This window comes from Capricornis sumatraensis, chromosome 4 (assembly GCF_032405125.1).
Source record: "Capricornis sumatraensis isolate serow.1 chromosome 4, serow.2, whole genome shotgun sequence".
Classification (NCBI taxonomy): domain Eukaryota; kingdom Metazoa; phylum Chordata; class Mammalia; order Artiodactyla; family Bovidae; genus Capricornis; species Capricornis sumatraensis.
Window position 1 is genome coordinate 3,543,646 of NC_091072.1, and position 71,578 is coordinate 3,615,223.

General features: G+C 46.5%; 1 protein-coding gene across 1 annotated transcript; it reads left to right on the plus strand.

Moving 5' to 3' along the window:
* Nucleotides 1–18,339: 18,339 nt before the first annotated feature.
* Nucleotides 18,340–44,306, plus strand: NR1D2 (nuclear receptor subfamily 1 group D member 2). The gene is made up of 8 exons (XM_068971711.1): nt 18,340–18,355; nt 28,129–28,395; nt 29,274–29,362; nt 31,136–31,280; nt 33,037–33,662; nt 35,049–35,234; nt 37,481–37,691; nt 44,110–44,306. The coding sequence occupies exons 1-8, from the start codon at nt 18,340–18,342 to the stop codon at nt 44,304–44,306; spliced, it is 1,737 nt and encodes a 578-aa protein (XP_068827812.1).
* Nucleotides 44,307–71,578: the final 27,272 nt, after the last annotated feature.

Genomic DNA, 71,578 nt, shown 5'->3' on the forward strand with positions numbered 1-71,578 from the left:
CAGTTTTCATTCCAATCCCAAAGAAAGGCAATGCCAAAGAATGCTCAAACTACCACACAACTGCACTCATCTCACACGCTAGCAGGGTAATGCTCAAAATTCTCCAAGCCAGGCTTCAATAGTACATGAACCGTGAACTTCCAGATGTTCAAGCTGGTTTTAGAAAAGGCAGAGGAACCAGAGATCAAATTGCCAACATCTGTTGGATCATAGAAAAAGCAAAGGAGTTCCAGGAAAACATCTGCTTTATTGACTACACCAAAGTCTTTGATGAGGGCTTCCCTAGTGGCTCAGACGGTAAAGCGTCTGTCTGCAATGCAGGAGACCTGGGTTCAATCCCTGGGTTGGGAAGATCCCCTGGAGAAGGATATGGCAGCCCACTCCAGTATTCTTGCCTGGAAAATCCCATGGACTGCGGAGCCTGGTAGGTTACCGTCCATGGGGTCGCAAAGAGTCAGACATGACCGAGGGACTTCACTTTCATTTTCAAAGCCTTTGACTGTGTGGATCACAATAAACTATGGAAAACAGAACTGGACATGGAAAAACAGACTGGTTCCAAATCGGGAAAGGAATACATCAAGGCTGTATAAGGTCACCCTGCTTATTTAACTTATGTGCAGAGTACATCATGAGAAATGCTGGACTGGATGAAGCACAAGCTGGAATCAAGATTGCTGGGAGAAACAGCAATAACCTCAAGTATGCAGATGACACCACCCTTATGGCAGAAAATGAAGAGGAACTAAAGAGCAGCTTGACAGAAGTAAAAGAGGAGAGTGAAAAAGTTGGCTTAAAGCTCAACATTCAGAAAACGAAGATCATGGCATTTTGTCCCATCACTTTATGGCAAATAGATGGGGAAACAATGGAAACAGTGACAGACTTTATTTTTTTAGGCTCCAAAATCACTGCAGATGGTGATTGCAGCCATGAAATTAAAAGACACTTGACCCTGGGAAGAAAAGTTATGACCGACCTAGACAGAATATTAAAAACCAGAGACGTTACTTTGGCAACAAAGGTCCGCCTAGTCAAAGCTATGGTTTTTCCAGTAGTCATGTATGAATGTGAGAGTTAGACTATAAAGAAAGCCGAGCGCCAAAGAACTGATGCTTTTGAACTATGGTGTTGGTGAAGACTCTTGAGAGTCCCTTGGACTGCAAGGAGATTCAACCAGTCCATCCTAAAGGGAATCAGTCCTGAATATTCATTGGAAGGACTGATGCTGAAGCTGAAACTCCAATACTTTGGCCACTTGATGTGAAGAATTGACTCACTGGAAAAGACCTTGATGCTGGGAAAGATTGAAGGCGGGAGGAGAAGGGGAGGACAGAGGATGAGGATGAGATGGTTGGATGGTATCTCTGACTTGATGGACATGAGTTTGGGTGGACTCCGGGAGTTGGTGATGGACAGGGAGGCCTGGCGTGCTACAGTCCATGGGGTCGCAAAGAGTTGGACGTGATTGAGCGACTGAACTGAACTGAACTGATGTATAAAATAAATAACTAATAGGAATCTGCTGTGTAGTACAAGGAATTCTACTCATTACTCTGTTATGGCCTATATGAGAAAAAAAATTTTTTTTAAGAGAGTGGATATATGTAGATGTATAACTGAATCATTTTCTGTACACCTGAAACTAATACAGCATTGTGAATTAACTATACTCCAGTAAAACTTTTTTAAAAATTCCATAGGTTTTAGTACTATACATAAAACATACAACAGAAAGTGACTTACTCTATAGCACAGTGAACTCCACTCAACACTCTGTAATGACCTATATGGGAAAAGAATCTTAAAAAGAGTGGATACATGTATATGCATAGCTAAAGCATCCTATATAATTATATCCTGTATAACTAAAACCTGAAGCCAACACAACATTGCAAATCAACTGTACTTCATACATTTTAAGGCTAAAGTGGCAAAATCAAAATGGTAAGCTCCAAAGTTTTAAAAATATAAAAATTGATTTTAATTCATATTTCAAGTATTTTTAATTCATATTTTGGTTGTAGTAGTAATAAAAATTTTAAAACATTTTTGAGAATATACAAAGTCAAAAGAAAAAATTATCCATAATAACTATCACTGAAACAAAACTACTGTAAATCTTTCGATATATTCTCCCAATCTTTTCATGTACAGATATTTTTAAAAGACAGTTGTGATGCTATTTCATATGCGATTTTCACAGATTGTCACTTAGCAGTAAATTATCAATATTTTCATGTCATTGCTTCCCCTTCATAAACATTCTTTTTAAAGACTGAGGAGAATTCAGATTTTCTTCTGTTTGGGCAGTTAAAGATTTGCCAGGTTTACACTAATATGCTGTTGTTGTTCACCCACTCAGTCGTGCCCGACCCCGTGGAATGCGGCACACCAGGCTTCCCTGACCATCACCAACTCCCAGAGCTTAGTCAAACTCATGTCCACTGAGCAGGTGATGCCATCCAACCACCTCATCCTCTGTTGTCCCCTTCTCCTCCCGCCTTCAATCTTTCCCAGCATCAGGGTCTGTTCCAATGAGTCGGCTCTTCACATCAGGTGGCCAAAGTACTGGAGCTTCAGCTTCAGCATCAGTCCTTCCAATGAATATTCAGAACTGACTCCCCTTAGGATGGACTGGTTGGATCTCCTTGCAGTCCAAGGGACTCTCAAGAGTCCTCCAACACTGCAGTTCAAAAGCATCAATTCTTTGGCACTGAGCCTTCTTTATGGTCCACCTCTCACAGCCATCCATGACCACTGGGAAGGCCACAGCTTTGACTGTATGGACCTCTGTTGGCATTATTATATAGTGATATAGAAACAGCACTGTATATCATTTCACATAAAGATTTTTCTATTTTTAGGATAATTTTGCTAGGATTGAGTGCCAGAAATGGAGTTTAGTGCCAAGGCTTCTTTATTCTTTCAGTTTGGAAGAAAGAGACTGATTTTCACCAGTGATACCCTGACCACAAATGGAGACAGTGAGGAAGCAACTCAAACACCTAATAATTCAGATGCTGTATTATTTAACTGTTACCGTGGGAGACTGTGGTGTTTAAGGGGAATTGGAAGTGTTTTCGCCAGTCTGTTTTAACTGAAGTGTAGTTGATTCACAGCGTTGTGTTAATTCCTGCTGTACAGCATAGTGAGTCAGTCAGACACACGCATTTATCCTTCTTCATATCCTTTTCCATTATGCTCCATCGTAAGATGCTGAGCAGAGGTCCCTGTGCTGTTCAGTGGGATCTGCTGTCCACCCACTCAGTCGTGTGGCTTTATATGTATATCATATACATGGAAATATTAGAATAGTGTATAATAGTTTATACCTGCTAATGAAAGTTCTTGTTTTTAAACTTTTATTTTCATCAAACTAATGAATTCACCTATTTTAATAAATCATATGGCCCTATCTGGCTTATGATAAATAACAGAAGTACCTTGCCCTATTCGTCCCATCCTTCAGTTCCCAGCTTTCAGCCTCTCAGTATCTCCTTCAGTTCAATCGCTAAGTCGCATCCGACTCTTTGTGACCCCATGAATTGCAGAACGCCAGGCCTCCCTGTCCATCACCAACTCCTGGAGTTTGCTCAAACTCATGTCCATCGAGTCGGTGATGCCATCCAACCATCTCATCCTTTGTCGTCCCTTCTTCTCCTGCCCCCAATCCCTCCCAGCATCAGGGTCTTTTCCAATGAGTTAACTCTTTGCATGAGGTGGCCAAAGTATTGGAGTTTCAGCTTCAGCATCAATCCTTCCAATGAACACTCAGGACTGATCTCCTTTAGAATGGACTGGCTGGATCTCCTTGCAGTCCAAGGGACTCTCAAGAGTCTTCTCCAACACCACACTTCAAAAGCATCAATTCTTCAGCGCTCAGCTTTCTTCACAGTCAAATTCTCACATCCATACATGACTACTGGAAAAACCATAGCCTTGACTAGATGGACCTTTGTTGGGAAAGTAATATCTCTGCTTTTCAATATCTAGGTTGGTCATAACTTTCCTTCCAAAGAGTAAGCATCTTTTAATTTCATGGCTGCAATCACCATCTGCAGTGATTTTGGAGCCCCCAAAAATAAAGTCTGACACTGTTTCCACTGTTTCCCCATCTATTTCCTATGAAGTGATGGGACCGGATGCCATGATCTTAGTTTTCTGAATGTTGAACTTTAAGCCAACCTTTTCACTCTCCTCTTGCACTTTCATCAAGAGGTTTTTTAGTTCTTCTTCACTTTCTGCCATAAGGGTGGTGTCATCTGCATATCTGAGGTTATTGCTATTTCTCCCGGCAATCTTGATTACAGCTTGTGCTTCTTCCAGCCCAGCATTTCTCATGATGTACTCTGCATATAAGTTAAATAAGCAGGGTGATAATAATCTGGAATGGGTGAATTTAACTCAGATGACCATTATATCTTCTACTGTGAGCAGGAATCCCTTAGAAGAAATGGAGCAGCCATCATGGTCAACAAAAGAGTCCAAAATGCAGTACTTGGATGCAATCTCAAAAACGACAGAATGATCTGTGTTCATTTCGAAGGCAAACCATTCAATATCATGGTAATCCAAGCCTATGCCCCAACCAGTAGCGCTGAAGAAGCTGAAGTTGAATGGTTCTATGAAGACCTATAAGACCTTTTATAACTAACACCCAAAAAAGATGTCCTTTTCATTATAGGGGACTGGAATGCAAAAGTAGGAAGTCAAGAAACACCTGGAGTAACAGGCAAATTTGGCCTTGGAATACAGAACGAAGCAGGGCAAAGGCTAATAGAGTTTTGCCAAGAGAACACACTGGTCATAGCAAACACCCTCTTCCAACAACAGAAAAGAAGACTCTACACATGGACATCACCAGATGGTCAACACCGAAACCAGACTGATTATATTCTTTGCAGCCAAAGATGGAGAAGCTCTGTACAGTCAGCAAAAACAAGACCAGGAGCTGACTGTGGCTCAGATCATGAACTCCTTATTGCCAAATTCAGACTTAAATTGAAGAAAGTCGGCAAAACCACTAGACCATTCAGGTATGACCTCAATCAAATCCTTTATGATTGTACAGTGGAAATGAGAAATTTAAGGGACAGAGTGCCTGATGAACTGTGGACGGAGGTTCACGACATTGCACAGTATCTCCTTAGTATTTCTAAATGATGTCTTTATAATGCTATTGCTTTTACTCACAAGTTTCAGGCATCATCTATTGACTTTCTATTGAACTGGCCAAAAAGTTTGTCCAGTTTTGTTTTGTTTTTCTGTAAAGATGAGAATGAAATGAATGACACTTCTCTAGCACACGCGTTTCTTCCTCCGCACCTTGACATGTCTGGGTCTACCTCTCCCCCCGCAACACACATGTAATACCCTCCTCCTCCTTCCATCCTCCTAATCTATGTTCCATCACCTTAGGAACCTTCTAGAGAAGATGTCTAGAAAGGGAGTTTTTGGAAAATTTATCTGTCTTAAATTATCTTTATCCTAACCTTGCACGTGACTGATGGTTCAGTTGGGTTTTGCGGTAAAGTATTTTTACTTCAAAAATTGGAAGGCATTCCTCAGGTGTTCAGTGCCACTGTTGAGAAGTCCCATGATAGTCTGATTTCTATGTGGTCATATTGCATGTGATCTGATCTTTCTGGATGTTTTTTATTATTCTTTCTTTGTCCCTGATGCTTTGATATTTCACCATGATGTGCCTTGAAGTTAAATTTTTTTTTTTTCATTACCTGTGCAGCATAATCTGAGAGTATTCTAATCTGGAAATGCTTTCATTTAATTCCAGGAAAATTCTCTGGAATTATTTCTTTGATCATTTTCTTTCCAGAACTCCTACCACATCTCCTGGATTCACCTTTTTTTTTTTCAAGATTTTTTTAAATTGAAGGATAATTCCTTTACAATATTGTGTTGGTTTCTGCCAAATGATGTGGACTATTTTTAAAGTCTGTATTTAATTTATAACAATATTGCTCTGTTTCATGTTTTGGTTTTTTGGCTGCGAGGCCAACCAGGGACAAAACTCTTGCACTGGAAAGTGAAGTCTCAACCACTGGACGGCCAGAGGAGTCCCTCCTGGACTAATCTTTAAGTTTTTTAAAAAAAAACTGCTTGTAAAAGTCCTTTTTTTTTTTTTTTTTGTATTTCTGTTCTGCATAATTGTTTCTTTGCTTTCTAATTTTTCCAATAGAATTTTATATATGTCTTTATTACTCAGTAATTCTTGCTTTTTCTGTTTCTTTTTTGTAGCATCCAGTTCATGCGTGCTCTGTCTTCTCTTATCTCTCCTGTGATAAAGTGCTTTTCTTGCTTCTTGTATTGTTCTTAGTTTCTATGTCCTTTCCATATGGTAGCCTCTTCCCTCAAAAGTCTAGTGATCCACTGTTCTCTGTTTATATCTGAATGAAGCATTAGAAAGCTGATGTGTGTGTGTGTGTGTTGGGAAGCTCTAGAGAGAGGCACTGATTGTTATAAAGCCTCACTGGAGGGTGGGATCTGGGTGGGACCTACTGCTTCACTTATGCAAACGTTGAACCAATCCCATTGTTTTCAGGTTCATACTCACCGTGGACTCAAAGATTTCCTTTGGAAATTCCCAGCTGTTTGTTCTACTGCTCACAGTGTGTGCGTTCAGTCATGTCTGACTCTGTGCATCCCATGGACTGTAGCCCTCCAGGCTCCTCTCTCCATGGGATTCTCCAGGCAAGAATCCTGGAGTGGGTTGCCATTTCCTTCTCTGGGGGAATCTTCTCGACCCAGGGATTGGACCACAGTCTCTTAATGTCTCCTGGATTGGCAGGCGGGTTCTTTACCACTAGCGCCACCTGGGAAGCCTGTGGGCTCTACTGGGTGGTGTTTATTTATCCGCAGGTCTGTTAGGTCCCTGTGATGTTAGGGGAATTTGGACATGTATGAATTTTCAGTGTCTTGATCTGCTGATTGCCCCCTTTATTAGTCAGTCATCAACTGCTGAGTAGCCAATTACCCTAAAACTTACCAGCTTAAATGACGACATCTATTATCTCACATTTCTGCGGGGCAGACGTCTGCATGCAGCTTAGCCGGGTTCTCTGCTTCAGGGTCTCCACGGGCAGCAGTCAAGGGGCTGGGTGTGGCTGAAGTCATCTCCAGGCGCAGCTGGGGGAAAGATCCGCTCTGACCTCACGCACTGCTTGTAGGCAGTATCCAGTTCCTGGCTGGTTGTTGTTCAGCCAGCAAGTTCTTGACCACAGGAGTCTCTCCACAGGGCAGCTCCTAACATAGCTAGCCATTGATCGGGGTGAGCAGATAAGAAGAGCTGGAAAGAGAGAGTGTGAGGAAGACATGTTCAGTCTTGGATGACAGAATCTCAGTGGCGGCACCCGTTGCTTTGTCATATCCTGTTCTTTTTATTTTTATTTCATAGTGTTTTTATTTCATAGTGAAGCACAGCTGATTTACAATGCCGTGTTAGTTTCAGGTGTGCAACAAAGCGATTCAGTTACACGTGTACATGTGTCTACTCACTTGTTTTTGAGTTTCTTTTCCCATTTCGGTTATTACAGAATATTGAGCAGAGTTCCCTGTGCTATATATAGTAGGTTGGCTATCTACTTTTTATATAGTAGTGTTTCTATGTTAACCCCCAGTTCCCAACTTATCCCTCCTCCATATTCTATTTTAATTTTTTAAAATATTTTTTTTGATGTGGACCATTTTAAAAGGCCTTATTAAACTTGTTACAACATTGTTTCCCTGTCATGTTTCAGTTTTGGGAGGCTTGAGGCATGCAGGATCTTAGCTCCCCAACCAAGGATTAAACCCACACCCCCTGCATTGGAAGAAGTCTTAACCCGCTGGACCTCCAGGGAATTCCCAGCCGTATTCTATTTTTAGAAGCAAGTCACTCTGTCCAGCTCACACTACTGGACCGGGAGGTTGGATTACACAAGCCGGTAAACACCAGGAGGCAGGGATCACCGGGGACTGTCTAAGAAGGCTGCCTACCCCATCCCTACTGATTCTGCTGCAAAGTCTCTGCTTCCTGTAGCAGAGGGCCGGCTTCCCCAGGTTCACTGTGCCCGCGAGTCACCGGGAGCCCTTGTTAGCACGTGGGCCCCATCCAGTAACTGGAGAGGGGGTGGGGTGCCGCAGTTCTTCATGGCGGCCCGGCGGTCTCTAGAGCACAGGTTCGGTAGCTGAGGCACATGGGTTTAGTTGCTCTGCGGCAAGTGGGATCCTCCCAGATCAGGAATCAAACCCGCGTCTCCTGTGTTAGCAGGTGGAATCTTTACCACTGAGCCCCCAGGGAAGCCCTGGAGCTATATTTCGTACCTGATGTTTCTGCTTTCTTCACCCGCACCCCAGGAAAAATTGCTGTGGGTTATTTTTCTGTTATTTTTTAATTCATTTTTTAACTGAAGTGCAGTTTCGTTACAGTGTTGTGCTCATGTCGGCTGTACTGCAAAGTGACACAGTTTTATACATAAATACATTTTCTACACTCCGTTCCACGATGATTGTCACAGGGTACTGAATACAGTTCCCTGTGCTTCACAGTAGGACCTTATTGTTTATCCCCTGCTCCCTTACTGTAGGTTTTTCTTTTCAAACTATGAGAGAGAGTATTGAAGATGATTGGGCATTTTTATTTATTGAACTGTCAAGCAACTGTTTCTTACTTTTTAAAAATTTGTTTAGTGTGTTATTAAATCAGTGGAGTACTTAACAAAATTCAACTAGGGTGTCCAGATGGCATTAGATATTTTCCGATTGTATTCAATGAGGCCCCTTGGCCAGATGACTTCTGTTGAGGATGGGCTTGGATTTTTCTGTGACGTCGTAAAGATTACACCCATTATGTGTGGACTGCACTCTTCCTATCAGATTCTTCTCTGAGGGAGCTCTCCCATTCCAGTGCCATCAGACATTATTTTGTTAAATATTTACTTATTTATTTGACTGTGTTGGGTCTCACTGTGGCATATGGGGTCTTTGTTGTGTCATGAGGGATCTAACCTCAACAACTGAGCCCTTATTTGGAGTGGGAGCCTTTCCAGGCCCACTTGTTACCCGATTCGTTCCTTTCTCTTTATACTGAGCCTCAGAAAATGCCACCATTCAAGATTTGTATGGAAATACAAAAAACCTCGAATTGCCAAAGCAATCTTGAGAAAGAAGAATGGAACTGGAGGAATCAACGTGCCTGACTTCAGGCTCTACTACAAAGCCACAGTCATCAAGACAGTATGGTACTGGCACAAAGACAGACATATAGATCAATGGAACAAAATAGAAAGCCCAGAGATAAATCCACACACATATGGACACCTTATCTTTGACAAAGGAGGCAAGAATATACAATGGAGTAGAGACAATCTCTTTAACAGGTGGTGCTGGGAAAACTGGTCAACCACTTGTAAAAGAATGAAACTAGATCACTTTCTAACACCGCACACAAAAATAAACTCAAAATGGCTTAAAGATCTAAATGTAAGACCAGAAACTATAAAACTCCTAGAGGAGAACATAGGCAAAACACTCTCCGACATAAATCACAGCAGGATCCTCTATGATCCACCCCCCAGAATGCTGGAAATAAAAGCAAAAATAAACAAATGGGATCTAATTAAAATTAAAAGCTTCTGCACAACAAAGGAAAATATACGCAAGGTGAAAAGACAGCCTTCTGAATGGGAGAAAATAATAGCAAATGAAGCAACTGACAAACAACTAATCTCAAAAATATACAAGCAACTTATGCAGCTCAATTCCAGAAAAATAAATGACCCAATCAAAAAATGGGCCAAAGAACTAAATAGACATTTCTCCAAAGAAGACATACGGATGGCTAACAAACACATGAAAAGATGCTCAACATCACTCATTATCAGAGAAATGCAAATCAAAACCACAATGAGGTACCACTTCACACCAGTCAGAATGGCTGTGATCCAAAAATCTGCAAGCAATAAATGCTGGAGAGGGTGTGGAGAAAAGGGAACCCTCCTACACTGTTGGTGGGAATGCAAACTAGTACAGCCACTATGGAGAACAGTGTGGAGATTCCTTAAAAAATTGCAAATAGAACTACCTTATGACCCAGCAATCCCACTGCTGGGCATACACACCGAGGAAACCAGAACTGAAAGAGACACATGTACCCCAATGTTCATCGCAGCACTGTTTATAATAGCCAGGACATGGAAACAACCTAGATGTCCATCAGCAGATGAATGGATAAGAAAGCTGTGGTACATATACACAATGGAGTATTACTCAGCCATTAAAAAGAATACATTTGAATCAGTTCTGATGAGATGGATGAAACTGGAGCCAATTATACAGAGTGAAGTAAGCCAGAAAGAAAAACACCAATACAGTATACTAACACATATATATGGAATTTAGAAAGATAGCAATGACGACCCTGTATACAAGACAGGAAAAAAGACACAGCGGTGTATAACGGACTTTTGGACTCAGAGGGAGAGGGAGAGGGTGGGATGATTTGGGAGAATGACATTCTATCATGTATACTATCATGTAAGAATTGAATCGCCAGTCTATGTCTGACGCAGGATACAGCATGCTTGGGGCTGGTGCATGGGGATGACCCACAGAGATGTTATGGGGAGGGAGGTGGGAGGGGGGTTCATGTTTGGGAACACATGTAAGAATTAAAGATTTTAAAATTAAAAAAAAATAATAAAATAAAATATGTTATGGCATCAAAAAAAAAAAAAAGAAAAAACACTTCAAGGGAAAAAAAAAAAAAGAAAATGCCACCAGGCAGAGGTTGTGGAAATGTTCACCTCAAGAAGTACAGCGTCTTACAGAGGACACTTGGAACAAGGTCCGCAAGTCAGGGTGGACTGTGTGTGTCCCTGTTCCCGGTTTGAACAACGATAGCGGCGCAATAGTCTCCGTCTCACACGTGACTCACAACAGGCCCTTGACGGTCCTCTTACGAAGAGGTGAAGTGTGTGTGCTGGTCCCTCAGATCTGGGTGTGCTCCTGACTTCCTTTGTAACTAAAAATGCAGCAAAAGTGGTGTTGCGTGACTTCTGAGGCTCGGACAGAACAGGTGATGTGGCTTCTGCCCTGTCCCTGAAGCACTTGTGCTGGAGCCCTGAGCGGCCCGACGGACGGGGTGCCCAGTAACCCCCCCGAGAGACAGGCTGGGCTGGGCCTCAGGGGGCCGGTTCCTTAGGCCCTGCCCACTGTCTGATCGTCAGGAATGACAGACCCTGAGCCGGAAACGCCCAGCCAGGAGGCCTTCCCCGCAAGTCCTGACCCACAGGCACCACTCAATGTCATGATGTGACTGCTCCGTTTAAAACCACTACGTTCTGAGGGGCTTTCTTGCACTGCGGTAGTAACCAGACTACTCCCTGGAGGAGGGAAGGATGAATTAAAGCATTATCAGTGAGGGGGTCCTTAGCCGCTAACAGGAAAGACAGGCTCTGGCCAACCAAAGCAAACTTAACAAGATGCATGCCCTGCTCCAGGGGATCTTTCTGACCCAGGAATCAAACCGGCGTCTCCTGAATCTCCTGAATGGCAGGGGCATTCTTTACTCATACAGCCATCTGGGAAGCCTCTAACAAGATACAGGTCCAAACTAAGAAGTTAGAAAAAGCAGATGAAAACAGGACAGAAGGAGGGCGGCCAAATCAAAAAGCAGAAATCAGAGTAGAACAGAAGACAAATACTGTATAGTGAATCAATAAAGCCCCAAACTGAGCCTTTGAAAAAGCCAGTTAAGTAGATACGCTTCTAGCAGGACTAATGGGGAGAAGGGGTGGGAAAGCACAAATAAACAACATTAAGAAATGAGAAACCACAAAACTGATGGAGGTTTAAAAGGTAATAATTGAACAACTTTTAAATTTGAAAACTTAAATAAATTTGAAAACAAACATCATAGACAAATTCCTAGAATAATAATTCCACGCATCGACTCAGGAAGAATAAGAAAGTCTCTAAAACTGTAATGACGGATATGGTTGCCATGAATTACATGTGTCTTTTGACCCTTGAAACATAGCTAGTGACACTGAGGGACTGAATGAATATTTTGTTTTAACTAACTTAAATTTAAAAACTGGAATAGCGAAGAGTACTTTCTGTTCAACACAACCTTGACTGTTTTGGTAGACTGTATTTTGCTTTATTGCATCTCATAAAATATTGTTACTGCATTGGAGGGTGTTGGGTGTGTACCTCATTTCTAGGATTGTGCATAAACACTTCACTCATCTTGGTGTCAATGGATTAATTCAGATTGAGTGATTTTTTTCTATGCACAATGTAATACTGAAATGGGTTTAACTGAATGTTTTATGAAGATAGAAGATGAGAAGACATGGATCACATAGTGATGATACCTAGTAATGATAAAATTCTCCAGGCCAGGCTTCAACAAATGTGAACCGTGAGCTTCCAGATGTTCAAGCTGGTTTTAGAAAAGGCAGAGGAGATCAAATTGCCAACATTTTTGCTGGATCATTGAAAAAGCAAGAGAGTTCCAGAAAAATATCTATTTCTGCTTTATTGACTATGCCAAAGCCTTTGACTGTGTGGATCACAATAAACTGTGGAAAATTCTGAAAGAGATGGGAATACCAGACCACCTGACCTGCCTCTTGAGAAACCTGTATTCAGGTCAGGAAGCAACAGTTAGAACTGGACATGGAACAACAGACTGGTTCCAAATAGGAAAAGGAGTACGTCGAGGCTGTATATTGCCACCTTGCTTATTTAACTTATATGCAGAGTACATGATGAGAAATGCTGGGCTGGAAGAAGGATAAGCTGGAATCAAGATTGCTGGGAGAAAGATCAATAACCTCAGATATGCAGATGACACCACCCTTATGGCAGAAAGTGAAGAAGAACTAAAGAGCCTCTTGATGAAAGTGAAAGAGGAGAGTGAAAAAGTTGGCTTAAAGCTCAACATTCAGAAAACAAAGATCATGGCATCCAGTCCCATCACTTCATGGCAAATAGATGGGGAAACAATGGAAACAGTGGCTGACTTTATTTTGGGGGGGTCCAAAATCACTGCAGATGGTGACTGCAGCCATGAAATAAAGACTCTTACTCCCTGGAAGAAAAGTTATAACCAACCTAGACAGCATATTAAAAAGCAGAGACGTTGCTTTGCCAACAAAGGTCTGTCTAATCAAGGCTATGGTTTTTCCAGTAGTCATGTATGGATGTGAGAGTTTGACTGTGAAGAAAGCTGAGTGCTGAAGAATTGATGCTTTTGAACTGTGGTGTTGGAGAAGACTCTTGAGAGTCCCTTGGACTGCAAGGAGATCCAGCCAGTCCATTCTGAAGGAGATCAGTCCTGAGTGTTCATTGGAAGGATTGATGCTGAAGCTGAAACTCCAATCCTTTGGCCACCTGATGTGAAGAGCTGACTCATTTGAAAAGACCCTGATGCTGGGAAAGATTGAAGGAGGGAGGAGAAGGAGACAACAGAGGATGAGATGGTTGGATGGCATCACCTACTCAATGGACATGAGTTTGAGTGAACTCCGGGAGTTGGTGATGGACAGGGAAGTCTGGTGTGCTGCAATCCATGGCGTCGCAAAGAGTCAGACACGACTGAGAGATTGAACTGAACTAAACTGATACCTATGTAAGTCATCATTGGTCATTATGTTGTAATGTTTATTATTTATGTATAATATAATGAAATTATGCTTCTAGTTAAAAAATAAGTATTTAAAAATTTTTGTTTACAATAGAGGCATGATTGGGCAATGATTCTAGAAGCTCGTGCTGTGACCAGAGCAGTAAAGAAAAATAAAAGCCTCAAGAAATTACATCACAGCTATCATGAGGTTGAATAGCAACTGCAATTTGCTGTGAGCAGAGGAAACCCCCAAAGCTGTCTGTTGACATCTGATGATGTCGCTCTTTTGTGACTTACGCGCTGTGTGTGCTTGGGTTTGTGTGTGTGTGTGTGTGTGTGTGTGTGTTTGTGCTTGGGTTTTAAACATTTCCCTGTTTTCATTTCTAATGGTTGACAGGACAAATATAGTCCGTGAAAAAGTGCTCTGCTGTTTTCAAAAACTTAAGAGTGTAGAGGAAATGCCAACCCACTCCAGTGTGCTTGCCTGGAGAACCCCACGGACAAGGATCCTGGTGGGCCACAGTCCATGGGTCACAAAGAGTCGGACACGACTGAGCGGCTAACACACACTAAGGGGTTCCGAGATAAAAATGTTTGAGAACTGCTGATCTAGGGCACAGAGAAGGCAAAGCTAAGGTGGAAAGTTACTGAGGTGCTGGGAACCAGCAGGGTTCATTAGAACAGTTGAAAATGAGGAAAAACACTAGACATCTCTAATTGGCCTTGACTATTAGGAAACCATCTCATTCCCTTTCCCCGCCTCCTCACGTCTCTCCTGCACCCAGGCCCTTAAAAGAAGGGCCCTGCTTGACCTGCTGTACTGAGTTTGGGATCAGAGGACTCTAATGGTAGGCTTGTGGTTGCTGTTTAGTAACTAAGTCGCGACTGACTCTGTAGTGACCCCATGGACTGTAGCCCACCAGGCTCCTCTGTCCTTGTGATTCTCCAGGCAAGAATACTGGAGAGGGTTGTCATTTCCTCCTCCAGGGGGTCTTCCCAACCGAGGGATCAAACCTGCATCTTCAGCTTTGGCAGGTGGGTTCTTTACCACAGAGCCTCCAGGGAAGCCCGCCGTAGGCGCCCCACTTCTTTATCTGCTTCCAGACTGAATGGTCCTGTGTGCAGTTTCCCAGGGCCTCGGTGTCAGTGGTTGATAAGCTGATTTTCTCAGGAAATCTGCCTCTTTTAACAGATGACGTTTGAAGACACAGTCACTTTGTTCAAGAAAGTGATTGTTTTTGTCAGAGGACAGAGAAAGGAGGAGTAGGTAGGAACCCACTCTGAATAGTCTGGGAATTCCTGTGGACTGAGTCACAGGCTCCATAGGGTTAAAAACGGAGGCTCCTTAGAAGACAGCAGCGAAAAGTGGGCTCCGTGGCAGCTCTGGAACTCTGGGGACCGTCCCCCGGGGCGCCGCTCTGCCCCTCCTCTGGCTCTGAGGGGCCCCACGCGACTCCAGGGGCCAGTGGTGTGGCTGTGACCGATCAGGGCTATCTATGGCTTTGCAGGCTCTGACAGTTAACCAGCAAGCCGCACAGGATGGAGGCAACCTTTAAGAGCTGGGAGGCTTGAAGATAACAGATTTTATTTCATAGGCATTATCATAGAAGAGAAACCTTATTTCCATTCTTCTTTTCCAACTTAACTGGTAGCATCTTCTCTATTATTGTTTTGTTTTTAACTGGAGGACAATTACTTTACAATGTTATGTTGGTTTCTGCCTACAAGCACCCCCATCAGCCATCCTCCCTGTTGAGCCTCCCTCCGCTCCTGTACCCCGCCCCTCTGCTCATCACAGAGCACCAGGTGGGGCTCCCTGTTGCACAGCGGCTTGTCACCAGGTATCTATTCGACACATGATAGTGTATGGATGTCACCGCTGCTTTCTTCATTCATCCCTCTCTCTCTCTCTCTTTAAAATATACTCTACTTTTTAGAGCAGTTGCAGGTTCACAGCAACGTTGAATGACGAGTACAGAGTTCCCACAGACCTGTCCCCCGACACACACACACCTCCTCCCCCACGATCAACACCCTACAGCACACGGGAACATTTGTTACCACCGGGGAACCTATATTGACACATCCGAAGTCCACAGCTTATATTAGGGTTCCCACTAGAGGCGAAGAATCCATCTGCCAATGCAGGAGACATAAGAGATGCAGGTTTGATCCCTGGGTCAGGAAGATCCCCTGCAGGAGGGCATGGCACCCCACTCCAGTATTCTTGCCTGGAGAATCCCATGGACAGAGGAGCCTGGTGGGTCCATGGGGTCACAGAGAGTCTGACACGACTTAGGGAAACAGAAACAACATCGGAGGTCCTGGAACTGATGCCCTGAGGAATCGCTGAGGGAACCACTGTGATGTCGTCTTTGTGATTTCTGCCTTCTGCACTGTTTGGGTCAGCTTAATTTTACCTATGCAGAAGCAAGTGGCGGTTGACAGAAAATGAAAAAGCAAGCTACAAAGTGTAGCCTGGAGGTCTTGCTCCAGCGTCGCAGAGGGTGATAAAGCCCTGAGGTAGGGAAGGAAAGAGGACCGCTTGAGTAGAGAGCTGTGTAGAGTGCTGAGGAGGGGTTGAGTCTGTGCAGGGATTTGCAGCGCAGCTTAAGGCACTGGATAAAAAAAGAAAGCAATAGGAAGCTATTGAAGGGTTCTGAGCAGAGCACTTAGATCTCATTTACATTAAAAAACAACACTCCAACTGTGGAGAAGTTGTAGGTGGATACAGAAGTCATTCCTCTATTAGGGAACTATTACAGAAGTCCAGGCAAGCGATGATGGTGGTTTGATGCAGAGTAATATCCATGCTAATGGTGAGAAGTATTAAAACTGAAGTTGGAATACCACAGAGGGCTTCCCAGGTGGTTCACTGGTAATGAATCCACCTGCCAGTGCAGGAAACAGGAGTTCGATCCCTGGGTAGGGAAGATCCCCTGGAGGAGGGAATGGCAACCCACTCTGGTATTCTGGCCTGGAGAATCCATAGACAGAGGAGCCTGGTGGGCTACAGTCCATGGGGTTGCAAAGAGTCAGACATGACTTAGTGACGTGATTTATCCACTAAACAGCACTGGGCAACAGAACAGCTCAGATTTCTTAATGGATTGAATAGAGTTATAAAAGGCAATGAGAGAGACAGACAGAGGGACAAGGAGAGAAAAGAGAAACTTGACTTGTTGGCTTCAGGAACTGGCAAATTTACCAAAATGTGAAGATTAAGATGGAGTGGTGTGTGTACTCATGGGGTGGTGGAGGGAGAAGGGATGTCTCACACATTACAGTTCCCTCAATGCTGTACACTGAAAATTTGCAAAGAGCAACTGAGGAAGACATTTACCAGTTGTGAATACCCACATATGACATCTACAAGGGCCATCTTACTGTATTTCTATCCACGTTCTTCAGCCCATCTTACTTTTAAAAACATTTTATTTTTTATTAAAAATATTTATTTATTTAGGCTGCCCTGGGTCTTAGTTGCAGCGCATGGGATCTTTAGCTGCGCCATGCCAGATTTATTTCCCTGACCAGGGATCGAACCTGGGCTCAGCGTCTCAGCCACTGGAGCACCAGGGAGTTCCCTCACTTGCGCAATTCATTTAAATTGCAGACATCAACACACTTCCCTCCCCAAACCTCAGCACACAGGCCATGTATTTCGTTTCTTCCTTTTGACAGGAAGAAAAAGGCACCTGTTTACTCCTGAAACTTGAGCTGTCAAGAGGACATCAAGGTGGCATAATCAAACGGGCTACTGGGTGCAAGCGCCTGAAGCTCATTCAGAACTCAGATGTCTGAGCTCTTGGATTGGATGAAGTCACCGAGCGGTGCAGAGGAAGGAGATTCCGGCAGAGGTGTCTGTGGGAGCCCCGACCCCCGGGGCGGTCAGCAGTCTGCCCACCCTGGATCCTGAAAAGCGGGTCTGCTCCGCGCCACCCCGCGGTCCTAGGTGACCATCGGAGGTGACCCGCGGAGTCACGAGGTGGGGGGGTGGTCCTAGGTCGCCATGGGAGGTGACCCGCGGAGTCACCAGGTGAAGGGAAGGGGGGGGTCTTATGTCACTATGGGAGGTGACCTGCGGAGTCACCAGGTGCGGTGGGGGGAAGGGGTCTAGGTCACCATCGGGGTTGACCCGCAGAGTCACGAGGTGGGGGGGGGGGGGTCCTGGGTCGCCATGGGAGGTGACCCGCGGAGTCGCCAGGTGAGGTGGGGGTTGCGAGGTAACCATCGGAGGTGACCTGCGGAGCCCTCGGGGGGCGGGGTGCAGCGTTGGGCACCCCCGGCCAGGCGGGAAACCCGGAGGCGCGGTGGCCGCGGGTGCAGGCGGCGGGCGGGGCGGGCGGGAGGGCGGAGTCGCCGCAGCGGCCGGCCGCGGGCGGGGGAGGGTGTGTGCGCGGGTCACATGGTCGCTGCTGCCCTCCCGTCAGCCGCCCTCGCCGCCGCGGTGCGCTGGCTGCAGGAAGCCGCCGCGCCGCCGCTTTGTTGTCGGGGCCCGCGAGGAGCGCCGCCCGCCGCCGCGCGCGCTCTCCCCGAGCCAGCTCTCCGGCCCCGGGGCCCGGCTGCGGGCCCCCGCGCGCCCCGCCCATGAGGGCGCCCCGCGACCACCGCCGGCGGCGGCCCGGGGCGGCGCGGCGCTGAGGCGGCGGCGGGGGCGCTGCCCGCTCTGCGGACGGGCGGCCTCGGGCCTCCCCGAGGGCACCATGGAGGTGAATGCGGGTAAGAGCCTACAGGGCGGGGGGCGCGGCGGCGGCGGCGGGCGCGCGGGGCCGGCGGGCGGGCGAGCGCGGCAGCGGGGCCCCTCACGGGCGGCGGCGAGGGGGAGCCCGCCCGGAGCCTGGCGCTCGGCGCCCCCCGGGCCGCCCTCCCAGCCGCCCGCAGCGCCGCAGCGCGGCAGCCCGGCCCCCCCTCACATGGCCCGGCCGCGCGAGCCACGTGCGCGCTGTGTTTACGTTCGGCGGCGCGCGGCCGCCGGTTGGCTGGGCGACCGCGTGACGCGGCATTACATAATGGGCGCCGGGGCGGCGGCGGCGGGCGGGGACACGTGAGGCCGCGCGGCTCCGTGACCCACATTCGCGGGCCGCGGGGGCCCCTGGGGGCGGGCGCGCGCCGGCGGGAGGCCCCGCCCCGCGGGAGGCCCCGCCCCCGCGCCCTCGGGCTCTGACGTGGCCGCCCCTCCCCCGCGGGGTCGCTCGCTGCGGAGAGGCCGCGCGTGCGCGCGCCCGGGGGACCCGCGGCCCGGCGGCCGGGAGGGCGCGGACGCCGCAGTGCCCTCGGCCGGGGCGGAGCGGAGAAGGCGGGCCCCGAGCGGGACCCTCCGGGGTCGCCTGGGGACGGCTCGCCTCGGTTGGCGCTGCCTCATCTCCACAACAAAGAAGAACCCTCTGTTTCAACGACCTCCTCGGGGACGCGGTCCACCTTGTGGAACACCTCCCGCGACGAATACGCCCACGGCGCCTGCGGGCCGGGAGCCTCACCCTGCCCGGTCCCGCCCGGTGACCCCCAGTGACCCCCAGGTTGCTGATCTTTCCTGAATCCGATAACAGATCCTACCCCCCACCCCCGCCCCGCATCCCCGAGGCCTGGAGATCTTAGTTTCTCAACCAGGGTTGGAACCTGGGCAGTGAGAGCCCTAACCGCTGGACAGCCTGGGAATTCCCATGATAACAGATATGACCTTATTAATCCTTTTCTTGTCCCATTTCCTGTTGCTTCCCCACTAGGGAGCAATATTAGGGTCCCTCCTGCCCTTTTGTCTGTCTCCTTCCCCCCCCCCCCGCTGCAAACCCCCAAGGAGAGCCTTGAATCCAGTGAGGCTGCAGAAGCAGCCCGTAATTAAGTTATGTTCGAAAAACCATGCCCCTGGTAACAAATTGTGAACTTTCCACCAACAGTAAATAATAAAGTCATTTTCTTGTCTGTTAATTACCCGTGGGCCTACATAACCTTGAGAATAGTTTAAGAATTTGAGTAACTGTTATGGAATAAAACTTTTACTTGCTAGGGATTTCAAGATTAGGAAATTCATCCTCATCTATCTCAGTGTGAATGAATTCTTATAGTTTTGAGATCAGATAAGGTTAGAAAGTTTTTCTCAGATTTGAACCTTCCTGGAACATTATCACTGATCTTAATTTTGATTTTACGGTGTGATTACAAACTGTAACCTTTTCTTGGGATGATTGCTGACTCCCCCAACCCCCCTTCCATATCCAGTTCACATCCCTTGGTCCTAGCTCCGTTTTTTTTTTTTTCCTCCTGATCATCATCCTTGTTGCCCTTTGGGAGGTGGCATCCAGAGGTGGAAGTCGTAGAATGGTTAATGACTGCTGTAAAGGAGTTGTCTGGCAGGTTGGGCTTCTGTGGCATACTGCTTTGCTGACTCACAGTAACCTTGCCGTCAACTAAACCCTTTTCATGTGAACTGTTTTGCAGTTAAGTTTCATCCCTTGTGCAGATAATTGTTTGACCTGAACTGTAGGAACTTGCAATTATCTTTCTTAAATTTTCTCTTTCTCCATTTGGCTCCAAGTTCAAGCTGTTATCCAGTATAGTGTTTCTGCCATCCCTCTAAGGGAACTTAAATAAGCATTCTCTTTCATTTCCTTCACATATAGCTTGCCCAGGGTGGGGCCAAGTTCAGTGCTGGTGGCAGGCTGCTGGCCCCTCCCTTTGGGTTGATATCATTTTATTAGTCAATACATATTCACCCAGTGACCATTTGGTGAAACTGCCCTGTATATCATGACTCATTGTGTGACCCTTTCTGTGACAAATACAGAGGAGAAATAGTGAAGCTGTGGAAATGGACTCGATACATTTTTGTCACATTTTGATTGAAGTTCTTTAAATGCCATTCTACTTGCTGTTTTTACTATAGAGAGAGAAACAGTAAGATAATAGGAAGAATTCTAAGTGAAGAAGGAAGTTGCCTGACTAGACAGTGGAGTTGAGGAGTTCAGAAGGTGGCCTGGAAATAAGAACCTGCAGAGAAATCTGGGTCCACATGACATATTCAGAATTGAAGGACGAAGAATCTGGATGGGGAGGGTTAGAGTTGTTTGCACTATTGGGATCCAGCTCTCCCAGGATATGATGGAGAGTGTCTTTGGAGCATGTATGTGTCCTGTATGGGCCCTGTGCGAGTGTCACTACGTGGAGCCGCCCCTTAACGCTGTCGGAAGGTGCTGTTGTCACTGTGGAAGGGGAGGGTCTAAGTTCTGTGAAGCGAGTACCGTACCCTTAGGGGCAGGTCCGTGAAATCCCCGTGGGGAGCACAGACTAATGCCTGTGCTGTAGGCACAGTTGGGGGTGAAGCCTCCGTCACTCCTAAAGGTGTATGCGAGGCCTGGGGGTCCTGCCTCTGGGGGTGAGGGGACACTGAGTAGATGGGCGCAGTTTGCGTGGTATAAGGGTCGGCAGAGCCTCCCAGTTTCATCATTCCTCTTTTTGAATCTTGTTGCTGGTCCATAGGGTTCCCCCCAGGCTCTAGATTACTCTTGTCCCCCTCGTCCCCTCCCCACCTTTCCAGCAATTTACTTGGAGACAAGAACTGTGTTTTTCAAAACGAGACCTATTTGTTTCTGTCTTCTTAAGTAGTCTCTTACGTGGCCCAGCATTCAATCACTCTCATCCTCTTTAAAACGCCGCGTATTGTCTGTCGCCTTAGCTCTCGACCCTTGGCGTCTACAGCACCCTTGTACGCGCAGGACTTTGTGTGGACCGTGGCTCACGTTGCGTTGGAACGAAAGGTCGACAGAGCTGTCTCCCCAGGTCTGTGAAGTGCTCTCAGGAGGGCACCATCTTGCTCTCTGGAGCCCGGACAGTGGGACCCAACCGGAAGCTTAGGGCTTCGATAGGTCCACTCTGTCATACCGTGAGTAGAAGTTATTGAAAACCTGCTTTTAAAATGAGAGAACTCATAAAGCTTCTTGAGTCAACATGTTTTGTTCTAAGTCACAAGGCAAAAAAGTCCAGTCGTGACCTGATGTCAAGCGTGTATTTTCCAGGATGGTGGGCAGAGGGAGAGGGGTGGTGGTGACGTTGGGCCAGCCTGGAATCTGGGTGAGAAAAGCCCAGGCTGTGTGAGGACCGTGAGTGCCTCCCAGCGGTACAGAGTTGGATGCTGACTTCTGGATTGTCTGAAACTGACCACTGGGTAAGCCCTAGCCTGGGAACCTGGCCCAACTCCAGGATTCTTTTCAACTAAAAATAGAGACAACTCAGCCTCAGCTAATTTTAGCTTGAGGCATCTGAGAAGTATATTCTGCCTGTTTTTGGAGGTGTTGGGACTTGCCGGTTCAGGGATTTTACCTTCTTGCATTTTCGTTAAAAACTCTCTGTAAAAAGGCACTTACTTTAATAGATCCCTTTTATGAACATCATTTCATTTCAATCTTATACTAACTCTGGCAGATATTCCCATTTTGTATTAATAGAAGATGACTCAGGTTTAGAGAGATTGGAAGTGACTTGCATGCCGAGGGCTTCTTAGTAAGAGATAATAAATAGTCTGTGCTCTGGAATTGACGTTCAACCCTGGCCCTGCCGCTTGGTAGCTGTGTTAACCTCTCTGAGCTCCTCTTCTGTAAAATGGAATAATGGAAGTTAGTTGTACAGGGTTCTTATGAGGACTAAACGTGGTGTGGAATCGTGTCATTTCATTCTTGACGTTTTATTTACTTTTGGCCAGGCTCCGTTTTTCCTGCTTTTGCGTGGAGTTTTCCTGGCTGTGGCGAGTGGAGTCACTCTTGGCTGCGGTGCGTGAACTTCTCATTGTGGCGGCTTCTCTTGCTGCGGGGCACGGGCTTAGCGGTTATGCACATGGGCTTCATTCCTCTGCGACAAGTGGATTCTCCCCAGACTGGGGATAGAACCCGTATCCCCTGAAAGGCAGGTGGATTCTCAACTACTGGACTTCCAGGGAAGTCCTTATTTTCAATATTCTTGCTGACTTGTAGTCTTCACTTCCCTTTTTCATTGGATTGAGGAGCTGCTAGATGTACATCTTACCTTCTAAGAAATTAAATTTTAACCTTCTTGGGTTGGTAATGATCAGGTTGGCAGCGTGATGTCTGGTTGCTGCTAAGACAGCTATGTCAGTGTTGAAGGTCTTGCTTAGAGAATGTAGCTGCTCCTTGACGGGTCATCTTTGGTTCCATGGTTCCTGGCACAATTGCTGGTTGTAAATTACTATTGATTCCCTAAAAGACAGGAGTTGCATCTTAACTGAATTGAAAAGAGCGCACTAATTTTTCTTGGGTTTGATTTTGGAACTTTTGCAAAGGAAGGTGTGTTCCATTGCCCGGCCAGCTTTAAACCACTGCTCAAGCCATCAGAACAGCGCAGATCTCCACTCAGAAGAGCTTGTGGATGTAAATAGCTGCCTGAAATCCTGGCCCTGGAAAGGTCTAACTTCCTGACCTTTTATCCTCTTGAGACATTAGTGGATTTGCTACCTAAAGTAGTAGTTTAGTCTCTAAGTCATGTCTGACACTTTTGTGACCCCAGGAACTATAACTCACCAGGTTCCTCTGTCCGTGGGATTTCCCAGGCAAGAATACTGGAGTAGGTTACCATTTCCTTCTCCAGGGGATCTTCCTGACCCAGGAATTGAACCCATGTCTCCTGCACTGGCAGGCAGATGCTTTACCCCTGAGCCACTAGGGAAGTCTCTCACTAGGTAAAGTAGTCCTTTAGAAAAGATAAATAGCTGTGAGTGCTTCCTTTGGGGATTTGTTGAGGACTAAGGATAATCTTTTCTTTGTATCCTATTCTCAGTGGAGTTAAATATGAAAAAAATATCAGTTGCTACCACCTGAAATTTCTAATGTGATCTTCAAATCTAAAATTTTATGAAAGCAGTGGTGATTTTACCTAGCAACATGACTTTTGAGAGACTTCAAGGTTGAAATCTTTTTCCTTTGGATTCACAGTATGTTAGGGATATTCAGGCAGTTATTGAGAAGACCAGCCTTGAAAATTATGGGCCAATTTGCGCTTGAATTTACTAATTGTAACCATTCTTAAACTTCTGCCTGCAAGGGCTTGCCTTGAGAGCTTGTTCAAAATGCTCATTTCTGGACTTCCTGGGTGGTCCAGTGGTTAAGAACTTGCCTTACCACGAGCAACTGAGCCCGTGAGTTACAGCTGCTGAGCCTGTGTTCTGAGCCCAGGTGCCCTTGAGCCTGTGCTTCGTAGCAAGAAAGGCCACCGGAATGAGAAACCCACACCCTGCGACCAAGAGTAGACTCTGCTCGCCGCAACTAGAGAAAGCTCAAGTGCAGCACAGCCGAAAGAAAGTTCCTTCCTCAGGGTGCCTTCTCCACTCGGGCAGGGTCTTGGAAATGCGTATCTTGAGAAAAACACTAGGCGGTTCTGATGCGTATTTCATATCATCTCTTTGGATGGTGAGAATAAACTCAAAGTTAGGTCTCTTTCTTGTGTTTGGAGTATTGAAGAGTCTTCAGATTTTAAAATCAGTGGTTAGATAAAATTACTGTTACTGAGATTACCCTGGGTTGCTTTTTCTCCCGTTGAGCACAGATGAAGTCACTGACCTGTGACAGTGACCCTCAGACTTCCCTGTGCATCGGAAGAGTGAGGCCTGAGAACCTGCGTTTCTAACCGAGCTCCAGGCGATGCTGAAGCCCCTGGTGCAGGACCACGCTCTGAGAGTGACTGGTGTGTATGGGTAGGGACCAGGTTGCAGGACAGGTATCAATCCTAAAGCTCGGGCTTCACTCTGGGCAGGTGGGAAGCACAGGTTAAGGGCATCGGGAAGTGGGTCAGACTTCAGGAAAAGCGGATTCATGCCTCCAGCTTCAGTGCCGATGTCAGGCGTATGCTTCTGGAATGGAAAAGTGAATGGAATTGTCCACGTTGTATTTTTTGTCTTTTTAAGACTCAAGTGCGGATAAACAACAAGGTCCTCCTGTATATAGCACAGGGAACTATATTCAATATCCTGGGGTAAACCATAATGGAAAAGAATTTGAAAAAGGATGTGTGTGTGTGTGTGTGTGTGTGTGTGTGTGTGTGTGTGTGTGTATGTAACTTACTGGGGTCCAGCCCCAGTGGATCCAGGGAATTCGAAGTGAGGACGGTGTTGGCGAGGAAAGACTTATTTATTTATTAATATGAGATTAGATTAGGGAGAAATAGTGTAGTAGGAAAATTAAGTGGAGAAAGAAGGCTGAATAACTTGGTTTATGTGGAAAGCCAGTAAAGTTCCAGACAAGCAGCTTGCACCATCTACGTTAGGCCACCGGCGTCCTCTTGAATATCGGGGAGTGCCCCGCCTTGGGCTCCCCCTCGTGTGGATCTTAAAAGCCGGGACAAGTAAGTAGACATGGTGAGCCTCCACGCCCCAGATGGGAATTCAGCCAGAAATTAGAGAGGAGACACGGGGGAAACCAGTCCAGCGACTGGCCCATCCTCTATTGTTCAGAGGGCCTTTTATACTTTTTGATTATACATAGAGATCAATGGGTAACACAAAATTATGCAGTGTTAGCAGCCCAGACTCTTATCAAAACCAAGCTTTTCTCTCTGCATACCTAGTTGTATACACAAGTCTTAGGTAATTTACATCATCTTCCGGCCAAAAGGGCCAATTAACATTTTACAGCCTTTTTTCTGATAAGGGTTTGTCAACCAGAAGACTTACTTGTGTTGATCTTCCCAAAGTCTGGTGCCACTCTCAGAAAGCACTAAATAAAGTTACATTCTTACACAGCAAAGATACAGCAACTTATAACAAGTAAAAGGAGTACAGTGATTTATAACAAAAGAAAAGTAATAAACTCAAAAGTCTAATGTTGCTAACATCAAAACTACTATATATCTTTTTCCATATCCCGTTTACATTGATTAACATCCTCCTAGGTGCCTAAAAGATAAAGAATATGGAGGCCTGGCAGTAGTCATTGAGTCAACAGTAAAAACCCTCTACCAATATGATTTTTAACCTTTAGAAAAGGCTCTATGTCTTTAAGATGCTTTAAGCTTTGTGCCTCTCGAGGTTGGAGGGCTATAAGCAATTCACAAGCTGTAAGAGGTCTGGGGGAACCTGTCAGGCAAGCTAGAGAGTTATCAGAGGGGGTTTAACTGAAACATCCCTTTCAAATGCAGAAGAATAAAGCCCTGATTTGACTTTTTCCAGAGAATATCAGAAGAGTGGAAAAGCAGGCAGATTCTTATTTTTTGGGGGGTGGATGCTCAGGAAATTCCAGGGGGAACCCCTGAAGCCTAATCACGTCCTTGCGTTTTGTCAGGCTTCCTTCCTCATGACCTTGTCACGGGCGGGATTCCTCACGCTGGCTCCCGGCAGTAACTGAGTCACTTTGCTGTATAGCAGAAATTAACACAACATTGTAAATCAACTATATTCAATAAAAAATAAATTTCAAAGCTGTACGAGCAAGACGATTAAAAAGACTCAGGTGCCTTTGGCTGCACTGTGCGTTTTAAGTTTGTGTATGACGAACTCTGTTGGATTTCTCCTGACACAGCTGGTGCCTGCTCTCACTTCTCTTCTGGGTTATAACCAGAGCACTGTGGTTGAGGCTCTACTTCCTAGGGGCTTCCGAGTCTGGATTTGTGTAATTGGTACTTAAATACATGTCTGGTTCCTAACGTCATCAAACAGACTAAAAGTGACTTATCCCTCTGCCTTTTTTTTCCTTCTCTGTAAGTGGAAATGACTTTCTGTTCTTTGGAATTGATTTGGCCTTAGCATTTTGCTCTGTGTGTGTGTGTACATGTGAATGACCTATAAAGTCTGGCTGTTATTTAAAAAAAGACTGGGGAGTCTTTTCCCTTTAGCAGACAAAGCTTTTATTTCAGAGTGAATGCTTAAATTGCAGTTGTTACTTTGGAAACCTGTAAAGTCCTCTATTTCAGAATAGTCATCTCAGGTTATTCTCAGAAATGTCTGTTTTACTTGTTACTGCCATGGGGTCTCAAAAGAATCCAATGCGACTTAGAGACTCAACAACAGCAGCAGTAATACTTTATACTGTTTCGGATCTGCCCATGATATTAGATGTGGGCTTTACAAAGGCAGAAAAGTAGGTATTAGAAATAATTTATGTCTTGGGACTGCCCTGGCGGTCCAGTGGTTAGGATTCCATGCTTCCACTGCAGGGGGCACCAGTTTGATCCCTGGTCAGGGAACTAATATCCCACATGCCACATGGCACAGCCAAAAAAAGAAAGAAAAAATTTATCTCAGACTTATATCTGTAAAGCATGTATAGAGACTTAAAAGACACTCTACACCTAGGGGCTTGTAATCTCTCTTGTTGAGAAGTAGATGGAAACAGGTAAACAGTAGGTTTAAGTAAGAGTTTAAGACGGTGATGGAAGAGAGATAATTAACGTTTGTATGTGATGCACATTGAAAAAAGCCAATAAATGTTGGCCGATGATGGAGGAGAGAAGAAAAGAAACCACAGGAGGCCTTGGCAGAGAAGATGAAAATTACTTGTTTGGCCTGGGATTTGGAAAAATAATACTTCTGACCATGAGGTTACTCTTGCAGCGTTTTATCACTTTCAGGGAAGAAGTTTGAAATTATACCCTGAAATTATACCCTGCTATTTCTTAAGCTGGAAGGTTCGCAGTCTCTTAAGAGGTCGCAGCCAGTTTCAAGGGGAGTTGCAGAGCTCCCCTAATGAAGTGGCACAGAGTGTTCTGAAGGCGGCTCTGTGAAGGGGGAGTTAGCTCAGAGCATGCCTTCCGCCTTCCAGCCCCTTGGACACTCACTGTAAACAGTGAGTCAGGAGAACAAGCGGTGCGTCTGGGTTTCTCAAGAGCTGCTTTGGAGGGGAGTGTGTCTGCAGGTCCGATGGCAGGAGGAGGGAGAAGGCAGGTGCGAAACTGGGGTTCAGTGGGTAGTGGTGGAGTCTTTGGGGAGCATCAGAACACAAAGACTGTGAGAGCAACAGCTGTGAAAGGCTTTGTGTTTCCAGATAGATTCCTTCATCCGGGGTTCCAGACGTTACATCTGTGCCTGACTGACCTGAGCTTTATCCAGATGCTGGGGTGTGGGGTGGGCCAGCGATGAGCCCGTTGCTCTGGGACGGCGTCACATGAAGGGATAGTGAAGGAAGCAGAGAGGGGGCCAGAACCAGATTTCCACGCGACCCAGGCAGCATGACGACTGGCTTTATGTCACTCAGGGAGGTCTTGCATCCCCTTTTAGGAGCAGTTTGGAAAATGGAAAGCTTTTAAGTTTGGATCGGGACATGCTAAGAATAACAGAGCCAGTGAGAGCCTGCCCACTTTTAAACCAGTGGGGATTTCATAGTTTTGAACTTTGTGGAAGCAGGAATAGTAGGAAATAGGGAAGAAAATAAGCTACTTTTCCCTTTTGTGATAATTTTGATCATTAACCTGTTTTCCAGCGTAGTGACTTTACTGCTGAGATTTGCGAAAATAGGAAATATGCATTATCACATGTCTGATCACCTGGCTCCCCCGTTTTCCAGGAGGAGTGATTGCCTACATCAGCTCGTCCAGCTCAGCGTCCAGCCCAGCCTCTTGCCACAGCGAGGGCTCCGAGAGTAGCTTCCAGTCTGCGTCCTCTTCTGTCCCGTCTTCTCCAAACAGCACTCATTCTGATAGCAATGGGAACCCCAAAAACGGCGATCTGTCCAGCATTGAAGGCATCCTGAAGAATGATCGAATAGATTGTTCTATGAAAACCAGCAAATTGAGTGCCCCTGGGGTGACAAAGAGTCACAGTGGAGTGACAAGTGAGTGGTCTAGCTTTCTGACAGTTGATGCCACTAATTGCAGGTGGGGCTTACTTTATCACCTGTTCATTTGGTGGGGACCATTTTATTTCTGGGTATACTTTTCACCCCCTTCTGGGTAATTATAGTTCAGTGGTTATTCAGAGATCAGTGATGACCTTAATTGAGAGTTACAGCCCAGGGCCTGTCTTAGTCAGTTCTCTGTGGTGAGGGGGTCTGTCTGCCTGTTTCCTCTCGGGCGCCCTCTTACCTTCCACTCTTGTCTTCCTTCTGCACCCCTCCTGCTGAATCTGGTTCTGGAATGGAGCACTCACTCAGGGAAAGGCGTTTGCTTTCATGAAGCTGGCGCTAGGAACGTTTGGAGGATTGGAATATCCCACAGAGTGGTGGGAATGTGGCTCCGTGAGTGAGTGCAGAGGTCACAGGCTGGTTCAGGGTGGGGTCAGGAAGGGCTGGCACCTGGCTCTGCCCACAGGTGGGTCGGACTCTGCCCGCAGGTGGGACTCAGCCTGTGGAGACCCCACTTCGCACCTTTTGTTGGTTGACGCCCCTGGCACTGATTTCTTTACTCTTAACCCCGTAGGATTGGTTTCCTAGTTCTGATTGCATATCTGATGTAGAATAATTCTAGATTTACAAAATTTCAGTGTCTGTCCAGGATCTTCAGCCCTCTGAGAGAGTTTTGGCCCTTTTGAGAGAGTGCCATCAGGCATGATTTCTTTTGATTCGTCAATTTGGTATAAAGATTTTTCTCTGACATTGTATATTTGTGTATTTTTAAAAGTATTTACAAGCTAACAAAATACAGGACTCCGTTGGAAAGAACCAGTTTCAGCTTTTCTTTTAGCTTTTCCCTTTCGTGTCTATTTTTGCTTCAGAATTCAGTGGCATGGTTCTGCTGTGTAAAGTCTGTGGGGACGTGGCCTCAGGATTCCACTACGGCGTTCATGCTTGTGAAGGCTGTAAGGTAATGCATGCTTTTATTTGTTTAAGCTGCTGATTCTGGGATTAAAGAAATTACATGGTTGATAATCCAGGAGGAGGAGAGAAGTCAGCTACTCCTTAAAGTTTTGAGTATTTTATGTTGTGTACAAACATAACTCATTTTGAAAAGCATATTTTAAAACTACATTTAAATATATGTAGTATTTCTTTTTCCTTTAAGATTTTGATAAAAATAAATGTGTTATCTCAAACTTGAGTCTGGTGCGAAGTGTTCACTCACCGGCGTGTCAGGCACTGTCTTGGGTGGGAGCGGAGGGCAGGGAGCACGCGGGTGGGGCTGCTGCCTTCTCGAGACAGAGTAAACCAGGCTCGGAACAGATCTCATCAGGTCCTTTGACACGCCGACCTGTCAGGTGCTGGGAACGGGGAGCAGTTCCTAGATGCTTGTAAAAATGTGATACCCTCGGGAGCGATGCCAAGTAAGTGAAAGAGTCTCAAGTATAAATTGAGCCCTGGGTGAGCTCATTTGTAAGTTGCGTTGAGTATTCCTGAGTCAGGTAGCTCCAAGTGAGAAGTCTGTACTTCCTGTTCACATCTAGGGAACCTCTCTTCTCATCTGGTCCTTCCTCCTGAGTGTCTAACACTAACACCGCCGAGACCGTGCTTGACTCTTCTCTGCCTGAAAGGCGGAAGCAGGGACCCAGCTGGGCGGGATGTGGTGGGCGAGGAAACAATGACTCTCCATGAAGGGGAAATACGTTCTGGGGTGGCTCTGGATGAGCTGTGAGTGTTGTAGCTCTTACATCACAGGACTTCTGTACTTTATTCAGAAATAGCACTTTTTCATTGTGTTAAAAATTCTATAAACAGTTTTTCTTTTTTTTCTTTTTACAAAAGATATGAAATAACTATGTTTATAGCTAGAGAAACCAAAGCACAAGCAAATGAAACTAAGTGCATATTCTTGATAAATGCCACACATAATTGCTTTTAAAGATCTGGTGCAGATATCATAGTGCCCAAGTATAGTATTACAGTAACAAAGTATAAAAATGCTATATATCCCACAATCACTAATACAGATTCATCCAATAATGTGGTTAGTTAGGACAGTCAAGGAAACTGCAGTTTAAAATAATTTTGGTGATTTTGATTTTCCTGAAAAAGTCAAGTGGAGGTCTTTGCAGACCACTCACGGGACATGAACTTGAATTATTTGTGTAGTAAATACAGGCAGCTGTGTGCACTCATCCAGCTGGGAGCTGTGTGTGTGTGTGTGTGAGACACTTAACCTGTAGCTGATAAGTAACCCGGAACATCTGGAATGTGTAAGGTGTCAGCAGATGATAATCCAGGAAAGACCAGGTTCTCCTAACGTGATCCTTAGATCTAGCAAGGGAATTGCGGTATGGAACGCCATTCTCTGTCATCTCGTTGAGGGTGTCCTTCATATTGCAAGAGTTTGGGAATGTGTAAGTGACTCCAGTATGAGCTGGAGAGCATGGCTGCAGGCCCGGCTGGTAACAGGTGATCGGAGTGAAGGACACGGGGGCTTTGGCAGCACTGAGACTCTGAGAGGGAAGGGGGAAAGAGCTCTGCGTGGCCGGCAGGCCTTTGCGGGCACCGCTTAGAGCTCGGTGATGATCTGAGTGTCAGTGTTGTCTCTCCCCTGCTCCAAGCCAGAATAACTTCTCAGGTCCCTGGTAGCATACTGGCTAATTAGGTGTGGGGGACGCTTAGAAGGAATTCCCCTGGATGTTTTTAATCAGATCCCTACATCTTCCTTTGTTCTTAGGGTTTTTTCCGGAGAAGCATTCAGCAAAACATTCAGTACAAGAAGTGCCTGAAGAATGAAAACTGCTCTATAATGAGGATGAATAGGAACAGATGCCAGCAGTGTCGCTTCAAGAAGTGTCTGTCTGTTGGAATGTCGAGAGATGGTATGTTCCCAGTTTAGAGAGTGCTCTTCTTAGAGCGCATGGGGCTTGGCTTTATTCCTCAGTGTGAACCAGAGCTGTGAGTCAATTACCAAAGGCCCCCTTGTGCTCAGGGTGAAGTGGATTTTCAAAAACACATTTTGTTGTCTTACAGGATGCCAAATTGATTCAAGTCAAATTTTAGCATCATCGTCTCAGAAACAGCTTTTGACTCACTTCTTTTTTTGTTTCTTGCCTGTGAAAAGACCCACTTTTCCTCTGTGTGATGTGAAAACTTTTTCTTTTTCAAAAAATAAAGGTGCAGTTTTTCTTGATATAGGAGTTCTTGGCTTTTCCCCCTGATTTCTTTCTTAGTCGTTCCGAGGAGCCCATTTCTCCCTCTGTGAATTAGCACTGTGACTTAGTCCTGAGATGACACCGTGCTTTTCGGCACCGATTGTGAGTACTTTCGAAGGTGATGCAGAATTGAAAGGCACGTCGTGGTCTGGTGTGGAGGTGGTTGCTCGATCCTGGCGTGCTCCACTCCCGTGGGAAGCAGAAGTGGTGGTGACTGGCGGGACCGTCAGTGTCCTGTGTGGACGACGTCACTGGGAGACCTGACTCTTCTGTGGTGCCTGGGGAGTCTCATTCTCTTCCAAGTAACATAGCTGAGGACTGTGAGGCTTTCAGAGGGGTCAGGGTAGGAGTTCATTGAGAATTGCTAAGAATGAGCCTCGTATTTATCTAGGGAAGGGTGATTTAAGCAGTCCCTTAGGTTACTCTAGCTAGTATGTACTGACACAGAAATACAGTGTGGGAATAAGTAGGTTCTTGAATGACAGGTTTCAACAATTGATGTTTTATGTTTTCAGTTGCTTAAAAAAAATTTGTTTTTTATGGCTCTAGAAATACTAATCCAAACTTGATGGATATTGTCATTTCTACAAGAGTGGAAACGGTCATCAGTCGCGCAGAGGGGAGGGAAGGTAGACTGTGCAAGAGGATAAAGTCATGTCTGTGGCTGCGACAGTGTAAGAGGCTGCAGCTGGAGCAGCGAGACCTCCTTGCTGGGTGGATATATTGAATTTTTAATATCTGTGTATAAATACTAGAATAGAAAGAAGCTTTTCTTTCCCGCAGGGATAGGAATGTTGGAGACAGGACTCATTCTAAGACTAGCCTCTAAGATATTGCAAATGAGTGCTTTTATTTTTGTTTCATTGATTTTAATTAAAATCCAGCCAGTTTATTTTCCAATAACTACATTTCTATCGACTGTGATTTTTTTTCTTTCTTTTCTCTTAAGAAGTTGGAAAAGGTGATCACGTAATAGTTGGGTCTTGAGGATAAGGTTACAGAAGTGAATGGACAGAGGTCAGGAAGTGATTGTACCTATCCATCCAGCGTTGATGGATGTAGGTAGCTGAGGACACAGTCTTCAGCCTTGTTAGTAAGGTGCTGTGTGGTAATGCTGGTTTGTTTCAAACTGATTTTCATTAGTTAATTTCAGTTTTTTTTCTTAGACTTTGCTTATAAAATACCCAAGAAGTCTTCTCTTTAGCTTTATTTTGAGAGAAAAGTGAAACATTTCTCTCCCACTCCCGCTTCCTGTGGTACCTCAGAAACATAGCCGGCAAGTTTAGAATGATTTTTGGCCAGACTCGAGTGGGCATTCTTGTGTGATCAGAAGCTGTAGCTGTCAGAGCCAGTTCTGTGTTACTCTTCGGAATAAACGGGCCCTCTTTAACGTGTGGGTGTTGGGTATCTTTTCCTGCAATAGCCGTGCGGTTTGGGCGCATTCCTAAGCGCGAAAAACAGCGGATGCTGAACGAGATGCAGAGTGCGATGAGGACCATGATGGACAGCCAGCTCAGTGGCCGTTTGCACAGTGACCCTTTAGCAGACCGTCATGAGCAGATCGCCTTGCCAGCCCAGGAACAACCGCGACCCAAACCCCAGCTGGAGCCAGACAGCAGCAAAAGCTCTTCTCCCTCCTCCTCCGATTTCGCGAAGGAGGAAGTGATCGGCATGGTAACCAGAGCGCACAAGGACACCTTCATGTATAATCAGGAGCCGCGCGAAAGCTCAGCGGAGACCGCGGTGCCGCCACGAGAGCGGCTCGCCAAGAACCTGGAGCAGTACCGCGTGAACCACGAGCCCTGTGTGGGCGGGCCGCACGGCCGCTTCCCCTGTGCCGAGAGCGCGCAGCATCTCGGCGGACACTACAAGGGCCGGAGCGGCGTGCACTACCCTGGCGGGCACGGCGTCTGTGTCGCTGGTGGACACTGCGTGAGCTTCTCCGGCGCCTATACTCAACGAGTGTGTGATAGAGTTTCCATAGATGGGTTTTCTCAGAATGAGAACAAGAACGGTTTCCTCTGCAACACTGGAGCGAGAATGCACCTGGTATGGTGAAATCACGTTATTTGCTCACTTTGTGTCGAGGAAAAATGTGAAGGCTTGCTTTTGTTCGGAGGCCATTCCAACTTCAGAGGCAGGGGGTGAGGGTCAGGAAGGCTAGGAGATTTATTAGAATCCCTTTTGCGTGGTATTTTAGATCAAATATTTTGAATAAACAGCATTTGTGGAATGACCTGATTGCATACAGAGCTGGGTACACAAGCATGTTATTTGATTGATATTATGATCAGAATTAGGATTTTATGTAAAATATGGGTTATGAAGAATCGATCCTTTAATTCTTAGAAAGCCCTTTCAAAATGCAGGTATTCAAGTTAGTCTTGGCCTTACTAGCATTGGGATTTCCTCAAGGGACTGATCCTATAGCTCGCCACAGTCACTGGGATGGAAAGTGTCTTCTTTAGCCATCATGATATAAAAAGGTCTTTGGATATAGAGCATGGTTGTTTCATGGTTTGAAGACTTGGGAATAGTTTAAGATAATCCGCTGATTTCTAAGAATTTTCTCAGACTTCGTCCTGTGGGATGAGTCAGTGTTAGCGTCATTTAAGTGTTTCATCAAATCCAGTAGTCTGTGTGAAAGCACGCTGTTTATGCTCAGCCAGACTTTCACCCAGAGCAGCAGTCCCGAGGCTCTGTCTACACCATCAGGCCCTTTGATAGTGCTTGGTGTTTTCTGCAGCTGGGTAGTTCAAATCTTTTTTTCATTTTCAAAATAGTTGACTCTACCCCAATCCTAATGTTAAGTGTGTGGTTTTTTTTTTTTTGTCCCTTGAAGTTGTTTGATTTCATGGATCTGGAAGGTAACCTCATTTTCTTCAGGCTTAGTGACTGCCGTAAGGAGGGGAAAATATATAAAGGTTTAGGTTCTCATTTGTGATGTTCTCCACGGTTATGGAGCCACCCCATTTCTGGATCTCCTGGGTTTGGTCTGCATGTGAAGGCTGATTCTGTCAGCGTGCACAGTGCGTGTTTCATGTCTGCGTGGTGTGCCGGGGTGTCCCCATCACCCCCAAAAGCATCCCTTGTGCCTGTTGGCAAACAGCCCCTGCCCCAGGCCCAGCCCCAGCCACTCAGCTGCTTTATGTTTCTGTAGATTGTGCACCAGGGTTTTGAACCAGCTTGTAACCGATGAACTTTTTGCTTAGGCTACTTCTTTTACGATAAGTTGACTGCTGTTTAAATTAGGCCACTCTGAGCCTTTCTGTCACAAGGGGAGCAGCCAGTAGAGAAAGTGCTAGCTAATACCAGTAGATTCTATGGTGTTGGAGCGTATTTTCCTGTTGGGGTTTCCACTGACTGGTACACTACCTTTGAAGTTTGTTTCCCACCTCTCATAATCGAAGATTTCTTCTGTTTTGTGCATATTAGGTTTGTCCGATGAGTAAGTCTCCGTACGTAGATCCTCATAAATCGGGGCATGAAATCTGGGAAGAATTTTCCATGAGCTTCACCCCAGCAGTAAAGGAAGTGGTGGAGTTTGCAAAGCGCATCCCTGGGTTCAGAGATCTCTCGCAGCACGACCAGGTCAACCTTTTAAAGGCTGGGACTTTTGAGGTAGGTTTTTATATATCTTGAATGTTGTTGATACAGGGCAGGGTAGTATTTTATTTTCATTCTTTTCTCAACAAGTGTTTGTAGTCTAGAGGCTGAAACTACCAACAAAAGCATGACCATCCCAGGATCTTGGGGAGAGACAAGGTAAACTGCGTGACTCAAGGCTTGAAACTCAAACATGCTGGGTTCGCAGCACAGAAACTCCCAAGTCCTGGAACTGCCTCCAGGTGTGAACCTGGCAGGTTCTCCGGAGTTAGACACCTATCAAAAGCCCAGCCCAGCATCTCCTGGGTTCAGTACCAGACCAAAGGGCAAACAGATCGTGGTTTTGTCTCTTAAGAGATGGGGAAATATTTGGCCAGTGTAGCAGATATTTCATCTGTGCTCCCACAGTCCTCTTGTCCGCGTCAGAGTGCTTGGCTGCTCTTTGACTCCAGCTCCTCTTTCTGGGATGCCGTCTCCTGGGCCTGGGGCAGCTCTTGTTGCCAGCTTGAGTAGGACCCAGACAGAGCCGCTCCCTGTGCTTGGCTAGGTGCTTGTCTTCTGTTGGCCCGGGGCTTCCCTGCCGCAGCTGAGGTGGCCGAAGGCACAGGACTGGCCTGGAGCTCACGTGGGCATTGTCCTGAAATGCAGGGGAGGGTGGGAGCTGATGTTGGGCGGCCCCAGCCTTTGATCAGCAGAGGAAGTCGGGGGGAGCTTCATGTCCTTGGATGGCCCCACGTGGCCCAGATCTTGGTTGTGCTTGATGTCAGGTGGTGTCCAGCTTGGTGACACGTCCTCTGCTACAGATTTTTCTTTTATCCCATTTCCTTCTTCCTCACGCCTGTTTTCACACATGCACCCCCCACAAAACCCCTTGCCTTTGGCTCTGTTCTCTGGGCCTCTTGGGCTAGAATAGAGACAATGATGTTTTCATAAATAAAATAGCTGTGATGTAATTCCAAAGAAACACCTATAGGTTAGAATTTTCAGTTCAAAGGAAAACATTAGACTTAAGGGTCTTTGGCTGCGTTGGGCCTTTGTCGAAGCTCGTGGGTTCCTCTAGTCGGAACATGTCGGATCATAGTTCCCTGACCACCGTGTCCCCTGCATTGGAAGACAGACTCTTGACCAGTGGACCTCCAGATTTAAAGTCAGAAGGGGATGTTGGAGATCAAGTTCAGTTCACCCAGTTATGAGGTTATATAACCATAGCCCAGAGAGGTAAAGAGACTTTTCTTTCCTGGGTTACCAGTATATTCATGACAATCAGGACTAGAACACAGATCTCATAATCCAGGACATGCATTCTGTTCCCCTTATGATCTGTCTGGAGACAGCTGGCTGCAGAGCTAGCGCTGTCTTCTTGGAAGGCTCCCCGTCTCTCGGGCTGTCTTCTTGGAAGACTCCCCCTCTTTCGGGCTGTCTTCTTGGAAGGCTCCCCGTCTCTCGGGCTGTCTTCTTGGAAGGCTCCCCCTCTCTCAGGCTGTCTTCTTGGAAGGCTCCGTCTCTCTCGGGCTGTCGTCTTAGAAGGCTCCCTCTCTCTCGGGCTCTTGGGTGAAGCACGTCTTTGCTTGGGAGCTCTGCAAAGGGCAGGTGTTTGTTCAGCGTCCCTCTGGTTACGCGAGAAGTAAGGGACGTAGTCGTTTGCATTGACTAGGGCAGGTCTGCAGTGACTCTGGTTTGGATCTCCAACATAGCTTGATATCTAGAACACCTGCTGTAATAGTTTGTGTCTCTTTGGGTTACCGTTTCTTGAAATAGACTAACTAGAGTTCATCTTTGCTTGTCTACATTTGGTGTTTGGATGTTTCCAAGTGTTGTTGCATTGAAACACTGCTGTTTTTACTTCGGGCTTAGAGATCGTGTGATGTACTTGATAGCTTAATAGAGTTTCTTTAATACCTTTGCCCAAGGCCCAGTTTCAGACTTCTTGGCATTATTGCCTGCTTTAATTTGGGGTTTTTTGGCATGCTTTAATTTTGAATCTGCATTTCAGAATCTTTGTTAATAGCCTCAGAGTACCATAGGCATTGACTGTTTTGCTGTTGGTGACTAGAATTTTATTTTTTGATGCTCTTCCTAAAGTATTGCTTTGATGGAGAATTTGCCTTAAGCAAATGGTTCTGGGTAAAAATAAACTCAGTTTTTCTTCTACAACTTTTTAAAATACGTAGGATATCTCTTAACTGACTTGAATACTGAGTTATTTTCTCATATTACGATTGAACTGCCCCATATACATTTAAGTCTTTTTCTTTTTCCAGGTTTTAATGGTACGGTTTGCATCACTGTTTGATGCAAAGGAACGCACTGTCACCTTTTTAAGTGGAAAGAAGTATAGTGTGGATGACTTGCACTCAATGGGAGCAGGGGATCTGCTAAACTCTATGTTTGAATTTAGTGAGAAGCTAAATGCCCTCCAACTTAGTGATGAAGAGATGAGTCTGTTTACGGCAGTTGTCCTGGTCTCTGCAGGTAAGGAAGCCGGTTCACAATTGCGCCACACCTGGGATGTAGTGAGCAGCCTGGGGACAAGGCTGCAGTTGCCTAGGTTCTGGCCGGTCGTGTAGAGGGATGAAGGCCTTAGGGAAGATGCTGAACTAGGGGTCTGTTATTTTTGCATGATGAATTTTTTTTGCCATGACAGTAAAAGTCAAAAGTGCTGTATAGTGATAAGCGGATGTTGAGATCTGGGCCTCATGTCCACCTCTCTTAATCCTTAGCTTTTGTTCATATTTTTTTTTAAAGTCTTAATATCTCACGGATTTATTTTTTGCAAGACTGTATATCACCAGGTAGGTGGTGGTAATCCAAATCTAAGTTTTAATTAAAAATACCATGTGGGTTACTTGAAAGTGTTGTAAGTATCAAGATGTATGCTATTACTGTCTTTTGTTACAAAAATCAGAAATAAGAGTTGTAGGCTTTCATTCAGCTTTGCTCCTGAGTTCTCTGGGTGGCTCGGTAAGTATCCGTCTCTCTCTGGGTCTTGGTTTCCTCCTCCTCCTGGGAAGGGAGGCAATTGTGCGTGGGAGCCTCACATGCCGTTGGCGCAGGGCAGACGCGAGCCTCTGCCTGAGCGAGTGCTGCGGCTGCTGTGTCCCAGCATTTCCTGATGCTCGTAAGGCACCGACTGTGTTTCCCAGTTTCTCTGCCACCTGGTGTTACATTGCGGTTGTTTCTGACCCACGTATCTCAGCTCAGACACTAAGAGAGGGATTACCCCCAGTAAGAAATCGGGACTGAGATGGTGACTTCCTTAGGAACGTGTGAAAAAGTGCCAGCCATTTTTAGGTATCTCTGACTTTATTTTAAACCATTCGTGGAGAATTAGACAGTATTTTGATGTGACTTACTTTAAGTTTCCCATTGGCTTCGTGCTGTGTAAAAGCCCTTGTGCTGAGCACAGGGAGGGTTGTGAAATGTGAGTATGGCCCCTGGTTACGGGCTGAGCTGTCAATCAGTGACTCTTCACATCAGTAATCCCTGGAGAGGGTAAGTTCTTCATGTATCTTGAAGGGCCCATTGCACGTCAGTGGTTAGGCCATTTGCGAGCATTGTTTGGCCCCCTTTTCTGACCTGCCCTACCTGGGCTTACAGGATAATATGATGGACCGTGTCAGGGAGGGAGGCCTGGTTTCTCAGTAGCCTTTCAATGCCTCTTGCTCATGTGTGTGTTCAGTCACGCATTGCGTTGGACTCCTTTGCGACCCCATGGCCTCCTCTGTCCATGGGATTCTCCAGGCAGGAATACCGGAGTGGGTTGCCATTTCCTCCTCCAGGGCATCTTCCTGACCCGGGGACCAAACCTTTGTCTCTCGCATCTCCTGCCCTGGCAGGTGGGTTCTTTACCACTAGCGCCACCTGGGAAGCCTCTTGCACATAACCCACCGTTTTGCAGAGTCTCTTGATAGGTAATTAGTAATAGTTTGAGTTGGCATCAGGTTAGTAAATCTATAATCGTGAAACTACAGGTGATCCATACCCGTTAACTTCTTTATCTAGTGAATGGGCCTGGAGTGCAAGGTGCTCAGGGTGACAGGACCAGATTGAGGACACACGCTGTAGGTTCCATCTGGAGAGACAGAACCAACGCAGAGAGCTTTGTTTTCTAACCAGTGAGGCTCTGCCTGCGGTAGATGGGCGTCTTGCAGCGGGACCGTGTGGGTGGACTGTTAGGCCTCCCCAGAGGAAGGTGAGGACGGCCCGAGGGGCGGGAGGCGGGAGACGGGGAGCTCCGGGCTGAGTGACCGCTGTGAGCGCCCGGCCTGGGCGGCAGTGTGACTCCACGGTGGGGGCGCCCGGGCGTGAGCGCTGAGCTGCTGTGACGTGGGTCCTGTGTTTATCCCGGGGTGCCGGATCGGCGCGCCTGATCCGTCAGCTGGAAGGTCGGCTTCACAGGCTGTGAGGGTGACTTGAGAGGTGAGGAGGCAGGGAGGAGGGGCTGCGCTCCCCGGCCAGGTCAGGGGGGATGCGGCCGGCGGGGGGTCGCTCCTGGGGCAGTTCACGGAGAGATGGTGGCCCCCCCGCTCCTGGGGCAGGCCCGGGGGGATGTGGCCGGGGGCGCAGGGGCGCTGGCCAGGCACCATGCGCCTTCGTAGTTTCCACCAGGAATGTGGTTCTCTGTTGTTTTAGATTTTAACTTGGAGAAAGCCTTGTTTTGTCTTCTGATCATAAGAATAATACAGGTTCTTTGAGAAATTAGACAGTGCCAATACTAAGATGAAAATAAGGGGTGATACCATCACCACCAAAAAAGAGCACCATTAGCCTTAGGGATCTCTCTCTAGCCATTTACCCACCAACCCATTTGTCCCTTTGCCTGCTTGTGGATATATAGTACTAAAGGAGAAAGACAAATTGTAAAAAGATACGGCCTTCTTATTTTTGTTACGCTTATACATGAGGATATACAAGCAACACAAAAATACCTGCACTTTAAAATGATACATTTTTCTACTTGATAATGTTCATATCAAATTTAAATCTTTGTCACTTAAAAAGGACTATTGTTATTTTTAAAGCAGGAAAATAAAATCCAGTAATGGTGGAAGGGTATAAAATGGAAAGTCTCTTTATTCTCTTGCTAGCCTATTCTTCAGGCTTATTCTGATGATTGCTGATCCAACTCAAAATACTATCCTTATGCCTTTTTATTTAGTAGATGTAACGGATCAATGATAGCTCAGCTGGTAAAGAATCCGCTTGCAATGCAGGAGACCCTGGTTTGATTCCTGGGTTGGGGAGATCCCCTGGAGAAGGGAAAGGCAACCTGCTCCAATATTCTGTATAGTCCATCGGGTTGCAAAGAGTCAGACACGACTGAGCGACTTTGACTTTTCAACTGATAAATGAAAGCACCTTCTCATTTTTCCCCCAGGAAAATGTTTGTTCTCTCCCTGCTTACTTTAGTTATTTAATGACTGTGATATGCCCCCCACGCTGTTCCTTTGCTTGTCCGTGACCCTCAGGAGTTCGGCTCACGCGTCCTCGCTGTCCAGGGAGGCGCATCCTACTTTTTCTGCAGCCTGACTTCTTTTGTCCTAGCGTTTCTTCTGTGTCGTCAAGAATGAAAACATTTACATTCTGTTCTAGAGATGTGACTGTCTTCCGTGCTTTATCAGTTGATCCTAAAAATTGAACAGTAAAGCATCCGTATTTACGTGTTATGATTACAGGAACAGTGCTCATAGTGTCCCCTCAGTGGGGCCGAAAGGGTCTTCTGTGCTTTATCAGTTGATCCTAAAAATTGAACAGTAAAGCATCCGTATTTACGTGTTATGATTACAGGAATAGTGCTCATAGTGTCCCCTCAGTGGGGCCGAAAGGGTAACGAGGCAGCGTAGACTCTCCCCTAAACCTGTGCTTCCTGACTGGACCGTTCTGGCGTCAGGTAACAGATGGATTGTCTTTCTGCATTTTCTGCTAACTGCTTAGAATTAAGCAATGTTGTGGTTTGCTTTATATTCAAAATAGCTTTTGTTTTTCTTAGAATCTAACCTTGCCTTCTGGTTTTTGCTTTGTTTTGGTTGTTGTCAGACAATGTGCTGGTTAATGGTCTCGTTATGTAATTTTGTCTTTACGACAGACCCGGCATGTGAGCTAGGACATGCTATCCTCAGTTACACAGGCGAGGAGGTTGAGGAATGGCAGGGGCGGGGGCTTAAATAATTTGTCTGAGGTTACATTTTTAATAATCGGCTGATCAGGCATTTGCACCCCTACTAGTCTAGCTTCAGAAGCCTTCCCCCTGTACTGCTTGTTAACAGAACAGCTCTGGCTGCCAAGGGAGAGAGAAATCTCAAACTCTCACTTGCCTGAGTGATGAGGAGGATCTTGATGCCGTGAGAAGAGCAGTTGCACCCAGAAGGTTAGTTCTTTTTCAGGCTGTGTGGAAGGGCAGAGTCCCTTCCAGGTGGAGGTCAGACTGGCCTGCGGGTGTCCGGCTGGGCTCGTTGGGGTGTAGGTGTCAGTTGTCCCCATGGGGGGCTGGTGGAGGGGATTCCACGTCCATCTCTAGGCGGACAGTCGAGGAGGAGTTCTCGCGAAATGGTGATGGACGCGGAGAGTTGCGTCCTGACCGGCAGTACAGCTCGCAGTGCGCCGTCTGGAAGATGAGTTTCCACTTCAGTGGGTACCTCTATCTAGTGTTGCAGTTGCTAGAGGATTGTTTATGATCAGCTGGGTTTGTAGTTATGTCCTCTGGCCTCGAAATCACGAAACCGTGCTTTTTTACAGGTAACGTTCTTAGGTACAGTGAAGGGAGTTGAATAGAGAGGCATAGGCCACAGAAAGTCAAGATAATCACTGGAGGATCAACCACAGATAAAACTAACTGAAATGACCTTTTCCACTTACTGTTTGGTACTGGTACTACTGCCATCTAGACTGGTTTGTTTTGGGGGATCATTTTCATTTTTCCCCAGTTGTTGTTATTGCAAATTACAGAAGATGTAGTGTAAGCCAGCTACTTTCTTCTGTCAAAATACCAGCTCCCTAAATACAAGGACTTGCAGTTTGTCACGGTGACTGCTTATTCCCTAGCACCATAGGAGTAACCTGGAGAAGGCAATGGCAGCCCACTCCAGTATTCTTGCCTGGAAAATCCCCAGGACAGAGGAGCCTGGCGGGCTCCGGTCTATGGGGTCGCAAGAGTTGGACACGACTGAGGAGCTACTCACATACCGGTAACCACACTCATTCAAAAGTGTTTGGTGAATGAATTCATGAATTGTAAGACTGTTAAAGAAAACAATTGCTTGAACATTAAAGGCAAGGGAGGGTCTTGGAAGCATTATTACAAAGCTTTAAGTAGTTTTCCAGAGATGATCCTGTGATTTTATGGCCAAAGTCAGGTGTCGAGAGAAGAGATCTTTTGTCCATCTTGTAGTTTTGTGTGGAAAGTTGATTTCCCTCCCTGCCACCCCAGCCAGTAGTCAGCATTCAGTTTGTTTCTGTTTCTTTAATAATTAGCACAGTTGTGGCAATAATCCACATTTTATTAAATGTAATACGAAACTGTTTTCATCGTTTTTTTCCTGCATTGAGTTAACCAGCCTCCCATCATTTACTATTAAATTTTAGTCCTTGTTTTGAGCATTCCCATTCCAAGTGGCCTTTTTCAGCTACCAGTCACAATGGAAGACCTCCCCGATTTCCTTGTTAAAAAAAATGAAACAAGGGCGTAAATGGCCAGAGAATTTTGTTTCTTTGAAGAAGTTTTTTTCTTGCTAATTACAACCCCCTCTTCTTAGAGCCATTGAATATTTCTTGTGTACAACTGTCTCCTGTTGTAAAGGGAAGAAATAGCCCTTGCTGATGAAAAAAGTCCATGGTTTGGTTCTTTTAAAGGTAGTTTCCTTTATTGCTGATTTATATTAAATCACTAACTTATTAATATTTTTGTGTGATGAATTTAATGCTAAATGAAAGTAAATGCAACTTAATACAACTGTTAGTAGGGAGTTGGTGATGGACAGGGAGGCCTGGCGTGCTGCAGTCCATGGGGTCGCAAAGAGTCGGACACGGCTGAGCAACTGAACTGAGTTGAATAGATAATAAAGCTGCGTGCTATGTTAGATAACTACTACTGCATAACAAGTTACCTTGAGATTCTGGGGCTTGAAAATGTGTTTATTTATTCTCTCTCAGTTTCTGAGGGTTGGGCTATGGGTGCCTCTGGCTCAGGGTTTCTGAGGAGGTTGTGTTCAAGCTGTTGGCCATCCATATGAAGGCTTCACTGGGGCAAGATCGACCTCCAGGCTTATTCACGTGGTCGTTGGCAGGAGTCAGTTCTTTGCAAGTTGTCTTACTGGGTGTCTTGGTCTCTGGCTGCTGGAGACAGCGTGGGGCACATCTTAGGGCACCTCACAGGGCATCCGGCTTTCCTCAGAGCGAGCAGTGAGAGATTGTCTGAGGTGGAAGCCATGGTTTTCTCTGTGATCCTGCTTTCAGTAGTGAGTCTGGCCCTCTCACAGGGAGAGGGGTCCACGCGTGGGTCCCGCCACCTGTGGTAACACGCAGATGTGGAATGTTCCGTATGAGGTGAAAATACACTTCCAAACCACATGACTCATCTCGTTTTGCTCATTAGAAGCAGTTGAAATTAGGTGGCATCATATTTAAAAAATCAGAACCTCTATGTTTTTGTGAGCAAAGATACCCAAGCGGTATAAAGAATTTTAATTTATCAGGGGTACTATGTGACACGTTTTATAATAGGATTAATAGCTACAAACATTTGCCATTGGGCTTTAGAAAACTCTGTCAGATATCTTTTGCCTTTGTTCCCATGTGTGAAACTTGGTTTGAGCTCATTACTGAGACTGACAAGTGCAAGTTATGACTGTTTATCATTAGTAACACTGTCATCTCTGCTCCTCGCTCTCCGCAGATCGATCGGGGATAGAAAACGTCAACTCCGTGGAGGCTTTGCAGGAAACGCTCATCCGCGCGCTAAGGACCTTAATAATGAAAAACCACCCGAACGAGGCCTCTATTTTTACAAAACTTCTCCTAAAGTTGCCAGATCTTCGCTCTTTAAACAACATGCACTCTGAGGAGCTCCTGGCCTTCAAAGTTCACCCCTAAGGCCTTCGCTGACTCGGACACGAACTGACGCAGGCTAACTGTACATTTCGTGCTGGAACGCCGATCGCTCTGTGCGTGCGGTCCGCGGCGGTGGAGGAGACCTCGGCGACGGCGAGCGCGCAGGCCGTCTGCGCCGCCGGCCGCCGGCTCTCCTCGGCCCGGGCTGGGGGCTGCGCGCCGGCCCCGAGACCCGTGGGCTGTGCAGCGCTCCACTGGACGAGCTACACTGAACTACAGTCACACTGAATGTTAGACTCGCTCATCTGCCAAAACCAAAATCCATTTTGCTCTCCCTGTGACATAAATGTAACGCGTAGCCACGAGTTCCTGAGGCCTGAAAGGTCCCCCTCTGGTGGACGGTCTCCCGTGGGACGGAAGCTGGATTTCCGCGCAGGACTCTGCTCTGCCGGCTGAGGCCCGCGCGCTAGGGGAGCTCGGCGTGGGTGCCCTGTCATCGTGAGCGCGGCCGGGAGGCTCCCTCCTCCCCCAGGCCCGCCCCACACCTCCTAACCAACGTCTGTAAAGCATCTTACCTCTTGGGAGATAGGCACTATGTAAATACGGTAAAATTTTTGTTATAATTATTCATGATAATTATCTTTTTTTTTTTTAAACTTCTACTCTTTTCTGAGAAATCATTTCAGTCCACACCAATCTGCTATTCAGGGTTCCTGCATAGGTGTGGGGTATCCTCTGGCACACACATATTCAAAGATTATGGGTACATTAAATACATAGTATGTGTACATAATATCTATGTGAATATAGTTATACATAAATATATCTCTTCACAATATTTTAAACTGTGAAGAACTTTATCATACAATAAACTTAAGAGGTGTCAAAAGACCCAAATTAGGTGCATTTTACCTGTTGATAACATAACCATTGCTTTAAATGTCTAGAGAGTAGAGAGCTGAATTTACGCTCCATTTTTATTTAAGCACCACTTAATGTAAAAGTGCAACAGGCAGTTGAATCCAGATTTTCAAAAAATACGTATTTTAGAGTTCATCTTTAGTAAAAGTTTTGGTTCAGGTACTGATCATGTAAAAGTTCATTCAGATTCCTACCTTGTGCTAAGAAGATTTCATTGCTGCCCATTACTACACATGCTGCAGCTTGATGATAAACATTTTGATTCTTTCTGGAGAACCAGTGTTTAAGAAAACAGTTTCACATGTTGATGTGTGCCTGTGTGTGTGAATGTAGGTGTGCAAGTGTGTTCTGAAGCCACTTGTTTTTTTTTTTTTTTTCCCCTAAATAACACTACAGGGATTTTGTCAAATTAGATTTAACCTATAATTTGAAAAATCATTTAGTGTGTGACCTGCAGGCTTAGGAATAGTCCAGTCAAAGACATTTCATCCTTATTTCTGTTCTTGGGCTTTATTAAATAGGGAAGACTGGCATTTTTGTGGCAGCTGGAAAAATCACCAGAAAGTTGAGGATCTTATATATGTTTTTCTGTTGCCCTGGAAGATAGCAGCTAATTGGATTTTTTGAGTGAAGATTGCCTTCTGTATAATTTTCAGATTATATAACATTACAAAAATGAAAAGGTCCCCTTTACTGTCTCAGCCTGTTACTTTAATGACATGTGAGCAGAATGCCTTATTTTGTAATCTTGTTTAACTTGTTGCTACTAGGACTTGAATTTCTGTGGCACTAGTTAAGTAAGTTAAAAAAGAATTAAACCCTCTCTTTATTAAAGAGGAAAGGTGATGGTGATGTCTGTAGTACAATGTAAACCATAATTGTGATTTACCTTAAATAGGTATGACTTTTATGGGATATACAGTATAGTTTTTGTGAATTCTTTACATGATAGCATTATCTTTTTATAATTTTTTTCCGAAGGTAAATGCATAGTTTTCTTCTATGGGAAATAGAAACAGCTTTTTGACGTAATACTGAGAACCTCAAAGACCATGTTGTTTCTTAATTTTTGCCTTTTGCATAAGCCTCTTTATAACATATATCTTTAAAGCAGTTACTAAGTCTTTAGGAATGTGTAACCAGAGCTATGTTAGTCTTGCTTATGAAACTTTAGTTAGGCTCAATATATACATGTATACACCTATATATAGGTATAGAGATTTGCATTTTGTAAAATTTTATTTGAACAAATTCTTCCTGTAGGTAATGGGAAACAAATTTAATAGTTCATATACCACTCTTAGCATTTCGATATCTGAAAATAGCCCACGATTGAAACTTGTAATTCTAAAGTTAAACCAGCAGCCTACTACAAGCACATTCTTTGATTGAGTCATTGGTTATAAACTTACTATTGATAAAAGCGGAGAAGACAGCCAGTTTGGGGAACTTCTGAGTTGGTGGGACACTGTCGATTAACAATGTACTGTATGAATTAAGTGATGCTTTAACTCTGATTTTACATTTTAAAGTTAAGACATGGGCATTATGTCAGCAAACTTAAGGGCATTATGTCAGCAAGCTAAAACATTTTTTTCTTGTGCTTTAAACGTATCTCTTTACATGATCTGAGAGACGATTCAAGCCTTTAGAGAGAAATAGCTGAGGAAAAGGGGAAACATCTTCTTGGGATGAAGCTTTTCCTTATGGCGATGGTTTAATTGCAGATTCAAAAATCAGAAGGGAATTTCAGTGGATTAAGTGTATAGCTTCCGTAAACACATTTCAAGAAATTACCATTGTAACTTGATAAGATACGATTTATTTTATGTAAACATCATTGCAAAGCAAGGAGTAGAAGCTCAGCTAGATTTATTACTGTGCACGAGAGTAAGTACCTATCTCAATTATTCTTTTTCTTTTCCAATATGAAGTTTGCTGAATGTACAAGAAGAGTTTATCACTTAGGGTATAGAATTTTTTAGGGGGTGGGGGTGGGGCTCTGTCAGGCAATTACCTAGAAACAAAGATTGTCTTGGTTTGATCTGAAATGTAAAACTTGAAGCTATTCTTGAACTAACATGGAAAAATAAAATGGCTATTGTTTAAAAAAAATGATAGAACTATATTGTTGACAAGATATGAATTAAGTTTATTTTCTACAAACTGTTGTTGATGAAGACATGGATGATACGTTCATGTTTCTGAAAAGTAATCTGTACATGGCGGGAGGGAATAATAAATATTATTTCTAACCAGGTGTGGTATTTGGTATTTTCCTATCCTGAGTTTTTGTAAGACCATCTATAATTACCTTACTGCATTCCCTTGAGCAGAGCAGGGTCTCTTTTATGTAGATCTCTGATTCAGCGTGGGGTGGGGTGGGGTGGGATATAAATATGTAGGACTTTTTTAAAAAGGAGACTTCAGAGTTTGTTTAGAGATTCCAGAAAAGACTGTTAGTTTTCTATGATGTCAGCTGAATGGAGGTTTGCTGTGTGAGATGAGGTGGTCTTCCCGGTTAGGGAATGTGGAGAGGCGGGGTGGGGGACCTGGTGTAGACAGGGCTCGGCCGTGACCGTGAACCGGGACGGGAGCCTCCGCACGACCACTGCCTCCTCTCGCTTTAACTAGGGGGTGCAGCCATACGGGCCACTTAAACCAGCAGTTGTTTCCAAGACTGGTAACATCCCCTACTTTGCTGTGAATGTTAGTTGATGTCAGGTGGGAGGCATGGGGGCTTCTTGATGAAATGAATGTGGAAATACTGGGTTAACCAAGGTTACCGAGATGTGTTTACGGCCCTCGTGTTCTCTGATGCGCAAATGTGCATGTGTCCCTTAAGGAAGGGTTTAGGAGGATGCAGATTTTTTTCCCAAACGTTCTCCACCAGATAAACAACACCCCCTCCACCCCATTTTTTTCTCTGCTGAGCTTTTCTGAGGCTTTTTGGAAAGGGTGCTCTCAGGAGAAAAGTCCCTGGTAACCCACTTCAAGTTTTGATCAGGATGTTGGTCATATTCTGTTGAGTATTGTACAAATTTACATCAGCTTTTGCCCCTTTTTTGCACAGGATGAGAAACAGTGAACTTGAAATAAACGTGTGGTTGATGGAAAGCAAAACAGATGGAGATCCTTGCAAGTTTTGGAAATACTGCTGCTGAATAACTGAGTAAAATCAGCCAGTTCATGGATCGGGTGTTAGTTTTAATACTCACTCAGGCCTATTAAAACTTGTTACATATGCTTTTCTTAATTCTTAGTCTGGGGGCTTCCCTGGTGGCTCAGACAGTAGAGTCTGCCTGCAATGCGAGAGACCCGGGTTCAATCCCTGAGTCAGGAAGATTGCTGGAGAAGGAAATGGCAACCCACTCCAGTATTCTTGCCTGGAGAATCCCATGGACAGAGGAGCCTGGCAGGATACAGTCCATGGGGTCGCAAAGAGTCAGACACGACTGAGCGACTTCACTTTCTTTCTAGAAGTTGAGGAACAGCTATGGCCTGTGTTCTGGGAGTCTTGTCAGAGTCGCCCTTCACGGTGTGAAAGTTGCTGGCCGTGGGGTGATTTTTAGACACCAGGGTAGTAGAGTCACTTAGAACAACACTTTGAATCGAGCGTGTGTGGAAGCCATGAGTGCAGGCTGGGAGGAAGCTCAGAGCCTCTCCAGAGCCCGTTATGGGGGGCACATTCCCCAGAAGGTGATCGTGCTCTCAGGATGAGCATTGCCCCTGCATTTTAACACAGAAAACCAAAGAGAGTGAGCCCAGTGTTAAAGACTCCAGTATAAACCCAGGATAACTGTGTTCTTAGTTGCTTGCTTGTGTCCCGACTCTGCGAACCCATGGACTGTAGCCCGCCAGGCTCCTCTGTCCATGGGGTTCTCCAGGCAAGAATACTATAGTGGGTTGCTTGCCCTCCTCCAGGGGATCTTCCTGACCCAGGGATTGAACCTGGTTTTCCTACGTTGCAGGCAAATTCTTCACTGTCTGAACCAGCAGCGAAGCTGGCACATAGAACTGAATATGACCTTCTAAGGTGTCTGAGGTAAGCTGTTTTCTCATCTGTTGCTTCATTTTTCTCTGAACTCTTCTTACCCTTAACCTCAGCGGTTCCCCCCGCCCCATTACTTTGTTGCTTTGCTTGTACATTTTCATCTGTTTTTCCCTCCTAAAAGAGATTTTTCATTTCCTGTGCAGATTCTGCAGTTAAACACAAGTAGGGTAGTTTCCAAACTGGAAAGCACCCGCACTTGCCTTCTGTCTTGATTATTTTTTCTGTGGGCCTTCTGCCCCCCACCATTGCAGTGGCTGCTCTTTTTCAAAGCTGTTTTGTCGGACAGGATTTTTGAGGAATAAACTGATGGTTTACTTCTTCATTACTTACAGTTACTGAACATCTGTGTCTCAGGATTCTTTTTTTTTTAATGCAAAGTGAGGTTCCATGAAAATCCAGGGCACCAATCCAGACAGTGTTCTAAAGGCATATGCCTGTGGAGCAGGTGGTCCCCAGTCACAGCGGCCGAGTCCTGCATGGGCTGCCCTCACCGTGCTGTGCAGGGCCCAGCTCGGGGGCTCCTGAGGTCTGGTGTGACCTGGTTGGTAGAAACAACCATTATTAAAAATTAAGTTATGTAAGTTTACAATTGAGTTATATTTGAAGGGGTAATACTCAAAGCTCATCTCTCCCTAGTTATTTTAAATGTATTATTAATGGTTTATGTATGTGTAAGTGCATGGTGGGAATCCTTTATGTCAGCGTGTTTCTGCACACCTTCCCATCTCCATGCCAAGGGATTATCTGTACCATGAAAATCTGCACATGCTCTGAATCAGGGCTTGATTTATTGTTTTGCTGATTTTCTAGGCTTGAGAAAGTGATGGAGAAAATGATACAGATTAAACTTAGAAGTGTCTCACGTCTGTTGCCGTTAACCATTGCAAATAGCATAGAAACATATTACCTGGTTCAGCAAAGAAATTTCTCACATCATTGATAAACAAGTCAAGTTCTGATGTTTCTATTGTTTGTTGTATTGGAGGAGAGCATGGCAACCCACTCCAGTATTCTTGCCTGGAGAGTCCCATGTACAGAGGCACCTGGGTGGGCTACAGTCTATGGAGGGTTGGACCTGACTGAAGTGAAGGAGCAAGCACACAATTATTGTATTAATATATTTAAAATATCAATCAGCACGCTGGAACTACGTTTGTTAGTTGCAACTTTGGCAAAAATAAAGGCATGCATTCTGTGAGAATTGTGTATATGGAGTTAACGGTAAAGAGGATCGTAGACTTTATATAGCGTGTGCTGTATAGCCTTTCAGTAAGAACAGTAGATGAACACTCATATGTATGATACTCCTCCTCAGGGAGCTAGCTGTGAAACACTCCCAGCACACCACTATTACTTAACCCCAAGAGGTAATGCTGTTTTTCTAGATGAAGAAACCTAGGCTAAGAGTTTAAGTAATTTATTCATGTTTGCACAGCTACTGAGTGCAGAGTCGGATTGCAAAACCCAGATGTCTGGGCCTTGGAGTCTGCTCTCCACTGTTCTGTGTGACAGAGGCCGGGGCCTGGGGTCCCCTCCTTGCAGAGTGGTTTTTAGTAAGTCTGCTTGGCTCTGTGCAGATGTGGGCTGTTGAGAGGGGCTAAAGGGGAAGCTCTTAGGCAAGGAGTCAACACCTAATAGTCTAATGTTATCCCCCCAACCCTTCAGTAAAACGTTCTCTCTTCTGTGAAACGACGGAGTGGTTGGGAGACTAGATGAAGTAGTAAAATCTTTGCCAACAGTGAAACCTATTCGGACATGAGGTCACTGCCCGTAAGCAGGAGGAGAGAGGGGTGGGCCCCAGGGGAGGAGGCCTGGGGGTGCTCTCTCGGGGCTTCTCTCAGAAGCCCTGGGCTGGAGTGAGGAGAAGGGCACTGAGCGGGTGGCTCGTGGTTTACGCCTCCTCAGCTGGAAACTGCGCTGTCGGGAAGGACTGACCCGGTGGGGACCGCCACCTTCCCACACGGCCGATTCCAGTAACTTCCTCAGGAGCATCTGAAGCAAGGGCCAGAGGATGACCAGGTGCGTGTCCTGTCACCTGCCCCTCAGGGAGGGTCCTCGGTCTTCTGGTCGGTGCTGGCCTCGCCCAGGGGGGACTTCTACCTCAGAGGCTGCGGTCGTCGGCTTCTTGACGGTACAGACACCTTCCGTGTCCCGAAAGGGAAGCGTTCCGTGTCCTGAAAGGGAAGCCTTCCGTGTCTCTTAGTCTCGAATGTTCTCGACGTTTACTGAGGTTGGAGGTTGGAGGACACCTTTCTCCTGACACTTTGGCTCTTCGAGGAGCCGAGGGCGTCGAGCCCTGTGCCCTCCAGCGTCGCTTCCAGGGCTGACCTTTGTGACGCGATGTTCTGGAAGCAACACAAGAGCCGCGGCAGTGGTGACCGCTGGGCGGCTGGGCAGAGGCCGACCGGCCGCTGCCTTTCGCTCCAGGTCACCTCTCGGGGCTCGGGGACAGAAGTGTGCAGGGCCTGGGGGCGTGTCAAGGAGTTTCATCCCCCCGAGGTTCCAGGGAAGCCGGAGGAGGGCCCAGGGCGGGAGAGACGCCAGGAGCACCGTCGGCTCGGGCTCCTGAGTTCTCAGTGAACCCCGGGCGCTCCATCAGACTTCCTGCGCAGCAAGCAGCGCTTGCCTCTTCGATCCTAACCAGAGGGAAGTCTTTATAGTAGCGGGGTAAGAGAGTGTACAATATCTGCTGTTGATTCTCTTGTCGCCTCACCTGCATCCTTTTAATTTTACTCCAGCCCTCAAGGAATTCAGAGAAATTTTTTACCGTGTAAAACCAAAACTTCCAGCTACTGTCATTTTCCAACACTCTGAGCTGGTGATGTCAGAAGAATCTTACAGGGCACACCCAGACGCCTGCAACCGTACCTTACCATAGTCATTCTGTGCTTCTTACACGTCTGTCCGCCCTTCCATTCACCCGTCGATCTTGATTTTTTAAAGATCATCTTGCTTATTTTTGGCGGTGCTGGCTCTTGGTTGCAGAGGGCGGGGGCTCCTCTCCAGCTGCGGGGCGCTGTATTTGCATAGCTGAGGAGCACGCGCTCTGGGGCTCCCAGGCTCTAGGGCACCGGCTGGGTGGTTGGGACGCCAGGCTCAGCTGCTCCACGGCACGTGGGATCCTCCTGGATCTGGGTTGTGACCCCGTGTCCCTGCACTGGCATGCGGATTCTTTACCCACTGAGTCACCAGGGAAGCCTCGTCGATTAAAAAAATACTTTAATAAAGTAAACTGCAGTCATCAGGAAAGTGCCCCCTAAGATTTTCAGCTTGCACACAGTTCGCTAGAGTTGAATATTAATTCACAGTTTGTTCCTTTGATGTAAAGTTTACCAGGAAATGCACACATCTTTGGGTACAGTCTCCACTCTGCGTGACAGGCATTTTGCCCCTGCAACCCCCAACCCAGCTGAGACAGAACGTTACCGTCACCCCCCGAGTCTCCTTGTACCCCTTCCCAGACAATCCCCGCTGCTAGGGAGACAACAACTACTGCTCTGATCTGAACGTTGCTGCGTGGTATCCCTTTGTAGGGGTGAACCGGTTTATTTTTCCTATTGATGAATATCTGGCCTCTTCCAGTTTGGGGTTATTACGGATAAAGCTGGTTATGAGCACTCCTCTGTATTTGCATAGCTCTACAGAATAACTTATCCTGGGGTAGAATTCGAGTTTGGTTCCAAGAGTGCGGGAAGCAGCACTTAGTGGAAAGTACAGTAAGCCGCCTACGGACAAAGGAGCTCCATTCTGAGAGCACATCCATAAGTCCAACTTGTTCCTAAGGCCAACAGAGTTAGCCTAGGTAGCCAGCTACCACAGTCAGCTCTACACTGCTGCTTTGACATTTGCTTCTGGACATCCTGGGCTTGAAATAAAGATGCTGTGCTCCTATACTCGGGGCAACACTGTGCAGCGAGCACACACACAGCCACTCGCAGCGGACGCACACAGGTGACTGCACACCAGACACGAGAGCTGAGAAGCGACTGGGCGTGAGTGCAACTTCACATCTGTGAAAATCTGAAACCTGAAGGTTCGCATCTAAAGGACTTCCTGTATGAGAAACGGATTTAAAGCCTGAATTAGTCTTTTCTGTTTGGGGTCTCATGGAAAGAGCAGTGCATCAACTAGAAGATACTTAAGACTTACCTAAACGGGATGAAAGCAATAAAGATATTTGTTACTTATTTCCTGCATAAGATCTCTGGAGGCAGGGAAATTCCAGGCTGGTTCAGTGGCTCCAGGTGCCATCAAGAACTCGAGTACCCCTCACACCCATTAGATAGCTGTTGTTTGTTGTTGTTCATCAAACAGAAAAACAGTAAAAGAAAATATGTGTTGTTAGAGATGTGAAGCTTCGGAACCACTGTGCACTGTGGGCGTTAATGTTAGGTGGTGCAGCTGCTGTGGAAATGGTATGGCAGTCCTAAAAACTTTTAAAATAGGATTACCATATGGTCCAGCAATGTCAGTTCTGGGACTATACCCCTGAAGAATTGAAAGCAGCATCTTGAAAAAGTAATTGTACATCCAGATTTTAGCAGCCTTTTTTCACAGTAGCCAAAGGCTGGAAGCAGCCTAAGTGTTCATGGACGCCTGAATGGATGCACAGCACACAGTTTATGTGTATGTGATGGGAATACGAAATGGTTATAATTTTATATGATTTTTACATTATAAGACACATTATATGTATATGATGGGAATACCATTCAGTCGTAAAAAAGAAAAATTCTGGCACATCCCACAACTAGGATGAACCCTATGCCGAGTGAAATAAGCCAGTTATAAAAGGACAAATACTCAATAATTCCACTTATATCCTTGGAGTGGTCACATCCACAGAGAGAGAAAGTAGGAAGCGGAATCGTGTTTGGGGATGAAGGGTTGGGTGGGTCAGGATGGTGAGGTATTTCAGAGCTTCAGTTTTGCAAGATGGAAAAAGTTCTGGAGACAAAATCGCAATTGAGAAAGGTACATGCACCCCTTTGTTCGTAGCAGCACTATTCACAGGAAACATAGAAATCCCCCGAGTGTCCGCTGGCAGATGAGTGGATGAAGAATATGTGGTACATCTGTACAATGGAATATTACTCATCCAAAAACAAAAGAAGACATGATGCCACGTGCAGCACCATGGACGGACCTCGAGATCGTCATCCTAAGTGAAGTCAGAGAAACACAAACACCGCATGTGGATTCTAAAATATGACAGAAATGGGCCTATGACACAGAAACAGACTCACAGACACAGAGAACAGGCTGCTGTTGCCAAAGCGGGCAGGGGAGGGGTGGGGAGGGCGGCTGGGTCAGCAGATGTGACCTCCTTACACAGGAGGGACAGACCGAGGCCTCCTGCCGAGCACAGAGCACGATACCCAGTAGCCCGTGGTAAGCCACAGCGCAAAGGAACATGAAGAAGAGTGTGTGTGTGTTTCTAACGGAGTCACTTCGCTGTACAGCAGAAATTAACCCGACATTGTGAAGCAAGTACACTTCGAAAGATGGATACGAAAACAGTTCTGGAGACTGGTTGCACGATGATGTGATTGTACTTAACACTGCTGAACGATATGCTTGAAAATGGTTGATTTTATGATATGTGTATTTCATCACAATTAAAAACAAAACAACAAAAGAAGTCTCTTTGTCATCTTGCACATGTTTGTAACACCTGCAAGTGGGCACCTTGTCAGGCATCACGGCAGAATTACTATGTCCAGAGGAGAAGAGGAGAAACCTGCCTCTTGTGTATGAGGGGAAATTTCTTTCAGAAGGAGGTCCCGCAGACTATGTGTCTCAGCTGCCACTGGCCACTTGGGTCTCATTCGGCAAGAGAATCTGGAAAACAAACTTTGACTCTCTGTGGAGAGCAGCAGGCTCTCCTGGAAAGAACAAGGGGCTGGGGGGCGGCTGTGAGCTAGGAAACCAACAGTACTGGCTTCTGCACGGGGCCTGTTAGGGCGGAAGGCCCTCCTTCGTGAGCTCATCGACGGCGACCTCGGCCGGTGGTGACCAGGCCAGCCTCCCTGTGGATGCAGGAGTGATGCCGTTTTGTTGCTGTTGCTTGGTTGCTACGCCGTGTCCAGCTCTTTATGGCCTCACGGATTGCAGCGTGCCAGGCTCTCCTGTCCTCCACTGTCTCCTGGAGCTTGCTCAGGTTCATGTCCATCGGGTCGAAGATGCTATCTCACCGTCTCATCCTCTGCTGCTCTTCACATCAGGTGGCCAAAGTATTGGAGCTTCAGCTTCAGCATCAGTCCTTCCAATGAATATTCAGGGTTGATTTCCTTTAGGACGGACTGGTTGGATCTCCTCGCAGTCCAAGGGACTCTCAAGAGTCTTCTCCAGCACCAGTTCAAAAGCATTAGTTCTTCAGCGCTCAGTTTTCTTTGTGGCCCAACTCTCACATCCATACTTGACTATTGGGAAAACCATAGCTGTGACTATACGGGCCTTTGTCAGCAAAGTGACGTCTCGGCTTTTTCAATACTCTGTCTAGGTTGGTGCTGTTGGCTCACTGCTAATAAACACAGGACTGAGTCACAAGTACAAATGACGGCCGCTAGCCTGCTCTGTTTTCCACACTCTGCTTTTATTCCATAGCAAGAGAAGCTATTTTTTTTTTAAAGGAATTTTGTGACCCTGCTGATTTCACACTGGTGTCTTGAAATTGGCCCCAGTGGGAGTGTTGATACTGTGGAAATCAGTAATACTCAGCTTAGGGCTCCTTCCACCACAGGTAGCAACACACTGCTCAGAGCTTTGGATACTGGCCGTGCGGTCCGACGATGACAGCCAAGGAAAGAGGCTTGTGCAGGCCCTGGAAGGAGTCCAGGCCGCTCGGGCAAGGGGCTCAGATCTGGAGCTGGCCTAGAAGTGCACGCCCTTGGCAGCGGAGGGGCCAGAGGAGGCACAGGCCTGGGCCTTCTGGAGTGTGACTCGGGGGCAGGGCCCAGAGTCACCTGGGCTGTAGGGAGGTCAAGAGAGGGCGATCCTTCTGTCCCCTCCCTCCTGTCCACTGTCTCTGGCTGGATGGGGCAACACCTCCTGGTGACCTCCTCAAGCCGGTGTAATAATAGGGAGGAACAGCTCTGAGTCCACACGAGCTCTGCCTCTCTCCTTTTTATTGGAGTATAATTGCGTTACGACGTTGTGTTCGTTTCTGCTGTACAACGAAGTGAGTCAGCTATATGTACACATAAATCCTCTCTCTCGTGCGCCTTCCCCCTCCCCGCTCCCCACCCCTCTAGGTCATTACAGAGCACCAAGCTGAGCTTGCTCCGCTTTACAGCAGGCTCCCACTAGCTATTTTACATACAGCTGTATACGTGTCGCTTCCAATCTCCAATTCCTACCCCCTCCCTGCGTCCCCACATCCATTCTCTTCATCCACATCTATTCCTGCCCTGAATATAGGCTCATCTGTACCATTTTTCTGGATTCCACATACATGTGTTAATGTGCAGTATTTGTTTTTCTCTTTCTGACTTACTTCACTCTATGACAAACTCTAGGTCCACCCCTGTCTCCACAAATGGCACAATTTCATCCCTTTTGATGGCTCAGTAATATTCCTTTGTGTGTGCACCACATCTTTATCCATTCATCCAACCTTTGTACTCTATTGCTTTTGCTTTAGGTTAAGAATGTTGCCTAGAGCCTGAAATAGACAGGACAGCCCACTCTCAAGGCTCTGACCTTTAAGGGGATAGCTCTTTTCCGGTTATACAGCAATAACGAGTTTCAGCATGGAGAATTCCATTCGTCTTGGCGGTCTACAGGAACATCGTGGCCAGCCCTACGTGGACAGCTGCAAGAACAAGGGTTCCTACACAAAGAAATTTGCAGAAGCCAACCATGCCCCTTCCTCACCTTGCCTTTAAAAATGCTTTGCTGAAACCCTTTGGGGAGTTCGGGATTTTGGGGGGGCATGCGCTCACTGTCTCCTTGCGTGTTCCTGCGATAAACCTTTCTCTGCTCCGAACTCCCTCGTTTTGGTTAGTTTGGCCTCGCTGTGTGTTGGGCACATGAGCTGGGGTTCGGTGGCACGGGGAGGACTGAGCTCAGACCCCGTCTTCCCGCCCCCCCACCCGATGACCTTGTCAATGCAGGGAGGACTGCTGGTCTTACTGCTCAGAATCAAGAGTCCCCCATGGCTGGGCTGTAGCAATGGACATGGCTGCCGTGTCCTTAGGATTGAGACGCTGTACCTTTGTGATGTGACCGCCCCTGGGACGAGCACACCTGGGCAGCCCACCTCCTGTTCCGGCACCCGAGTGACGCTCAGGCTTGAAAACTTCCCATTTTAGACTCGAGGGGAGGGGGCAAGAGGCCTCCTATCTTGATTCTGCCTGACTAGAGATAGCCTTAATCTTGACTTTGTACCCCTAAGACAGTGGTTCTTTGGACGCGGTCCTCAGATTGGCAGCCCCAGCATCACCTGAGAACGTGTTAGAAATGCAGATTCCAGGGAATTCCTTGGCAGTCCAGTGGCTAGGACTCTGCTCATTCACTGCCCAGGGCTTGGGTTCCATCCCTGGTTGGGGAACTAAAACCCGGCAGTGCGGCATAGCATGGCCAAAAAGGAAAAAAGAAAGGTAGGTTCTAGAGTCGCCCCTAGAGCTCCTGGACCGGAAACTCTGGCTGGGACCTACCAGTCTGTGTCAAGAAATCCTCCGGGGTACTCTGCAGCAGTTGAACGAGCTCTGCTGCTCAGCAGCCCACTCCAGTCTTCCTGCCTGGAGAACGCCCTGGGTGGAAGAGCCTGGCGGGCTACAGTCCTTGGCGTCACACGGAGTCGGACACCACCAAAATGACTTAGAATAGCTCCAGAATACAGTCTGGTGCGTCAGTTTGCAGGGCTGCTGAAGCAGAGCATGACAGACTGGACAGTAACCCACAGAAGCTTCCTTCTCACGGTTTCGGAGGCAAGTCCAAGATCCAAGTGTCTGTGGGCCTGGTTCCTTCCCTGGGCCGTGAGGGGAGGATCTGACCGGCCGCTCCTGTGGGCTCTAGACGGCTGTCCCCTCCCTGTGCCTGCATGCCAGCTTCTCTCTGTACTTGGCTGTGTCTGAAGTTCTCCATCATGTAAACATACCAGTCAGATGGGATTAGACTCTACCCTAATGACTTTGCTTTCATTTGATTTCATCTTTAAGGATCATATCTTCAAATACAGTTACATTCAGAGGTACTGGGGATTAGGATGGAACGGATGGATTTTGGGGGGGGACACGATTCATCCCATAGCACTTGGGAAACCTTGTCATATAATTTATGTATCTATCTCCCCGCCCCACCCCCTGCCCCGCAACCTCCCATTCCCCAGATGCGAGCTTGTAGAGGTCAGAGGGCTTTCCAGGTGGTGCTAGTGGTAAGGAATCCACCTGCCGATGCAGAAGACACAAGAGATGCAGGTTTGATCCTTGGGTCTGAAAGACCTCCTGGAGGTGGAAATGGCAACCCCCTCCAGTGTTCTTGCCTGGAGAATTCCACGGACAGAGAAGCCTGGTGGGCCACAGTCCAGGGAGCCACAAAGAGCTGGACACGACCGAGCAACTGAACACACACACAGCACACAGAGTTCAGGGACGGTCTTTGTTTTTTGCGTTTTTATTTTTTGGCCCCACCACGTGATATACAGGATGTTAGTTGCCCAACCAGGGATCAAACCCACATCCTGTCCAGTGGAAGTGCAGCATCTTAACCACCAGACCACCACGGAAGTCCTTCCCTGCTCTTACAGCTCTGTGCTGTGCTGTGCTTAGTCACTCAGTCGTGTCCGACTCTTTGCAACCCCATGGGCTGCAGCACGCCAGGCTCCTCTGTCCTTGGGGATTCTCCAGACAAGAGTACTGGAGTGGGTTGCCATTCCCTCCTCCAGGGGGATTCTTGACCCAAGAATCGAACTGGGGTCTCCTGCATGGCAGATTCCTTACCAAGTAAGCCACCAGGGAGGCCCTCTTACAGCTATAGTGTCTTACAAAATGCCCAATCGTCTTTAAATAAACATTGTTTAAATTGGTTGACTATTGGTGGAGGAGCTTTTTGATGTTCTATTGGGATTATAATCTTAAAAAAACACTTCTTGGTGTGCAGAGCACACATGTCGAAGCTTCGTTGGGTCTTAGACTTTTCCAAGGTGGTCTCCTGAAGGCACTTGTTGGGTGAGGTCTGACCTCTTCCTGTGGACATGGATCTCTGAATTGTCTAATCCTGCTCGCCTTAGTGCAGTGTGTGTGTGTATACAGTGGGCGCCTTCTTCTGGGGCCATCACAGAGGCATGACAGCTAAAGTCTCTCAGAAACTTGTTTGTTTTCTTCTTTTCTGAGAGCTTTGAAAGAAAAAAGAAAGAAAAAATAGCCCTGCTTCATTCCCATATGGCAAAGGATTCTGGATGTTTTTATTTTTCAGTTCTCAAAGCCAGTCGGTAGTAAATAATTGTCACTGAGAGGTAGCACACTTTATTTGATAGGGATTTTCTATTGTTGCTTTTCATTTAGTTGACAGCAGAATTACAGATTGCCATGGTAACCTATCCGTTGCCCAAACTGCCTGGGTCTTAAAGACGTAGATACCACATTTGGTTTTATTCCATAGAGTGGTCATTGTTGTAAAACAGAGCAGAGCCAGGCGAATGTGGAATTAGGGCAGCCATCCTATCCTGCTCCCGCCTCTTTCCTTCCCTTCCCTCTCGTGGTTTCCGTGTTTACCAGGCCCCTGAATAGCCCAGTGTTAGAAATTGTATAATTTGGTCTCCGGAGTTCCTTCAAGAAAACAACCAGTTTGCCGTCTCCAGGCAGGTCTGTTACCTCTGTTGGTAGGTACCACGCGGGAGCTAAGGCGTTCTGGGGGTGGCTGGCGTGGAGGTATTAAACTCCAGCTCCAGTTCAAGGCTGGACACATGATAAACTTCTGTGACCACACTTTCTTCATTCAGATAGGACATAAAAGGAGGATCCAGAGAAGCGAAAGAAGAGTTCTTGAGACATTTTCACACTCAGGGGAGCCAGAACAGCCTGGTGGATCTGGGGACCCGTTCTTGGCTGTGCCAAGAAACTGAATTAGCCAGCTAGGCTTGAGAAAACACTGGGGCTTCCAGCAGCTGCTCTAAGCACTTTCCACTCTTCTGAGCTTTGCCCCCAGTCACATGAGTTGTGTCACAGAACTAATTATAAGAGACCCTGAGAGCCAAGGAGAGACTGATCACCTGAGAAGCTAATTCCAGGAGGGGAGGACGAAGAGTGAAATGAACCAACATCCGTTCCTAAATCCCACTCTTCTCTGTAGAAACTGTAATTGCCCGAGGGTTGCTGGCTATGGAAGTTTAGATTTTACTGGGATCTTTCTGCTTTCAGTCTCGCTTAATTTATTTTCAGGCTTCAGACCATTGTTCAGTGCTGACTTTTATGGCTGCTTTCTGGGAGGAGGGGGTTTGGGGTGCAAGCAGTGCTTTTTATTTCATGGGGAAAGTGGGAGCCACTAAGGGAACCCTGACTGTCCCCCCACCATCCCCTGCAATGGGGAAATTTTGGCTTTACCCGTGACTTCTTTGAGAATGCAGAGTGATCTCAGACCTTCTCAGCTGGCCCCATTCATGAAATGAATGATGACGAGAGCAGGAATTCAGGCTGGGGAAGGGCTTTCAGACCACCTGCTGCAACAGTGCTCAGGGCCTTCTCTCGCCAGGACATGTGCAATGAGTGTTTGAGTTTGCATCCTCCTAAAAGCTGATGACAGGCTTCCCAGGTGGCTCAGTGGTAAAGAATCCGCCTGCCGATGCAGGAGACATGGCTTCGATCCTTGGGTCAGGAGGATTGCCTGGAGGAGGAAACGGCAGCCCATTCCCGTATTCTTGCCTGAAGAATCTCATGGGCAGAAGAGCCTCGAGGGCTACAGCCGGTGGGGTCATGTAAGAGTTAGACAGGACCCAGAGACTAGACCAAAAGCTGAGGACAGGATGTTGGGTGCTGGGAAGGGATGTCAGGAAGCAGAAGCGAGGAGGAAGAGTCGGAGAGGCTGTGCTCAGGAGCTGGCCGCCCCCAGGCCAGCCGCCCCACCGTGGCGGCACCGCCTGACAAGGCTATAGCGCTGTCCCCGCAAGGGGCGAGGAAGTTGGGGATTTATCCACTGATGCCATCTCTTTTGGTTGGGGGTTGCTCCTTAGGACTGAGCTCCTTCCCCCAGCCCAGGGAAAGCACTTGGGCTGTGAGACAGAGCGGCCTGAGCCCCCACGGAGGGCCATGGCCAGCAACCCCCCGAACCGCCCACCCTCTGGAGCAGGAATGGGCTGCGGGAAGAGCAGCAGCAGCGTCGGCCTCCAGGGTGACTTCCAGCTACAGAACAGACTGGCATCTGGAGTTCTTGGGGTGGTGTTAGTCTCCTTTGCAAATCCTTGGCATCCCTTCCATCGAGAGGTGGGGGCTCAATGGATTCTTTCCCCAGAATCCAGGCAGGCTTGTGACTGCTTTCGTCAGGAGACTAGACAAAGTGAACTTGTTGCCAAAACTTGGCCTCTGTTCACTGGTGCCAAATAGAAACAGTTTGGGGTGAAGCAGGAAGAAACAGCTTTATCGCTTTGTCAGGCAGAGGGGGCCACAGCAGGCCAATGCCCTCAAAACTAAGTGCCCCAACCCGAGAGGGGGTAGTGGAGAGTCATGGTGTTCGAGGAGCGGGTGTGGCCACCTCGTGGATGCTCTTGTGACTGGCTGGTGATGATGCCGTCGGGAGTCAGCATCAGCAGCCTTCTGGTTCCGACCCGTCTGGGGTCTGCAGAGCAGCTCAAAGGACGTGGCTCGGAATATTACCCGTAGCTCTTGGGGAAGAGCTAAAGCTCGTCGACTTTAGTCAATGGTTAAAGTATTATTAATTTGTCTTGCTTGACTGTTTTCCTTTCTTTCTGCATTTTCTCACTTCTCTGATAATTCTTTGACTGAAGCTTTCCTGCAGACAAAAGGCAGGTGGAGGACATGGGTGGAGAGAGAGGTCTATTCTGGGAAGTCCCGATAGGGGCCCGCTCAGTCACAATCTCTGTCATTTCCAAGATCACATCATCCAAAGCCACGCCGCCTCTGCCCTGGCTGCGAGGATGCTTGCACTTGGGGCTGTCCTGGGGCCACTGCGAGGGAGGGGCCGTGGGGGAGCTCTTCGGTCAACAGCCCCCACTGAGTGCCCCTCTGATCTGCTCACTAGGGTCAGCTGCTGGCTGTGTGGGTGGGCCACCTTGGCCATGTAGCCCTGTTGTACCTGCAGATATCTGCAGTTTCAGCCAGTATCTGACTGCAGCCTATTGTGGGACCCCCAGTAGAAATGTCCTCGTCAAGCTCTGCCTGAATTCATGACCTACAGAAACTGGGAGCAAAATAAAATGATTTTCGTTTTATACGCTGACATTTGAAGTACTTTGTGATGCCGTAATAGTAAGTGGAATAATGCTTACGCAGCTCCTTTGGGGGCACAGCCTGTCCCTTCTCAGAGAAGGCTGTGGAAGCCGGGGGTGCACATTGGCAGGTGTTTCCAGCAGTACCATTAGCAGTCCTCCAGCTGCCTTCTGAAGAGGCGGCAATAATGGGAGGCAATATTTTGAAAGGGGCTTTGTGAAGGGTCCAGTGGCGCCTTGCACTCGCATGGTGCTTTCTCTCTCCTTACCATGGGATTCTCCAGTGTCATCCTATTCCATTCAGTTGCAGAGAGGGTTTATAGATTGTACTCGCTACTGCCTCACAGAGAAGCCATTTCGTTCTCTATCCGAAGCAGCTAGAATCAAGGACAAATGGGAAAGCAGCTCTAGGGGGGAGGGGCTGGTCTTACTAACTGGGAAATCCTTCCATCACATGACTATCAAACGTGGACAAAAATTTAAGAGCTGGAAGTCCCTTGTGGTTGCCAAGGGGGAGGGGTTGGGGGAGGAATGGATCCAGAGTTGGGATTAGCAGATGCAAATTATTATAGATAGAATGAAAACCAGCAAGGTCCTACTATATAGCACACGGAGCTATATTCAATGTTGTGGGATAACCATGAAGGAAAATAATATAAAAAAGAATGTATATATATATGTACAACTGAATCACTTTGCTGTACAGCAGAAATTAGCACAACATTGTAAATCAACTATATTTCAATAATAATAATAACAAAAGAAACTGATGGGCAGTAAGGAGTCAAGAGTATGGTTTACAAATTCTGGGACTCTTTGAGGGACCATGAGAAGAAAGTTCTCTAACATCTGAGCCTCAGAATCACTTGAGCCTTGAAATAACTCCTACAGAAGAGAATGTCAATGTCATACAATGCAATACCTATAACAAACAGGTTTAAATACATTCAACATGTGGGTTCCATATTGCTTGATAAGGCACTCGGATTTAGAAATAAAGGAGAAAACCCTTGAGAAAATATGTTTTAATACATTATTTTAAAAATGTATTCAGTTCAGTCGCTCAGTTGTGTCTGACTCTTTGCGACCCCATGAATCGCAGCACGCCAGGACTCCCTGTCCATCACCAACTCCTGGAGTTCACTCAAACTCATGTCCATTGAGTCAGTGATGCCATCCAGCCGTCTCATCCTCTGTCATCCCCTTCTGCCCCCAATCCCTCCCAGCATCAGGGTCTTCCAATGAGTCAACTCTTCGCATGAGGTGGCCAAAGTATTGGAGTTTCAGTTTTAGCATCAGTCCTTCCAATGTACACCCAGGACTGTTCTCCTTTAGAATGGAAAAAAAAACATAAAAACAAAACCCCAAACCCCCACATTACAGCAAATACTTGCTGGGGCACGTGCCTTAGTGAGATTATAGATTATAAACAAACAGATCATTTGCCTTGTGAGATGATACATCTTCAGCATCTCAGCTGTGGGATAGGAATGTCTGGTTAGCTTACTTGGAAATATAACTACCAGGAAACAAAACCTGTATAGAATATACTATGGACGAGTGCACCGAGACAGCAGAACTCTGTAGAGGAGTGTCACTTTATAACAAAATACCACAGTCTGGCTTGAAAACTGAAAGTGAAAGTTAGTCGCTCGGTCGTGTCTGACTCTGTGACCCCATGGCCTGTAGCCCTCCAGGCTCCTCTGTCCACGGAATTCTCCAGGCAAGAACCCTGGAGTGGATTGCCATTTCCTTGTCCAGGGGATCTTGCCGACCCAGGGATTAAACCTGGGTCTCCTGCACTGCAGGCAGATTCTTTACTGTTTGCACCACCAGGAAAGCCCTATACACTGGCTTAAACAACAGAATTGTATTTCTCACAGTCCAGAGGCTGGGAGGTCTGAGATCAGAGTGTGTGCATAGTTGGGTTCTGATGAGTGCCCCACTATCTGGCCTGTAGGCACTGGTTTATGTTAATTGGGGAGTGAGAAGTATTTTGAACGTTTAGGGGGACATGGTAACACATTTCAAATATTTAGATGGTGAAGAACAGGGAAGCATGGTGGGCTGCAGTCCATGGGGTCGCAAAGAGCCAGACAGGACTGAGTGACTGAACAATAACGCTTGTGAAAAAGGAAGGGGCTTCCACAATGGCTCAACGAGTGAAGAATCTGCCTGCAATCCAGCAGACAAAGGAGATGCAGGTTCGATCCCTGGGTTGGGAAGATCCCCTGGAGGAGGAAATGGCAGCCCACTCGAGTACTCTTGCCTGGGAAATCCCATGACAGAGGCGCCTGGGGGGCCACAGTCTATAGGGCTGCAAAGAGTCGGAAATGACTGAGCAACTGGGCACACAACACAGTGGGAAAAGTAAGTAAGCCCTGCAGTGTCTCAGAAGGGGGCTGGACAATCACAGACAAAAGCTGTAGAAAACCACAGGAAGCTGTGGGCGCGTGCTAAGTCGCTTCAGTCGTGTCTGACTCTTGGTGATCCTGTGGACTGTAGCCCACCAGGCTTCTCTGTCCATGGGATTCTCCAGGCAAAAATACTGGAGAGGGTTGCCATGCCCTCCTCCAGGGAAGCTTCTAGACCCGGGGATCGAATCCGTGGGTTTCTTAAATGTCCTGCATTGGCAGGCGGGTTCTTGACCACTAGCACTATCTGGGAAGCCCCATAAAAAGCTGAGTTGTTTATTATAAGAAGGACCTTTGGAATCATCTGGGCTCCCTGCCTTATGAGGTCGTAGGTTCCATATCATTAGCTGGTTCCGACAGAAGGGTCCCACCCCGCTTGTTGGCCATTCTCTTCAATGTGGGGCATACATATTACTAGTAAGTACTGAGCAGACAGTGGTGAAAAGTATAGTCCTATCATACTGTGGTGTGATAGTTGGAGAGCTGTTGGCGATCATGTGACTTCCGCAGATTAGAGGAGGACTACGTCAAGAAGATTACACTGAATATTACTCTGAAGAATCTGCAGCTGGGATGAAAGCATGGCCACCCAAGTTCAAGTTTCTCATCCTCTGGGGACCAAAGGCAGGCTTACAAAAGGCAGGCTACTTCCCATTTCTGCAGCAGGGGGCGCTCCAGCACCAGGGATTGCATAGAAAGGGTCACTCGTGAAACAAGGACTTTTTGGTTAATGTTTGTTTTTCAGGCGAAAAAGGAAAGCTGTTAGGAAAAATAAACAGTTTATCAGGCAATGCGACAAAGACGCTGGAGAGGAAAGACAAGCTGTCACTTCAAGGATAGGAAGAAAAATCCCGTCATTTGTAGAGGCGTCACATGCTATGTGAGTGCCTTGTAAGGAAAGAAAAAAATCATGAAATGAGGAAGCAAAGAAAAACGGCAGAGATAAAAGATAAAATGGAAAACAACTGAAATCATTTTCAAGCAAAAATGCATGAGTACAGCCTGGGGAGGGGGATTAGGAGGAGGACTGTACAACTGGAAAAAAGGAAAACTACTTAAATATAATTGAGAATCATTCCAAGTATTCAGATGTACTGTTTACTTCAGATGCCAAATTTCCTGCATAATTGGTTTCAGCTGCCCAGCCGGCATCGGTTTTTGTTTTGTAGCTTTCAATATTTTGAGGTCTTTCAGCACAGAAACTTCTGCACCTAACAAGTGCCTAATTTCTGGACCAAAATTGCTTCACTGTTTCCCAGATCTTCAGGTTAGGAAAGCAAAACAGCTGAATTAGGAAATAAGTTTTAGTTAAAAGGGTTGGGGGCAGGAATAGCTACATTAAAACAGTATTCATTGTGAAAATGGTAGAATTTTTGAAGTGTTATTTGTGCTGAACTCTCACTGGGATTAGGGAAGAGGCTCCCAATTTAACCACGTTCTCCTCTGTGCCACTAAAGTGACTTTTCTCAAGGAGAACTCTCCGTTTCTCTTTTTGTATCAAATCAATAGCTTGGTGAACCTCTTTTTAGAATGTTTTTAATGCAACATCATTTCACCTCCTTTTACTCTTTCCTGTGGAGAGCTTGAATCAGCAGAAAACGTTAAATAATCTGAAAACAATCCATGAAAGACAAGGACGAGCAAGCGTTAGATTGGTTATTAGCATCCCCACCCAGTCTATGCAGTTAAGTAAACTAATGCAAAGGCAGAAGGACTGTACTTGTGGTTCTGAAGCCTTCAGTGTGTATCAGACTCATCGGGAGCACCTGAAAACAGACTGCTGGGCTCATTCCCAGCATTCCTGACTCAGGACCTGTGGGGCAGGGTCAGAAAGTGTGCTTCTCTAACAAATCCCAGGCGCTGCTGGCGCTCCCGGTCCAGGGACCTTGCTGTGAGAACCACTGGCACATGCATTTGCTGAAAAGCCTTCTGTGTGATTCGGCTACGGCTCTGCTATGCAGCCTCCTACCCAAGACAGAGAGCTGCCAGAGGAGGAGAGGACAGAGGCCTTATTGAACACCTACTGTGTGCCTGGCTCTCTTCTGGGTTCTTTACATTCTTCATCTTCTCACTTAATCTTCCCTATTGATTTCCCTTTTCCACTCAACATGCATAGAACCCAAGTTTTCAAGAGATGGGGAATTTCCCAAAGGCAAACACCCAGCAGGTTGCTGAACTGGATTTGGACATAGGTGTGCCTGGCCGCAAAGACAGCTTGCCTCAAGAGGACTTCAAAACACTCGACACCGATATATCAAATTTTCACAAATTTCACTTCTAATCGACCACAAGCAAACTCCTTAATTTCTGGACGTAAGTGCTTCCATCTCTAAGGAGCATAGGTATCTGTCTCTCGGGCTAGCAGAAGAATTAGGTGAAACAATGTATGTCAGAGTGCCCAGCGCATAGCAGGTCTCATTAAAGCGTAACTCTCTTCTTTTCTTAGAAATGCAAGTATTTAATCCAGGTTCATCTGAGACATAAGTGAGCAGCTGTAATGAAAATAGAGACACTCACATTCTGATTTGTCCCAGGGAACTTTGTAACTCAGTGAGAAGGAAAGTAGCCATTCTGTCAGATGACAAGACCTACACAAGTCTTCAACATTTTTCTTTTTCTAGTGGAGATCTCCACTATATGTGCCACATGTCACCCAGCCTCTCTGATAATAGTGGCTGTCTGTCCTGAATAACCTATTCGCACCAATGCCACCAAAAGGAACTGGATACTCTCCAGACGAGCTCTCCGGAAACCCCAGGTATTCCGGCTCCTCTCTTGGCTTGGATTCCATCCCCTTCCTACACACCTTCCCTTGTCATTCCATTTCTGTTATTTCTAAGTCTGGGTGTTTTTTTTTTTTTGGACTAGTCTTTCTCCTGGATGTGCCTCACATTTTCCTGTTTCTTGGCACCCCTAGTGAATTTTTAGATGTTGATCATATAAGTGATACTTTGTTGTGTGTTTGGATTCTGTTGTCTAAGCAGAATGTTGATGTTTGTTTTGGTAGGCAGTAAACTTACTTTGCAGATCAGCTTGATCCTTTCTAGGTTTGTTTTTAAGCTTTGTTGCATCTGGTCTACCCCCCACTAAGGCATGACAATTTTGAGGTCACTCTGAAGGTCCTTGAACAATGAGTTCTTTCCATTCTGGCGGGGGGGGGGCTCAAAACATCTCCCAGCCCTAAGCTGGCTCTGAGAATGGTTCAGCTTTGACCTACTCGGCAGTCATCGTGTCTTTGTGGCGCTTTGCCTCATGGCTCAGCGGTAAGGAATCCGCCTGCAATGCAGGAGGCACACGTTCGATTTCTGGGAAAACCTTTCCGGGTTCCAGTAATTTGACTTAAGGACTGCACTGTCATCTGCTCATTTAAGCTCATTTGTGCTCCTTTATGGGGCTTCCCTGGTCTCTTACAAGGTAAAGAATCTGCCTGCAGTGCAGGAGACCCGGGTTCCATCCCATGGTTGGGACGATCCCCTAGAGAAGGGGATGGCTACCCACTCCAGTATCCTTGCCTGGAAAACTCCATGGACAGAGAAGCCTGGTGAGCTACATCCATAGGGTCGCAGAATCAGACACGACTGAAGCAACGCGGCACTGCCCGTAAGCTCCTTTCACTTACCCCCTACCCTCACCAGAACTACGAGGACCTTAGGGAGTAACAGTGAGAGCCCAGTGCCTCTGGCCCTAGGAAGGTACTGAGGAAACAGCAGGCGCTCAATAAACGCTCGCTGACAGTGGGGCAACTGCATGCAATCGTGACCTTCGACCTGACGGTTCGCCAAGAGCGCTCCTCATTCAGTCTTACTCACCTTAGGCTCCTTCTCCCTGGGCTCTCGTACCTGAGAACAAATCCCTGGAAACCCTGCCTCTCCCCGCTACCCTTCACCTGCAGTCGCAGTCTGCGACTCCCCCTCTCTGCAACGACACGAGTTCAGTGCGTGTTGCGTCACTTCCGGCGAGAGCGTTGTGGGGGGGCGTGTTCTGCACCCTCTCCTTCCGCTTCCGCCTGGACTCGCGGGCCCTTGAGGCGCGAATCCCTGAGGTGCGCGCAGGGGACGAGGGCCAAACGCACTTCCGAGGTGTCGTCAGCACAGCTGAGGGGGTGCTTGTGAGAGCAGCTGGTCTGCGTCTCATGTCCTGTTGGAAAAGTGAGGTGTATTTTGCATCAGGTCCTACACCGCCCCCTTGGTAGCTCCAGTGGGCATCTCGGGAGGCCCCGGACCCTGCCTGTCTGAGCCTGACCTCGCGGGACATCCCCAGCACGAACCTGGTCCTGTGCACCTCATCTCAGCCAAGCGGGGAGCCGTGCAGCCATTCCTGGCACCTCTTGTTCTTTCAGCCTCAGCGTCCAGTGCACTGTCACCTCAGGCCCATTTACCTTCAAAGTGTGCCATCGTCTGCCTTCCCCCGTGTCTGTTTTCAGTCCGACCACTCTAGGCCTAGCCTCTGAGAGGACCGCACTGCCACCGTCCACCTTCTGTTTATCCCCTGACCCAGGACTGCCTCTGAACCAACCCATTTTTCTGCCTTGCAGCCACACTTGATCTTTTCAAAGCCAACGTCCCCTCCGAAGTCAGTTCCCACTCTCTGGAATTCTCAGAACATAAATAGCATTTTTTAGTAGCTCTGGTCACAGTGGTCGCTTTTATTTATCTGTGTGATTCTTAGATTTGATATCTGCTGTCTCACCTGTTAGCTCTGTGAGAACAGGAGGGATGCATGCATGCTCAGTCCTGTTGGACACTTAGTGACCCTGCAGACTGTAGCCCTCCAGACTCCTTCCCTGTATTTTCCAGGCAAGAATACTGGAGTGGGGTGCCATTTCCTACCGCAGGGGATCTTCCCAACCTGGGGATAGAACCTGAGTCTCTTGCACTTTCTGCATTGGCAGATGTGTTCTCTACTACTATGCCACGTGATTCTTAAGGTTTACTATCTGTGTCCACTTGTTAGCCCTGTGACAGTGGGAAAATGCCTTCTTTTTTGGTGCCTACCACTCGATCTTCAGTAAGTATTTCTATCCAACTTAAATGTTTTCTGAATAAGTATCCAGTTGTTCCTAAAATATTTCTTGAACAGTCTTTTCTTTCTCTATTGACTTTAAATGCTTTTTTTCCTCAGGCAGAGGATTATAATCAGTTTGTCAACTTTCATTAAAAAATATTGGGACTCTGGGTGAATTTGCATTGAGTTTATGGACGAATTTGCAAATAAAATGTCTTTAACAAAAATTATTCAGGGACTTCCCTGGTGGTCTAGTGGTTAAGACTCTGGACTTCCAAAGCAGGGGGCACAGGTTTGATCCCTGGTCAGGGAACTTGATCCCACATGTCACAACTAAAGATCCTACATGCGGCAACTAAGACCTGGCACTGCCAAATAAACAAATAAAAATATATTTTAAAAAAAATGATTCACATTTGGGAGCATGGAATGTATTTCTCTTTATTCAGGCTACATTTTAAATTCTAAAGTAATTTTTCATAGTTTTATTCACATAAGTCATATATTTCTTTTAAAGTATATTCTTAGACTTTTAACAATTTCCTTTGCTACAGTGAGTGGAATTTTTTAAAATTATAATTTCTAATTGCTGGTATATAAGAATGTGTCTTAAAATTTTTTTGTTTTGTTTATAATTCTTTTACAGTGTTTTCTTAATTTCTGCTCTATAGAAAAGTGACTCAGTTATAGATATATACACATTCTTTTTCAGACGCTTTTCCCATATGTTTTTTAATAGGGTATTGGATATAGTTCCCCGTGCTGTCCAGTAGGACTCGGTTGTTCATCTGTTCCATGTCTAATAACTTGTATCTGCTACTCCACTCTGCCCTTTCCCACCCCACCCCCACCTTGTCAACCACAAGTCAGTTCTCTGTGTCTGTGAGTCTGGTTTGCAGATAAGTTCATTTGTGTCATCTTTTAAATTCCACATATACGTGATATCACATGATATTTGTCTTTTTCTGACTTACTTTAGTTAGAATGAAAATCTCTAGGTCCATCTACATTGCTGCAAATGGCATTATTCTATTCTCTTTTATGACTGCGTAGTTAGTCCATCACATACGTGCGCCACATCTGTATCCACTCGTCTGTGGGAGAACATCCGGGGCTCTTCCATGTCTTGGCTTTTGTGAACAGTGCTGCAGTGAAGGTAGGGGCGCGTGTATCTTTCCACATTGCGGGTTTCTCTGGGTGTGCGCCCGGAACTGGGGTTGCTGGGTTATTGTGGCGACTCTATTTTTAGTTTTTTTGTGGAGCCTTCTTACTGTTATCCATCGTGTTGGTGCCAATTTACATTCCCACCAGCAGTGTAGGAGCATTCCTTTTTGTTCCAAGAACATGTTTGTTTTTTTATATATTGTTTATTTTACTGGCTTAATTACTGAATTCTATTTTCATAGTTTTTCGGTTGCTGTGTTTGGGTTTTTGAGGTTGCTTTCTGGAGTATTTCCTTCTAGATTAGTGCCTTTTTATTCCCACTGTTTGTACGTTTTGTGTTATCGCTTATTTAAAATGGCCACCATCTGCATCCATA

Excerpts from the sequence above, each read along its gene's own strand:
- NR1D2 (XM_068971711.1), top strand. Across the intron at positions 35,235-37,480 it reads TAAAGGCTGGGACTTTTGAG|GTTTTAATGGTACGGTTTGC; the intron begins GTAGGTTTTTAT and ends TTCTTTTTCCAG. Across the intron at positions 37,692-44,109 it reads AGTTGTCCTGGTCTCTGCAG|ATCGATCGGGGATAGAAAAC; the intron begins GTAAGGAAGCCG and ends CGCTCTCCGCAG.